Below are 72,089 nucleotides of genomic sequence, written 5' to 3'. Positions count from 1 at the left end.
CCCAGTATGTCACTCTGTACATGCCCAATGTGACCCTGTGAACATGCCCAGTGTGAGCCTGTGAACATGCCCAGTGTGTCCCTGTGAACATGCCCAGTGTGACCCTCTGTACATGCCCAGTGTGACACTCGGTACATGCCCAGTGTGTCCCTGTGAACATGCCCAGTGTGTCCCTGTGAACATGCCCAGTGTGACCCTGTGAACATGCCCAGTGTTTCCCTGTGAATATGCCCAGATTGTCCATGTGAACATGCCCAGTGTGTTGCTGTGTACATGCCCAGTGTGACCGTCTATACAAGCCCAGTGTGACCCTATATACATGCCCAATTTGTCCCTCTGAACATGCCCAGTGTGTCCCTGTGAACATGCCGAGTGTGTCCCTGTGAACATGCCCAGTGTGATCCTGTGAACATGCCCAGTGTGACCCTGTATACATGCCCAGTGTGTCCCTGTGCACATGCCCAATGTGCCCCTGTGAATATGCCCAGTGTGACCCTCTGTACATGCCCAGTATGTCCCTGTCAACATGCCCAGTGTGATCCTCTGTACATGCCCAGTGGGTCCCTGTTAATATGCCCAGTGAGACCCTCTGTACATGCCCAGTGTGTCCCTGTGAACATGCCCAGTGTGTCCATGTGAACACGCCCAGTGTGTCCGTGTGAACATGCCCAGTGTGACCCTGTGAACATGCCCAGTGCGACCATCTATACATGCCCAGTCTGTACAGGCCCAGTGTCTCCCTGTGAACATGCCCAGTGTGTCCCTATGAACATGCCCAGTGTGTCCCTGTGAACATGCCCAGTGTGTCCCTGTGAACATGCCCAGTGTTTCCCTGTGAACATGCCCAGTGTGTCCCTATGAACATGCCCAGTGTGTCCCTGTGAACATGCGCAGTGTGTCCCTGTGAACATGCCCAGTGTGTCCCTTTGAACTTGGACAGTGTGTCTCTGTGGACATGCCCAGTGTGACCCTGTGAACATGCACAGTGTGTCCCTGTGAACATGCCGAGTGTGTCCCTGTGAACATGCCCAGTGTGATCCTGTGAACATGCCCAGTGTGACCCTGTATACATGCCCAGTGTGTCCCTGTGCACATGCCCAATGTGCCCCTGTGAATATGCCCAGTGTGACCCTCTGTACATGCCCAGTATGTCCCTGTCAACATGCCCAGTGTGATCCTCTGTACATGCCCAGTGGGTCCCTGTTAATATGCCCAGTGAGACCCTCTGTACATGCCCAGTGTGTCCCTGTGAACATGCCCAGTGTGTCCATGTGAACATGCCCAGTGTGTCCGTGTGAACATGCCCAGTGTGACCCTGTGAACATGCCCAGTGCGACCCTCTATACATGCCCAGTCTGTACAGGCCCAGTGTCTCCCTGTGAACATGCCCAGTGTGTCCCTATGAACATGCCCAGTGTGTCCGTGTGAACATGCCCAGTGTGACCCTGTGAACATGCCCAGTGTGTCCCTTTGAACTTGGACAGTGTGTCTCTGTGGACATGCCCAGTGTGACCCTGTGAACATGCCCAGTGTGTCCCTGTGAACATGCCGAGTGTGTCCCTGTGAACATGCCCAGTGTGATCCTGTGAACATGCCCAGTGTGACCCTGTATACATGCCCAGTGTGTCCCTGTGCACATGCCCAATGTGCCCCTGTGAATATGCCCAGTGTGACCCTCTGTACATGCCCAGTATGTCCCTGTCAACATGCCCAGTGTGATCCTCTGTACATGCCCAGTGGGTCCCTGTTAATATGCCCAGTGAGACCCTCTGTACATGCCCAGTGTGTCCCTGTGAACATGCCCAGTGTGTCCATGTGAACATGCCCAGTGTGTCCGTGTGAACATGCCCAGTGTGACCCTGTGAACATGCCCAGTGCGACCCTCTATACATGCCCAGTCTGTACAGGCCCAGTGTCTCCCTGTGAACATGCCCAGTGTGTCCCTATGAACATGCCCAGTGTGTCCCTGTGAACATGCCCAGTGTGTCCCTGTGAACATGCCCAGTGTTTCCCTGTGAACATGCCCAGTGTGTCCCTATGAACATGCCCAGTGTGTCCCTGTGAACATGCGCAGTGTGTCCCTGTGAACATGCCCAGTGTGTCCCTTTGAACTTGGACAGTGTGTCTCTGTGGACATGCCCAGTGTGACCCTGTGAACATGCCCAGTGTGTCCCTGTGAATATGCCCAGTTTGTCCCTGTGATCATGCCCACTGTGTCACTGTGAACATGCCCAGTGGGTCCCTGTGAACATGCCCAGTGTGTCACTGTGAACATGCGCAGTGTGGCCCTGTATACATGCCCAATATGTCCCTGTAAACATGGCCAGTGTTTCCCTATGAACATGCCCAGTGTGACACTCTGTACATGCCCAGTGTGTCCCTGTGAACTTGCCCGGTGTGACCCTCCGAACATGCCCAGTGTGTCCCTGTGAACATGCCCAGTGTGACCCACTATACATGCCCAGTGTATCCCTGTGAAAATGCCCAGTGTGTCCCTGTGAACATGCCCAGTGTGCCCCTGTGAACATACCAAGTGTGTCCCTCTGAACTTGCCCAGTGTGACCCTGTGGACATACCCAGTGTGTCCCTGTGAACGTGCCCAGTGTGACCATCTGAACATGCCCAGTGTGTCTCTGTGAACATGCCCTGTGTGTCCCTGTGAACATGCCCTGTGTGACCCTGTGAACATGCCGAGTGTGACCATCTGAACATGCCCAGTGTGTCTCTGTGAACATGCCCAGTGTGTCCCTGTGCACATGCCCAGTGTTCACTCTGTACATGTCCAATGTGACGCTGTGCACATGCCCAGTGTGTCACTCTGTACATGCGCAGTGTGACCCTGTGAACATGCCCAGTGTGTCACTGTGAACATGCCCAGTGTGACCCTCTGTACATGCCCAGTGTGACCCTAGGTACATGCCCAGTGTGTCCCTGTGAACATGGCCAGTGTGTCCTGTGAACATGCCCAGTGTGTCCCTGTGCACATGCCCAGTGAGTCCCTGTTAACATGCCCATTGTGTACTTGTGATCATGCCCAGTGTGTCCCTCTGAACATGCACAGTGTGTCCCTGTGTACATACCCAGTGTGTCCCTCTGAGCTTGCCCAGTGTGACCGTGTGAACATGCCCAGTGTGTCCCTGTGAACATGCCCAGTGTGTCCCTGTGCACATGCCCAGTTTGACCCTCTGAACATGCCCAGTGTGTCCCTGTGAACATGCCCAGTGTGACCCTCGGTACATGCCCAGTGTGTCCCAGTGAACATCCCCAGTGTGTCCCTGTGAACATGCCCAGTGTGACACTCTGTACATGCCCAGTATGTCCCTGTGAACTTGCCCGGTGTGACCCTCCGATCATGCCCAGTGTGTCCCTGTGAACATGCCCAGAGTGACCCTCTCTACATGCCCAGTGTACCCCTGTGAACATACCCAGTGTGACCCTATGAACATGCCCAGTGTGTGCGTGCGAACATGCCCAGTGTGTCCCTGTGAACATGCCCAGTGTGTCTCTGTGAACATGCCCAGTGTGTCCCTGTGAACATGCCCAGTGTGTCCCTCTGAACATGCCCAATGTGTCTCTGTGAACATGCCCAGTGTGTCCCTGTGCACATGCCCAGTGTGACCCTCTGAACATGCCCAGTGTGTCCCTGTGAACATGTCCTGTGTGACCCTGTGAACATGCCCAGTGTGACCCTCTGAACATGCCCAGTGTGTCTCTGTGAACATGCCCAGTGTGTCCCTGTGAACATGCCCAGTGTGTCCCTGTGAACATGCCCAGTGTGTCCATGTGAACATGCCCAGTGTGTCCCTGTGAACATGCTCAGTGTGTCTATGTGATCATGCCCAGTGTGTCCCTGGGCACATTCCCAGTGTGTCACTCTGTACATGCCCAATGTGATCCTGTGCACATGCCCAGTGTGTCACTCTGTACATGCCCAATGTGAGCCTGTGAACATGCCCAGTGTGACCCTCTGTACATGCCCAGTGTGACCCTCGGTACATGCCCAGTGTGTCCCTGTGAACATGGCCAGTGTGTCCTGTGAACATGCCCAGTGTGTCCCTGTGAACATGCCCAGTTTGACCCCACAAACATGCCCAGTGTGATCATCAATACATGCCCAGTGTGACCCTCTATACATGCCCAGTGTGTTCCTCTGTACATGCCCAGTGTGTCACTCTGAACATGCCCAGTGTGCCCCTTTGAACATGCAGTGTGTGACCATCGGTACATGCCCAGTGTGTCTGTGTGAACATGCCCACTGTGTACCTGTTTACATGCCCAGTGCGACCCTCTATACATGCACAGTGTGTCCCTGTGAACATGCCCAGTGTGTCCCTAGGAGCATGCCCAGTGTGTCCCTGTGAACATGCCCAGTGTGACCCTCTGTACATGCCCAGTGTGTCCCTGTAAACATGCCCAGTGTGACCCTCTGTACATGCCCAGTGTGTCCCTGTAAACATGCCCAGTGTGACCATCTATACATGCCCAGAGTGTCCCTGTGAACTTGCCCAGTGTGTCCCTCTGAAAGTGCCCAGTGTGTACCTGTGAACATGCCCAGAGTTACCCTCCATACATGCCCATTGTGTCCCTGTGAACATGCCCAGTGTGCCCCTGTGAAATGCCCAGTCTGTCCCTGTGAACATACCCAGTGTGTCCCTGTGAACATACCCAGTGTGACACTATGAACATGCCCAGTGTGTGCGTGCAAACAAGCCCAGTGTGACCCTCTGAACATGCCCAGTGTGACCCTGTGAACATGCCCAGTGTGACCATCTGATCATGCCCAGTGTGTCCCTGTGAACATGCCCAGTGTGTCCCTGTGTACATGCCCAGTGTGTCTCTGTGATCATGCCCAGTGTGTCCCTTTGCACATGCCCAGTGTGGCACTCTGTACATGTCCAATGTGACCCTGTGCACATGCCCAGTATGTCACTCTGTACATGCCCAATGTGACCCTGTGAACATGCCCAGTGTGAGCCTGTGAACATGCCCAGTGTGTCCCTGTGAACATGCCCAGTGTGACCCTCTGTACATGCCCAGTGTGACACTCGGTACATGCCCAGTGTGTCCCTGTGAACATGCCCAGTGTGTCCCTGTGAACATGCCCAGTGTCACCCTGTGAACATGCCCAGTGTTTCCCTGTGAATATGCCCAGATTGTCCATGTGAACATGCCCAGTGTGTTGCTGTGTACATGCCCAGTGTGACCGTCTATACAAGCCCAGTGTGACCCTATATACATGCCCAATTTGTCCCTCTGAACATGCCCAGTGTGTCTCTGTGAACATGCCCTGTGTGTCCCTGTGAACATGCCCTGTGTGACCCTGTGAACATGCCCAGTGTGACCATCTGAACATGCCCAGTGTGTCTCTGTGAACATGCCCAGTGTGTCCCTGTGCACATGCCCAGTGTTCACTCTGTACACGTCCAATGTGACACTGTGCACATGCCCAGTGTGTCACTCTGTACATGCGCAGTGTGACCCTGTGAACATGCCCAGTGTGTCACTGTGAACATGCCCAGTGTGACCCTCTGTACATGCCCAGTGTGACCCTAGGTACATGCCCAGTGTGTCCCTGTGAACATGGCCAGTGTGTCCTGTGAACATGCCCAGTGTGTCCCTGTGCACATGCCCAGTGAGTCCCTGTTAACATGCCCATTGTGTACTTGTGATCATGCCCAGTGTGTCCCTCTGAACATGCAAAGTGTGTCCCTGTGTACATACCCAGTGTGTCCCTCTGAGCTTGCCCAGTGTGACCGTGTGAACATGCCCAGTGTGTCCCTGTGAACATGCCCAGTGTGTCCCTGTGCACATGCCCAGTTTGACCCTCTGAACATGCCCAGTGTGTCCCTGTGAACATGCCCAGTGTGACCCTCGGTACATGCCCAGTGTGTCCCAGTGAACATCCCCAGTGTGTCCCTGTGAACATGCCCAGTGTGACACTCTGTACATGCCCAGTATGTCCCTGTGAACTTGCCCGGTGTGACCCTCCGATCATGCCCAGTGTGTCCCTGTGAACATGCCCAGAGTGACCCTCTGTACATGCCCAGTGTACCCCTGTGAACATACCCAGTGTGACCCTATGAACATGCCCAGTGTGTGCGTGCGAACAAGCCCAGTGTGTCCCTGTGAACATGCCCAGTGTGTCTCTGTGAACATGCCCAGTGTGTCCCTGTGAACATGCCCAGTGTGTCCCTCTGAACATGCCCAATGTGTCTCTGTGAACATGCCCAGTGTGTCCCTGTGCACATGCCCAGTGTGACCCTCTGAACATGCCCAGTGTGTCCGTGTGAACATGCCCAGTGTGTCCCTGTGAACATGCCCAGTGTGACCCGGTGTACATGCCCAGTGTGTCCGTGTGAACATGCCTAGTGTGAACCTCTGAACATGCCCAGTGTGACCCTATAAACATGCCCAGTGTGACCCTCTATAAATGCCCAGTGTGACCCTGTAAACATGCCCAGTGTGATCATCTATACATGCCCAGTGTGACCCTGTGTATCTCCCTGTGAACATGCCCAGTGTGTCCCTGTGAACATGCCCAGTGTAACCCTGTGAACATGCCCAGTGTGACCCTGTGAACATGCCCAGTGTGTCCCTGTGAACATGCCCAGTGTGACCCTGTGAACATGCCCAGTGTGACCTTGTGAACATGCCCTGTGTGCCCCTGTGAAAATGCCCGGTGTGTCCCTGTGTACATGCCCAGTGTGACCTTCTGTACATGCCCAGTATGACACTCTATACATGCCCATTTTTTCCCTCTGAACATGCCCAGTGTGTCCCTGTGAACATGCCCAGTGTGTCCCTGTGAACATGCCCAGTGTGTCCCTGTGAACATGCCCAGTGTGTCCCTGAGATCATCCCAAGTGTGTCCCTGTGAACATGCCCAGTGTGTCCCTCTGTACATGCCCAGTGTACCCCTGTGAACATACCCAGTGTGACCCTATGAACATGCCCAGTGTGTGCGTGCGAACAAGCCCAGTGTGTCCCTGTGAACATGCCCAGTGTGTCTCTGTGAACATGCCCAGTGTGTCCCTGTGAACATGCCCAGTGTGTCCCTCTGAACATGCCCAATGTGTCTCTGTGAACATGCCCAGTGTGTCCCTATGAACATGCCCAGTGTGTCCCTGTGAACATGCGCAGTGTGTCCCTGTGAACATGCCCAGTGTGTCCCTTTGAACTTGGACAGTGTGTCTCTGTGGACATGCCCAGTGTGACCCTGTGAACATGCCCAGTGTGTCCCTGTGAATATGCCCAGTTTGTCCCTGTGATCATGCCCACTGTGTCACTGTGAACATGCCCAGTGGGTCCCTGTGAACATGCCCAGTGTGTCACTGTGAACATGCGCAGTGTGGCCCTGTATACATGCCCAATATGTCCCTGTAAACATGGCCAGTGTTTCCCTATGAACATGCCCAGTGTGACACTCTGTACATGCCCAGTGTATCCCTGTGAAAATGCCCAGTGTGTCCCTGTGAACATGCCCAGTGTGCCCCTGTGAACATACCAAGTGTGTCCCTCTGAACTTGCCCAGTGTGACCCTGTGGACATACCCAGTGTGTCCCTGTGAACGTGCCCAGTGTGACCATCTGAACATGCCCAGTGTGTCTCTGTGAACATGCCCTGTGTGTCCCTGTGAACATGCCCTGTGTGACCCTGTGAACATGCCGAGTGTGACCATCTGAACATGCCCAGTGTGTCTCTGTGAACATGCCCAGTGTGTCCCTGTGCACATGCCCAGTGTTCACTCTGTACATGTCCAATGTGACGCTGTGCACATGCCCAGTGTGTCACTCTGTACATGCGCAGTGTGACCCTGTGAACATGCCCAGTGTGTCACTGTGAACATGCCCAGTGTGACCCTCTGTACATGCCCAGTGTGACCCTAGGTACATGCCCAGTGTGTCCCTGTGAACATGGCCAGTGTGTCCTGTGAACATGCCCAGTGTGTCCCTGTGCACATGCCCAGTGAGTCCCTGTTAACATGCCCATTGTGTACTTGTGATCATGCCCAGTGTGTCCCTCTGAACATGCACAGTGTGTCCCTGTGTACATACCCAGTGTGTCCCTCTGAGCTTGCCCAGTGTGACCGTGTGAACATGCCCAGTGTGTCCCTGTGAACATGCCCAGTGTGTCCCTGTGCACATGCCCAGTTTGACCCTCTGAACATGCCCAGTGTGTCCCTGTGAACATGCCCAGTGTGACCCTCGGTACATGCCCAGTGTGTCCCAGTGAACATCCCCAGTGTGTCCCTGTGAACATGCCCAGTGTGACACTCTGTACATGCCCAGTATGTCCCTGTGAACTTGCCCGGTGTGACCCTCCGATCATGCCCAGTGTGTCCCTGTGAACATGCCCAGAGTGACCCTCTGTACATGCCCAGTGTACCCCTGTGAACATACCCAGTGTGACCCTATGAACATGCCCAGTGTGTGCGTGCGAACAAGCCCAGTGTGTCCCTGTGAACATGCCCAGTGTGTCTCTGTGAACATGCCCAGTGTGTCCCTGTGAACATGCCCAGTGTGTCCCTCTGAACATGCCCAATGTGTCTCTGTGAACATGCCCAGTGTGTCCCTGTGCACATGCCCAGTGTGACCCTCTGAACATGCCCAGTGTGTCCCTGTGAACATGTCCTGTGTGACCCTGTGAACATGCCCAGTGTGACCCTCTGAACATGCCCAGTGTGTCTCTGTGAACATGCCCAGTGTGTCCCTGTGAACATGCCCAGTGTGTCCCTGTGAACATGCCCAGTGTGTCCATGTGAACATGCCTAGTGTGTCCCTGTGAACATGCTCAGTGTGTCTATGTGATCATGCCCAGTGTGTCCCTGGGCACATTCCCAGTGTGTCACTCTGTACATGCCCAATGTGATCCTGTGCACATGCCCAGTGTGTCACTCTGTACATGCCCAATGTGAGCCTGTGAACATGCCCAGTGTGACCCTCTGTACATGCCCAGTGTGACCCTCGGTACATGCCCAGTGTGTCCCTGTGAACATGGCCAGTGTGTCCTGTGAACATGCCCAGTGTGTCCCTGTGAACATGCCCAGTTTGACCCCACAAACATGCCCAGTGTGATCATCAATACATGCCCAGTGTGACCCTCTATACATGCCCAGTGTGTTCCTCTGTACATGCCCAGTGTGTCACTCTGAACATGCCCAGTGTGCCCCTTTGAACATGCAGTGTGTGACCATCGGTACATGCCCAGTGTGTCTGTGTGAACATGCCCACTGTGTACCTGTTTACATGCCCAGTGCGACCCTCTATACATGCACAGTGTGTCCCTGTGAACATGCCCAGTGTGTCCCTAGGAGCATGCCCAGTGTGTCCCTGTGAACATGCCCAGTGTGACCCTCTGTACATGCCCAGTGTGTCCCTGTAAACATGCCCAGTGTGACCCTCTGTACATGCCCAGTGTGTCCCTGTAAACATGCCCAGTGTGACCATCTATACATGCCCAGAGTGTCCCTGTGAACTTGCCCAGTGTGTCCCTCTGAAAGTGCCCAGTGTGTACCTGTGAACATGCCCAGAGTTACCCTCCATACATGCCCATTGTGTCCCTGTGAACATGCCCAGTGTGCCCCTGTGAAATGCCCAGTCTGTCCCTGTGAACATACCCAGTGTGTCCCTGTGAACATACCCAGTGTGACACTATGAACATGCCCAGTGTGTGCGTGCAAACAAGCCCAGTGTGACCCTCTGAACATGCCCAGTGTGACCCTGTGAACATGCCCAGTGTGACCATCTGATCATGCCCAGTGTGTCCCTGTGAACATGCCCAGTGTGTCCCTGTGTACATGCCCAGTGTGTCTCTGTGATCATGCCCAGTGTGTCCCTTTGCACATGCCCAGTGTGGCACTCTGTACATGTCCAATGTGACCCTGTGCACATGCCCAGTATGTCACTCTGTACATGCCCAATGTGACCCTGTGAACATGCCCAGTGTGACCCTGTGAACATGCCCAGTGTGTCCCTGTGAACATGCCCAGTGTGACCCTGTGAACATGCCCAGTGTGACCTTGTGAACATGCCCAGTGTGCCCCTGTGAACATACCAAGTGTGTCCCTCTGAACTTGCCCAGTGTGACCCTGTGGACATACCCAGTGTGTCCCTGTGAACATTCCCAGTGTGTCACTGTGAACGTGCCCAGTGTGACCATCTGAACATGCCCAGTGTGTCTCTGTGAACATGCCCTGTGTGTCCCTGTGAACATGCCCTGTGTGACCCTGTGAACATGCCCAGTGTGACCATCTGAACATGCCCAGTGTGTCTCTGTGAACATGCCCAGTGTGTCCCTGTGCACATGCCCAGTGTTCACTCTGTACACGTCCAATGTGACGCTGTGCACATGCCCAGTGTGTCACTCTGTACATGCGCAGTGTGACCCTGTGAACATGCCCAGTGTGTCACTGTGAACATGCCCAGTGTGACCCTCTGTACATGCCCAGTGTGACCCTAGGTACATGCCCAGTGTGTCCCTGTGAACATGGCCAGTGTGTCCTGTGAACATGCCCAGTGTGTCCCTGTGCACATGCCCAGTGAGTCCCTGTTAACATGCCCATTGTGTACTTGTGATCATGCCCAGTGTGTCCCTCTGAACATGCACAGTGTGTCCCTGTGTACATACCCAGTGTGTCCCTCTGAGCTTGCCCAGTGTGACCGTGTGAACATGCCCAGTGTGTCCCTGTGAACATGCCCAGTGTGTCCCTGTGCACATGCCCAGTTTGACCCTCTGAACATGCCCAGTGTGTCCCTGTGAACATGCCCAGTGTGACCCTCGGTACATGCCCAGTGTGTCCCAGTGAACATCCCCAGTGTGTCCCTGTGAACATGCCCAGTGTGACACTCTGTACATGCCCAGTATGTCCCTGTGAACTTGCCCGGTGTGACCCTCCGATCATGCCCAGTGTGTCCCTGTGAACATGCCCAGTGTGACCCACTATACATGCCCAATGTATCCCTGTGAAAATGCCCAGTGTGTCCCTGTGAACATGCCCAGTGTGCCCCTGTGAACATGCCCAGTGTGCCCCTGTGAACATACCAAGTGTGTCCCTCTGAACTTGCCCAGCGTGACCCTGTGGACATACCCAGTGTGTCCCTGTGAACATGCCCAGTGTGTCCCTCTGAACTTGCCCAGTGTAACCCTGTGGACATACCCAGTGTGTCCCTGTGAACATGCCCAGTGTGTCACTGTGAATATGCACAGTGTGACCATCTGAACATGCCCAGTGTGTCTCTGTGAACATGCCCTGTGTGTCCCTGTGAACATGCCCTGTGTGACCCTGTGAACATGCCCAGTGTGACCATCTGAACATGCCCAGTGTGTCTCTGTGAACATGCCCAGTGTGTCCCTGTGAACATGCACAGTGTGTCACTGTGATCATGCCCAGTGTGTCCCTGTGCCCATGCCCAGTGTTCACACTGTACATGTCCAATGTGACGCTGTGCACATGCCCAGTGTGTCACTCTGTACATGCGTGGTGTGACCCTGTGAACATCCCCAGTGTGACCCTGTGAACATGCCCAGTGTGACCCTCTATTCATGCCCCGTGTGTCCCTGTAAACATGCCCAGTGTGCCCATGAACATGCCCAGTGTGTCACTGTGAACATGCCCAGTGTGACCCTATGTACATGCCCAGTGTGTCCCCCTGAACATCCCCAGTGTGACCCTGTGAACATGCCCAGTGTGTCCCTGTAAACATGCCCAGTGTGCCCATGAACATGCCCAGTGTGACCCTATGAACCTGCCCAGTGTGTCCCTGTGATCATGCCCAGTGTGTCCCTGTGAACATGCCCAGTGCGACCCTCTATACATGCCCAGTTTTTCCCTGTGTACATGCCCAGTGTGTCCCTCTGAACATGCCCAGTGTGTCCCTGTGAACATGCCCAGTGTGACCCTCTCTACATGCCCAGTGTGTCCCTGTAAACATGCCCAGTGTGACCCTCTGTACATGCCCAGTGTGTCCCTGTAAACATGCCCAGTGTGACCAACCACACATGCCCAGTCTGTCCCTGTCAACATGCCCAGTGTGTCCCTCTGAAAATGCCCAGAGTGTACCTGTGAACATGCCAAGAGTTACCCTCCATATATGCCCATTCTGTCCCTGTGAACATGTCCAGTGTGACCCTGTGAACATGCCCAGTGTGTCCCTCTGAACATGCCCAGTTTGACACTCTATACATGCCCAGAGTGACCCTGTGAACATGCCCAGTGTGAACATGTGAACATGCCCAGTCTGTCCCTGTGAACATGCCCAGTGTGACCCTCTGAACATGCCCAGTGTGTCCCTGTGAAGATGCCCAGTGTGACCCTTTATTCATACCCAGTTTATCCCTGTGAACATAACCAGTGTGACCCTGTGAACATGCCCCATGTGACCCTCTAAACATGCCCAGTTTGTCCCTGTAAACATGCCAAGTGTGCCCATGAACATGCCCAGTGTGACCCTCTGTACATGCCCAGTGTGTCGCTCTGAACATGCCCAGTGTGTCCCTGTAAACATGGCCAGTGTGTCCATGAACATGCCCAAAGTGTCCCTTTGAACATGCCCAGTGTGTCCCTCTGAACATCCCCAGTGTGTCCCTGTGAACATGCCCAGTGTGTCCCTGTGAACATGCCCAGTGTGTCCCTGTGAACATGCCCAGTGTGTCCCTGTGAACATGCCCAGTGTGACCCTGTGAACATGCCCTGTGCAACCCTGTGAACATGCCCAGGGTGTCCCTGTGAACATGACCAGTGTGTACCTGTGAACATGCCCAGTGTGTCCCTGTGAACATGCCCAGTGTGTCCCAGTGAACATGCCCAGTGTGTCCCATTGTACATGCCCAGTGTGACCTTCTGAACATGTCCAGTCTGTCCCTTTGAACATGCCCTGCGTGGCCCTCTGAACATGCCCAGTGTGACCCTGTTAACTTGCCCAGTGTGACCCTGTGAACATGCCCAGTGTGTCCCTGTGAACTTGCCCAGTGTGACCCGGTGTACATGCCCAGTATGTCCGTGTGAACATGCCCAGTGTGTCCCTGTGAACATGTCCAGTGTGTCCCTGTGAACATGCCCAGTGTGTCTCTGTGATCATGCCCAGTGTGTCCCTGTGCACATGCCCAGTGTGTCACTCTGTACATGTCCAATGTGACGCTGTGCACATGCCCAGTGTTTCACTCTGTACATGCGCAGTGTGACCCTGTGAACATCCCCACTGTGACCCTCTGAACATGCCCAGTGTGACCCTCTATACATGCCCAGTGTGTCCCTGTAAACATGCCCAGTGTGCCCATGAACATGCCCAGTGTGTCACTGTGAACATGCCCAGTGTGACCCTATGTACATGCCCAGTGTGTCCCCCTGAACATCCCCAGTGTGACCCTTTGAACATGCCCAGTGTGTCCCTGTAAACATGCACAGTGTGCCCATGAACATGCCCAGTTTGACCCTATGAACCTGCCCAGCGTGTCCCTGTGAACATGCCCAGTGTGTCCCTGTAAATATGCCCTGTGTGACCCTGAGAACATGCCCAGATTGACCCTGCGAACATGCCCAGTGTGCCTCTGTGAAAATGCCCAGTGTGTCCCTGTGAACATACCCAGTGTGACACTATGAACATGCCCAGTGTGTGCGTGCAAACAAGCCCAGTGTGACCCTCTGAACATGCCCATTTTGTCCACCTGAACTTGCCCAGTGTGTCCCTGTGAACATGCCCAGTGTGTCCCTGTGAACATGCCCAGTGTGCCCCTGTGAAAATGCCCAGTGTGTCCCTCTGAACATGCCCAGTGTGTCCCTGTGAACATGCCCTGTGTGACCCTGTGAACATGCCCAGTGTGACCATCTGATCATGCCCAGTGTGTCTCTCTGAACATGCCCAGTGTGTCCCTGTGAACATGCCCAGTGTGTCCCTGTGAACATGCCCAGTGTGTCTCTGTGATCATGCCCAGTGTGTCCCTTTGCACATGCCCAGTGTGTCACTCTGTACATGCCCAATGTGACCCTGTGCACATGCCCAGTGTGTCACTCTGTACATGCCCAATGTGACCCTGTGAACATGCCCAGTGTGTCCCTGTGAACATGCCCCATGTGAGCCTGTGAACATGCCCAGTGTGTCCCTGTGAACATGCCCAGTGTGACCCTCTGTACATGCCCAGTGTGACCCTCGGTACATGCCCAGTGTGTCCCTGTGAACATGCCCAGTGCGTCCCTGTGAACATGGCCAGTGTGACCCTGTGAACATGCCCAGTGTTTCCCTGTGAATATGCCCAGATTGTCCCTGTGAACATGCCCAGTGTGTCGCTGTGTACATGCCCAGTGTGACCGTCTATACATGCCCAGTGTGACCCTCTATACATGCCCAATTTGTCCCTGTGAACATGCCCAGTGAGTCCCTGTGAACATGCCCAGTGTGATCCTGTGAACATGCCCAGTGTGACCCTGTATACATGCCCAGTGTGTCCCTGTGCACATGCGCAGTGTGACCCTGTGAATATGCCCAGTGTCACCCTCTGTACATGCCCAGTGTGTCCCTGTAAACATGTCCATTGTGATCCTCTGTACATGCCCAGTGGGTCCCTGTTAATATGCCCAGTGAGACCCTCTGTACATGCCCAGTGTGTACCTGTGAACATGCCCAGTGTGTCCCTGCGAACATGCCCAGTGTGACCCTCTGTACATGCCCAGTGTGTCCCTGTGCACATGCGCAGTGTGACCCTGTGAATATGCCCAGTGTCACCCTCTGTACATGCCCAGTGTGTCCCTGTAAACATGTCCATTGTGATCCTCTGTACATGCCCAGTGGGTCCCTGTTAATATGCCCAGTGAGACCCTCTGTACATGCCCAGTGTGTACCTGTGAACATGCCCAGTGTGTCCCTGCGAACATGCCCAGTGTGACCCTCTGTACATGCCCAGTGTGTCCCTGTAAACATGCCCAGTTTGACCCTCTGTACATGCCCAGTGGGTCCCTCCGAACATACCCAGTGTGTCCCTGTGAACATGCCCCGTGTGACCCTCTATACATGCCCAGTGTGTCCCTGTGAATCTGCCCAGTTTGACCCTCAGAACATGCCCAGTGTGTCCGTGTGAACATGCCCAGTGTGTCCGTGTGAACATGCCCAGTGTGACCCTGTGAACATGCCCAGTGTGACCCTCTATACATGCCCAGTCTGTACAGGCCCAGTGTCTCCCTGTGAACATGCCCAGTGTGTCCCTATGAACATGCCCAGTGTGTCCCTGTGAACATGCCCAGTGTTTCCCTGTGAACATGCCCAGTGTGTCCCTATGAACATGCCCAGTGTGTCCCTGTGAACATGCGCAGTGTGTCCCTGTGAACATGCCAAGTGTGTCCCTTTGAACTTGCACAGTGTGTCTCTGTGGACATGCCCAGTGTGACCCTGTGAACATGCCCAGTGTGTCCCTGTGAATATGCCCAGTTTGTCCCTGTGATGATGCCCACTGTGTCACTGTGAACATGCGCAGTGTGGCCCTGTATACATGCCCAATATGTCCCTGTGAACATGACCAGTATGTCCCTATGAACATGCCCTGTGTGACCCTATGAACATGCCCAGTGTGACCCTCTGAACATGCCCAGTGTGTCCCTGTGAACATGCCCAGTGTGTCCCTCTGAAAATACCCAGTGTGTCCCTGTGAACATGCCCAGTGTTACCCTCCATACATGCCCATTGTGTCCCTGTGAACATCCCCACTGTGTCACTGTGAACATGCCCAGTGGGTCCCTGTGAACATGCCCAGATTGACCGTCTGGACATGCCCTGTGCGTCCCTGTGAAAATGCCCAGTGTGTCCTTCTAAACATGCCCAGTGTGACCCTGTGAACATGCCCAGTGTGTCCCTGTGAACATGCCCAGTGTGTCACTGTGAAAATGCGAAGTGTGGCCCTCTGTACATGCCCAATATGTCCCTGTGAACGTGACCAGTGTGTCCCTATGAACATGCCCTGTGTGACCCTGTGAACATGCCTAGTGTGACCCTCTGAACATGCCCAGTGTGTCCCTGTGAACATGCCCAGTGTGTCCCTGTGAAAATGCCCAGTGTGTCTCTGTGATCATGCCCAGTGTATCCCTGTGAACATGCCCAGTGTCTCCCTGTAAACATGCCCAATGAGACCCTGCGAACATGCCCAGTGTGTCCTTGTGAACATGCCCGGTGTGAGCCTGTGAACATGCCCATTGTGACCCTCGGTACATGCCCAGTGTGTCCCTGTGAACATGCCCAGTGTGTCCCTGTGAACTTGCCCAGTGTGTCCCTCTGAAAATACCCAGTGTGTCCCTGTGAACATGCCCAGTGTTACCCTCCATACATGCCCATTGTGTCCCTGTGAACAACCCCACTGTGTCACTGTGAACATGCCCAGTGGGTCCCTGTGAACATGCCCAGATTGACCGTCTGGACATGCCCTGTGCGTCCCTGTGAAAATGCCCAGGGTGTCCTTCTAAACATGCCCAGTGTGACCCTGTGAACATGCCCAGTGTGTCCCTGTGAACATGCCCAGTGTGTCACTGTGAAAATGCGAAGTGTGGCCCTCTGTACATGCCCAATATGTCCCTGTGAACATGACCAGTGTGTCCCTATGAACATGCCCTGTGTGACCCTGTGAACATGCCTAGTGTGACCCTCTGAACATGCCCAGTGTGTCCCTGTGAACATGCCCAGTGTGTCCCTGTGAAAATGCCCAGTGTGTCTCTGTGATCATGCCCAGTGTATCCCTGTGAACATGCCCAGTGTCTCCCTGTAAACATGCCCAATGAGACCCTGCGAACATGCCCAGTGTGTCCTTGTGAACATGCCCGGTGTGAGCCTGTGAACATGCCCATTGTGACCCTCGGTACATGCCCAGTGTGTCCCTGTGAACATGCCCAGTGTGACCCTGTGAACATGCCCAGTGTGTCCCTGTGAACATGCCCAGTGTGAAGCTGTGAACATGCCCAGTGTGTCCCTGTGAACATGCCCAGTGTGTCACTGTGAACATGCCCAGTGTGACCTTCGGTACATGCCCAGTGTGTCCCTGTGAACATGCCCAGTGTGTCCCTGTGAACATGCCCAGTGTGTCACTGTGAACATGCCCAGTGTGACCCTCGGTGCATGCCCAGTTTGTCCCTGTGAACATACCCAGTGTGTCCCTCTGTACATGCCCAGTGTTTCCCACTGAACATGCCCAGTGTGAACCTGTGAACATGCCCAGTGTGTCCCTGTGAACATGCCCAGTGTGACCCTGTGAACATGCACAGTGTGTCCCTATGAACATGCCCAGTGTGACCCTGTGAACATGCCCAGTGTGTCCCTGTGAACATGCCAAGTGTGTCCCTTTGAACTTGCACAGTGTGTCTCTGTGGACATGCCCAGTGTGACCCTGTGAACATGCCCATTGTGTCCCTGTGAATATGCCCAGTTTGTCCCTGTGATCATGCCCACTGTGTCACTGTGAACATGCGCAGTGTGGCCCTGTATACATGCCCAATATGTCCCTGTGAACATGACCAGTGTGTCCCTATGAACATGCCCTGTGTGACCCTATGAACATGCCCAGTGTGACCCTCTGAACATGCCCAGTGTGTCCCTGTGAACATGCCCAGTGTGTCCCTGTGAACATGCCCAGTGTGTCCCTGTGAACTTGCCCAGTGTGTCCCTCTGAAAATACCCAGTGTGTCCCTGTGAACATGCCCACTGTTACCCTCCATACATGCCCATTGTGTCCCTGTGAACATCCCCACTGTGTCACTGTGAACATGCCCAGTGGGTCCCTGTGAACATGCCCAGATTGACCGTCTGGACATGCCCTGTGCGTCCCTGTGAAAATGCCCAGTGTGTCCTTCTAAACATGCCCAGTGTGACCCTGTGAACATGCCCAGTGTGTCCCTGTGAACATACCCAGAGTGTCACTGTGAAAATGCGAAGAGTGACCCTCTGTACATGCCCAATATGTCCCTGTGAACATGACCAGTGTGTCCCTATGAACATGCCCTGTGTGACCCTGTGAACATGCCTAGTGTGACCCTCTGAACATGCCCAGTGTGTCCCTGTGAACATGCCCAGTGTGTCCCTGTGAAAATGCCCAGTGTGTCTCTGTGATCATGCCCAGTGTATCCCTGTGAACATGCCCAGTGTCTCCCTGTAAACATGCCCAATGAGACCCTGTGAACATGCCCAGTGTGTCCTTGTGAACATGCCCGGTGTGAGCCTGTGAACATGCCCATTGTGACCCTCGGTACATGCCCAGTGTGTCCCTGTGAACATGCCCAGTGTGACCCTGTGAACATGCCCAGTGTGTCCCTGTGAACATGCCCAGTGTGAAGCTGTGAACATGCCCAGTGTGTCCCTGTGAACATGCCCAGTGTGTCACTGTGAACATGCCCAGTGTGACCTTCGGTACATGCCCAGTGTGTCCCTGTGAACATGCCCAGTGTGTCCCTGTGAACATGCCCAGTGTGTCGCTGTGAACATGCCCAGTGTGACCCTCGGTGCATGCCCAGTGTGTCCCTGTGAACATACCCAGTGTGTCCCTCTGTACATGCCCAGTGTTTCCCACTGAACATGCCCAGTGTGAACCTGTGAACATGCCCAGTGTGTCCCTGTGAACATGCCCAGTGTGAACCTGTGAACATGCCCAGTGTGCCCCTGTGAACATGCCCAGTGTGACCCTGTGAACATGCCCAGTGTATCCCTGTGAACATGCCCAGTGTGAACCTGTGAACATGCCCAGTGTGACCCTGTGAACATGCCCAGTGTGTCCCTGTGAACATGCCCAGTGTGAACCTGTGAACATGCCCAGTGTGTCCCTGTGAACATGCCCAGTGTGTCACTGTGAACATGCCCAGTGTGACCCTCGGTACATGCCCAGTGTGTCCCTGTGAACATGCCCAGTGTGTCCCTGTGAACATGCCCAGTGTGTCACTGTGAACATGCCCAGTGTGACCCTCGGTGCATGACCAGTGTGTCCCTGTGAACATACCCAGTGTGTCCCTCTGTACATGCCCAGTGTTTCCCACTGAACATGCCCAGTGTGAACCTGTGAACATGTCCAGTGTGTCCCTGTGAACATGCCCAGTGTGAACCTGTGAACATGCCCAGTGTGTCCCTGTGAACATGCCCAGTGTGACCCTGTGAACATGCCCAGTGTATCCCTGTGAACATGCCCAGTGTGACCGTGTGAACATGCCCAGTGTGTCAATGTGAACATGCCCAGTGTGTCCCTGTGAACATACCCAGTATGTTCCTCTCAACTTGCCCAGTGTGACCCTGTGGACATACCCAGTGTGTCCCTGTGAACATGCCCTGTGTGACCCTGTGAACATGCCCAGTGTGACCATCTGATCATGCCCAGTGTGTCTCTGTGAACATGCCCAGTGTGTCCCTGTGAACATGCCCAGTGTGTCCCTGTGAGCATGCCCAGTGTGTCTCTGTGATCATGCCCAGTGTGTCACTTTGCACATGCCCAGTGTGTCACTCTGTACATGCCCAATGTGACCCTGTGCACATGCCCAGTGTGTCACTCTGTACATGCCCAATGTGACCCTGTGAACATGCCCAGTGTGTCCCTGTGAACATGCCCCGTGTGAGCCTGTGAACATGCCCAGTATGTCCCTGTGAACATGCCCAGTGTGACCCTCTGTACATGCCCAGTGTGACCCTCGGTACATACCCAGTGTGTCCCTGTGAACATGCCCAGTGTGTCCCTGTGAACATGCCCAGTGTGACCCTTTGAACATGCCCAGTGTTTCCCTGTGAATATGCCCAGATTGTCGCTGAGAACATGCCCACTGTGTCACTGTGAACATGCCCAGTGTGTCGCTGTGTACATGCCCAGTGTGACCGTCTATACATGCCCAGTGTGACCCTCTATACATGCCCAATTTGTCCCTCTGAACATGCCCAGTGTGTCCCTGTGAACATGCGCAGTCTCTCCCTGTGAACATGCCCAGTGAGATCCTGTGAACATGCCCAGTGTGACCCTGTATACATGCCCAGTGAGGCCCTGTGCACATGCCCAGTGAGTCCCTGTGAATATGCCCAGTGTGACCCTCTATACATGCCCAGTGTGTCCCTGTGAACATGCCCAGTGTGACCCTCTGTACATGCCCAGTAGGTCCCTGTTAATATGCCCAGTGTGACCCTCTGTACATGCCCAGTGTGTCACTGTGAACATGCCCAGTGTGACCATCTGAACATGTCCAGTGTGTCTCTGTGAACATGCCCTGTGTGTCCCTGTGAACATGCCCTGTGTGACCCTCTGAACATGCCCAGTGTGACCATCTGAACATGCCCAGTGTGTCTCTGTGAACATGCCCAGTGTGTCCCTGTGAACATGCACAGTTTGTTACTGTGATCATGCCCAGTGTGTCCCTGTGCACATGCCCAGTGTTCACTCTGTACATGTCCAATGTGATGCTGTGCACATGCCCAGTGTGTCACTCTGTACATGCGCAGTGTGACCCTGTGAACATCCCCAGTGTGACCCTGTGAACTTGCCCAGTGTGACCCTGTGAACATGCCCAGTGTGTCCCTGTGAACTTGCCCAGTGTGACCCGGTGTACATGCCCAGTATGTCCCTGTGAACATGCCCAGTGTGTCCCTGTGAACATGCCCAGTGTGTCCCTGTGAACATGCCCAGTGTGTCTCTGTGGTCATGCCCAGTGTGTCCCTGTGAACTTGCCCAGTGTGACCCGGTGTACATGCCCAGTATGTCCCTGTGAACATGCCCAGTGTGTCCCTGTGAACATGCCCAGTGTGTCCCTGTGAACATGCCCAGTGTGTCTCTGTGGTCATGCCCAGTATGTCCCTGTGAACATGCCCAGTGTGACCATCTGAACATGCCCAGTGTGTCTCTGTGATCATGCCCAGTGTGTCCCTGTGAACATGCCCAGTGTGTCACTCTGTACATGTCCAATGTGACGCTGTGCACATGCCCAGTGTGTCACTCTGTACATGCGCAGTGTGACCCTGTGAACATCCCCACTGTGACCCTGTGAACATGCCCAGTGTGACCCTCTATACATGCCCAGTGTGTCCTTGTAAACATGCCCAGTGTGCCCATGAACATGCCCAGTGTGTCACTGTGAACATGCCCTGTGTGACCCTATGTACATGCCCAGTGTGTCCCCCTGAACATCCCCAGTGTGACCCTTTGAACATGCCCAGTGTGTCCCTGTAAACATGCACAGTGTGCCCATGTACATGCCCAGTGTGACCCTATGAACCTGCCCAGTGTGTCCCTGTGAACATGCCCAGTGTGTCCCTGTGAATATGTCCTGTGTGACCCTGAGAACATGCCCAGATTGACCCTGTGAACATGCCCAGTGTGCCCCTGTGAACATGCCCAGTGTGCCCCTGTGAAAATGCCCAGTGTGTCCCTGTGAACATACCCAGTGTGACACTATGAACATGTCCAGTGTGTGCGTGCAAACAAGCCCAGTGTGACCCTCTGAACATGCCCATTTTGTCCACCTGAACTTGCCCAGTGTGTCCCTGTGAACATGCCCAGTGTGTCCCTGTCAACATGCCCAGTGTGCCCCTGTGAAAATGCCCAGTGTGTCCCTCTGAACATGCCCAGTGTGTCCCTGTGAACATGTCCTGTGTGACCCTGTGAACATGCCCAGTGTGACCATCTGATCATGCCCAGTGTGTCTCTCTGAACATGCCCAGTGTGTCCCTGTGAACATGCCCAGTGTGTCCCTGTGAACATGCCCAGTGTGTCTCTGTGATCATGCCCAGTGTGTCCCTTTGCACATGCCCAGTGTGTCACTCTGTACATGCCCAATGTGACCCTGTGCACATGCCCAGTGTGTCAATCTGTACATGCCCAATGTGACCCTGTGAACATGCCCAGTGTGTCCCTGTGAACATGCCCCGTGTGAGCCTGTGAACATGCCCAGTGTGTCCCTGTGAACATGCCCAGTGTGTCCCTGTGAACATGCCCCGTGTGAGCCTGTGAACATGCCCAGTGTGTCCCTGTGAACATGCCCAGTGTGTCCCTGTGAACATGGCCAGTGTGACACTGTGAACATGCCCAGTGTTTCCCTGTGAATATGCCCAGATTGTCCCTGTGAACATGCCCAGTGTGTCGCTGTGTACATGCCCAGTGTGACCGTCTATACATGCCCAGTGTGACCCTCTATACATGCCCAATTTGTCCCTCTGAACATGCCCAGTGTGTCCCTGTGAACATGCCCAGTGTGTCCCTGTGAACATGCCCAGTGTGATCCTGTGAACATGCCCAGTGTGACCCTGTATACATGCCCAGTGTGTCCCTGTGCACATGCGCAGTGTGACTCTGTGAATATGCCCAGTGTCACCCTTTGTACATGCCCAGTGTGTCCCTGTCAACATGCCCAGTGTGATCCTCTGTACATGCCCAGTGGGTCCCTGTTAATATGCCCAGTGAGACCCTCTGTACATGCCCAGTGTGTCCCTGTGAACATGCCCAGTGTGTCCCTGTGAACATGCCCAGTGTGTCCCTGCGAACATGCCCAGTGTGACCCTCTGTACATGCCCAGTGTGTCCCTGTAAACATGCCCAGTTTGACCCTCTGTACATGCCCAGTGGGTCCCTCCGAACATACCCAGTGTGTCCCTGTGAACATGCCCCGTGTGACCCTCTATACATGCCCAGTGTGTCCCTGTGAATCTGCCCAGTTTGACCCTCAGAACATGCCCAGTGTGTCCGTGTGAACATGCCCAGTGTGTCCGTGTGAACATGCCCAGTGTGACCCTGTGAACATGCCCAGTGCGACCCTCTATACATGCCCAGTCTGTACAGGCCCAGTGTCTCCCTGTGAACATGCCCAGTGTGTCCCTATGAACATGCCCAGTGTGTCCCTGTGAACATGCCCAGTGTTTCCCTGTGAACATGCCCAGTGTGTCCCTATGAACATGCCCAGTGTGTCCCTGTGAACATGGGCAGTGTGTCCCTGTGAACATGCCAAGTGTGTCCCTTTGAACTTGCACAGTGTGTCTCTGTGGACATGCCCAGTGTGACCCTGTGAACATGCCCAGTGTGTCCCTGTGAATATGCCCAGTTTGTCCCTGTGATCATGCCCACTGTGTCACTGTGAACATGCGCAGTGCGGCCCTGTATACATGCCCAATATGTCCCTGTGAACATGACCAGTGTGTCCCTATGAACATGCCCTGTGTGACCCTATGAACATGCCCAGTGTGACCCTCTGAACATGCCCAGTGTGTCCCTGTGAACATGCCCAGTGTGTCCCTGTGAACATGCCCAGTGTGTCCCTGTGAACTTGCCCAGTGTGTCCCTCTGAAAATACCCAGTGTGTCCCTGTGAACATGCCCAGTGTTACCCTCCATACATGCCCATTGTGTCCCTGTGAACATCCCCACTGTGTCACTGTGAACATGCCCAGTGGGTCCCTGTGAACATGCCCAGATTGACCGTCTGGACATGCCCTGTGCGTCCCTGTGAAAATGCCCAGTGTGTCCTTCTAAACATGCCCAGTGTGACCCTGTGAACATGCCCAGTGTGTCCCTGTGAACATGCCCAGTGTGTCACTGTGAAAATGCGAAGTGTGGCCCTCTGTACATGCCCAATATGTCCCTGTGAACATGACCAGTGTGTCCCTATGAACATGCCCTGTGTGACCCTGTGAACATGCCTAGTGTGACCCTGTGAACATGCCCAGTGTGCCCTGTGAACATGCCCAGTGTGTCCCTGTGAAAATTCCCAGTGTGTCTCTGTGATCATGCCCAGTGTATCCCTGTGAACATGCCCAGTGTCTCCCTGTAAACATGCCCAATGAGACCCTGCGAACATGCCCAGTCTGTCCTTGTGAACATGCCCGGTGTGAGCCTGTGAACATGCCCAGTGTGACCCTCGGTACATGCCCAGTGTGTCCCTGTGAACATGCCCAGTGTGACCCTGTGAACATGCCCAGTGTGTCCCTGTGAACATGCCCAGTGTGAACCTGTGAACATGCCCAGTGTGTCCCTGTGAACATGCCCAGTGTGTCACTGTGAACATGCCCAGTGTGACCCTCGGTACATGCCCAGTGTGTCCCTGTGAACATGCCCAGTGTGTCCCTGTGAACATGCCCAGTGTGTCACTGTGAACATGCCCAGTGTGACCCTCGGTGCATGCCCAGTGTGTCCTTGTGAACATGCCCAGTGTGAACCTGTGAACATGCCCAGTGTGTCCCTGTGAACATGCCCAGTGTGTCACTGTGAACATGCCCAGTGTGACCCTCGGTACATGCCCAGTGTGTCCCTGTGAACATGCCCAGTGTGTCTCTGTGATCATGCCCAGTGTGTCCCTGTGAACATGCCCAGTGTGTCCCTGTAAACATGCCCAATGTGACCCTGTGAACATGCCCAGTGTGTCCCTGTAAACATGCCCAATGTGACCGTTTCAACATACCCAGTGTGACCCTCGGCACATGCCCAGTGTGTCCCTGTGAACATGCCCAGTGTGACCCTGTGAACATGCCAAGTGTGTCCCTGTGAACATGCCCAGTGTGTCCCTGTGAACATGCCCAGTGTGTCCCTGTGAACATGCCTAGTGTGACCCTGTGAACATGCCCAGTGTGTCCCTGTGAACATGTCCAGTGTGTCACTGTGAACATGCCCAGCGTGACCCTCGGTACATGCCCAGTGTGTCCCTGTGAACATGCCCAGTGTGTCCCTGTGAACATGCCCAGTGTGTCCCTGTGCACATGCCCAGTGTGTCACTCTGTACTTGCTCAATGTGACCCTGTGAACATGCCCAGTGTGTCCCTGTGAACATGCCCAGTGTGCCCCTGTGAACTTGCCCAGTGTGTCCCTCTGAAAATACCCAGTGTGTCCCTGTGAACATGCCCAGTGTTACCCTCCATACATGCCCATTGTGTCCCTGTGAACATGCCCACTGTGTCACTGTGAACATGCCCAGTGGGTCCCTGTGAACATGCCCAGATTGACCGTCTGTATATGCCCTGTGCGTCCCTGTGAACATGCCCAGTGTGTCCCTCTAAACATGCCAGTGTGACCTTATGAACATGCCCAGTGTGTCCCTGTGAACATGCCCAGTGTGTCACTGTGAACATGCGCAGTTTGGCCCTCTGTACATGCTCAATATGTCCCTGTGAACATGACCAGTGTGTCCCTATGAACATGCCCTGTGTGACCCTGTGAACATGCCCAGTGTGACCCTCTGAACATGCCCAGTGTGTCCCTGTGAACATGCCCAGTGTGTCCCTGTGAACATGCCCAGTGTGTCTCTGTGATCATGCCCAGTGTGTCCCTGTGAACATGCCCAGTGTGTCCCTGTAAACATGCCCAATGTGACCCTGTGAACATGCCCAGTGTGTCCTTGTGAACATGCCCGCTGTGAGCCTGTGAACATGCCCAGTGTGTCCCTGTGAACGTGCCCAGTGTGACCCTCGGTACATGCCCAGTGTGTCCCTGTGAACATGCCCAGTGTGACCCTGTGAACATGCCCAGTGTGTCCCTCTGAACATGCCCAATGTGACCCTGTGAACATGCCCAGTGTGTCCTTGTGAACTTGCCCAGTGTGAACCTGTGAACATGTCCAGTGTGTCCCTGTGAACATGCCCAGTGTGTCACTGTGAACATTCCCAGTGTGACCCTCGGTACATGCCCAGTGTGTCCCTGTGAACATGCCCAGTGTGTCCCTGTGAACATGCCCAGTGTGTCACTGTGAGCATGCCCAGTGTGACCCTCGGTACATGCCCAGTGTGTCCCTGTGAACATACCCAGTGTGTCCCTCTGTACATGCCCAGTGTTTCCCTGTGAACATGCCCAGTGTGAACCTGTGAACATGCCCAGTGTGTCCCTGTGAACATGCCCAGTGTGAACCTGTGAACATGCCCAGTGTGTCCCTGTGAACATGCCCAGTGTGACCCTGTATACATGCCCAGTGTATCCCTGTGAACATGCCCAGTGTGACCCTGTGAACATGCCCAGTGTGTCCCTGTGAACATGCCCAGTGTGTCCATGTGAACATACCCAATGTGTCCCTCTGAACTTGCCCAGTGTGACCCTGTGGACATACCCAGTGTGTCCCCGTGAACATGCCCAGTGTGTCACTGTGAACATGCCCAGATTGGCCCTCTGTACATGCCTAGTGTGACCCTCTGTACATGCGCAGTGTGACCCTGTCAACATCCCCAGTGTGACCCTGTGAACATGCCCAGTGTGTCCCTCTGTACATGCCCAGTGTGTCCCTCTGAACATCCCCAGTGTGACCCTGTGAACATGCCCAGTGTGTCCCTCTGAACATGCCCTGTGTGACCCTGTGAACATGCCCAGTGTGACCCTCAGTACATGCCCAGTGTATCCCTGTGAACATGCCCAGTGTGACCCTGTGAACATGCCCAGTTATTCCCTGTGAACATGCCCAATGTGTCCCTGTGAACATGCCGTGTGTCCCTGCTAACATGCCCAGTGTGTCCCTGCAAACATGCCCAGTGTGCCCCTGTGAACATGTCCAGTGTGTCCCTGCGAACATGCCCAGTGTGTCCCTTTGTACATGCCCAGTGTGACCCTCTGTACATTCCCAGTGTGTCCCTTTGAACCTGCCCAGTGTGACCCTCTGTACATGCCCAGTGTGTCCCTGTAAACATGCCCAGTGTGACCCTCTGTACATGCCCAGTGTTACCCTCTAAACATGCCCAGTGTGTCCCTGTAAACATGCCCAGTGTGACCCTCTATACATGCCCAGTGTGACCCTGTGAACATGCCTAGTGTGACCCTCTGTACATGCCCAGTGTGTCCCTGTGAATATGCCCAGTGTGACCCTCTGTACATGCCCAGTGTGTCCCTGTGAACCTGCCCAGTGTGACCCTCTGAACATGCCCAGTGTGACCCTCTATACATGCCCAGTGTGACCCTGTGTACATGCCCAGTGTGACCCTGTGAACATGCCCAAGGCACTTTACAGCCAATGAAGTACTTTTTTGAAGTGCAGTCACTGTTGTAATATAGGAAACACAGCAGCCAATTTGCACACAGCAAGCTCCCACAGACAGCAATGTGATAATGACCAGATAATCTTTTTTTTTAGTGATGTTGGTTGAGGGATCAATATTGGTCCCAGGACACCGGGGAGAACTCCCCTGCTCTTCTTCAAAATAGTACCGTGGGATCTTTTACATCCACCTGCGAGGGCAGACGGGGCCTCGGTTTAACGCCTCATCCGAAAGACGGCACCTCTGACAGTGCAGCACTCCCTCAGTACTGCACTGGGAGTGTCAGTCTGGATAAGGAAACTTCCTGGATTGGCGGAAGGGGGTGGTGTGGTGTGCGTAAGTCTGCAAGTTGCATATTGGCACCAACTCCATTCCCAAGCCTCGTTCCGGGTTTTGGATGTGACAAAAAGGTGGTAACCTTGGAAAACATGTAATTAAAAACTGGTGATTTAAAGTGGAGAAAGGAAGCTTCATACTGTAAATCCACCGATTATTATTTAGCTGCAACTCCGCCTCCACGGGGACATTACAATCCAATTGATTTGATTGACAGCCAGCTACCGGTGGCAGAGGTCACGGGTTCAGTGCAAAGACAACGCCTTCACGGGTGCACAGCTCCCCTTCCTAGTCAGTCCTGCACCTGAAACAAGCGCTAAATAAACATTAAATTAATTTGCTTATACACAGTGTCTGCAGAGGGTTAGTAATTGATTGTAGACTATTAGTCTGTGTTGCTGGGAGGTGAGGAAGGTGGTTTGTGTAAAACAATTATTGAGAATTCCTTGCAAAAACTCATCACACACCTGATAAAGGCTTAGCAGTGGATACGAGAGCAGAGCTAGGAGCTTCCCCCCACTGCCCTGCCCCACCGATCTGAGATGGTGTTTTTTGTGTGTATGGTTTTAGTCACCCCCCTCTCACCTCCCCCCGCCAGGGTCTCTACTCTATTGTACGCTGTCGCGCGTTGTCTGAATTGCTCTAATTCTCTTGTTGCCGTAAAAAAGAGAGGTTTTGCATTTCTATAGCGCCTTTCACGACCTCAGGACGTCCCAAAGCACTTTTCAGCCACTTAAGTACTTTTTGAAGTGTAGTCACCATTGTAATATGGGAAATGTCACTGCAAAATTGCACACAGCAAGCTCCCACAAACAGCAGTGACATAAATGAGCAGATAATCTGTTTTAGTGATGTTGATTGAGGGATAAATATTGGCCAGGACACCGGGGAGAACTCTTCTTTGAAATAGTGCCGTGGGATCTTTTACACCCACCTGAGAGGGCAGACGGGGCCTCGGTTTAACGTCTCATCTGAAAGACGGCACCTCTGACAGTGCAGCACTCCCTCAGTACTGCACTGGGAGTGTCGGCCTGGATTTATGGGCTCAAGTCCCTGGAGTGGGACTGTGAACCCACAACCTCCTGACTCCGAGGCGAGAGCACTACCTTTTGCACTGGAACGTCCTCAGGTCATGAAAGGCACTAAATAAATGCAAGTTTTTCTTTCTTTCTCACTTTCTTTCTGTTAAACCGAGGCCCCGTCTATCGGGGGGACGTAAAAGACCCTGCGGCACTATTTCGAAGAGGAGCAGGGGAGTTCTCCCCGGTGTGCTGGGGCCAATATCTGTCCCTCAACCAACATCACTAAAAAACAGATGATCGGGTCATTATCACATTGCTGTTTGTGGGAGCTTGCTGTGCGCAAGTTGGCTGCTAGGTTTCCCACATTGCAACAGTGACTGCACTTCAAAACACACTTCATTGGCTGTAAAGCGCTTTGGGACGTCCTGAGGTCATGAAAGGCGCTATATAAATGCAAGTTCGTTCTTTCTTAGCAGGTTTGATGCAAGCTCCGTACAGTCAGAGACTAATGGACTCGTGACAGTGAGGTGACATTTCGGGGAAGAGCCCTTGCCATAGCATTCAGTGTTGCTGCTAACGGCCCTAATTATTATATTATATATTGTAACATAATTAGGATCGAATTCCTCTCCGACTCTGATATTAGTGCTGCTGAATGTCAACCGCCCAACTTTAACAATCACATCCAGCTGTACACAAAGCATTTGGTTAAAAAAGAAAACACTGTGAAGGAGGAGAGAGAGAGAGAGAGAGAGCGAAGCGGGGAGGGGGGAGGAAGGAAAAAGAAGCTAATTAGTTCAATAGAATCCATGGAAATTGCTGAGCCTCAGCTGGGATTGACTAAACTGCGAGTGATGGCCGCGTTGGACACGGGGAGATATAAAGGGAGCAGGAATATGAAAATCAGAGGTAATTACGATGGAGTCAGTGCCATTCCTCTCCTCCAAGATGCCAGCCGTTTGCATCACCACGACTATTAAAACCCAGCTCGGCCTCAACGCTTGGAATGTTAACTAATCACCGTCGCCCAGGCTGCACGCAGACTATTTCTAATTGCTCGCCCCAGTTTTTTTTTTCGTCTGTTGGAACTACAGCCCGGGCTCTCCCCAGAGGCATCACACCTTTCATTATCGCTGTTTATTGCGGAGAGCTGCAACGGGGGCCTGAGCAACAAACAGCAGCCCCTAATGAAAATACAGAGCATCATTTCAGTGGCTGCAGTTTTAATTACCAAACATCTCGAAGCACTCTCGGCCTCGCCAGGCTCCTTGCCACTAATTAGTGTTGAAGGAGTTTAGTTGGGGAGATGCCCCTCTCTCTCTCTCTCTGGCCTGTAAAACAGAGGCATGGAGTCAGACTTCTTGGGGAGGGGCTGCAAAGGATGGGGGGGATTTGCCTCCTCCACACACAAACCCCCCTTCAAAAAAAAGTTTTGTTTCACTACCTAAAAGAGGTTCCTTCCCTCCCCTTCCTCCCTCCTTCCCCTTTACCCTCTCTCCTTCCTTCCCTCCCTTACTCCCCTTTCTCCCTCCCTCCTTTCCTCCCTCCCTCCCTTCTTCGTCCCCTCACTCACACTCTCCCTCCTTCCCTACCCTCCCTTCTTCCCTTCCTCCTTCCTCACTCACTCCCTCCTTCCCTCACTCATTTCCTCCTTCCCTCCCTTCCTCCTTCCCACTCCCTCACTCTCTCTCTCTCTCTTCCTCCTTCCCACTCCCTCACTCTCTCTCTCTCTTCCTCCTTCCCACTCCCTCGCTCTCTCTCTCCCTCCCTCCCTTCTTCCTTCCCTCACTCACTCCCTCATCCTCTCTCTCTCCCTCCTTCCCTCCCTGCCTTCCTCCCTACCTCCCTCCATCCCTCCCTCCTTCTCTCCCTCCCTCTCTCTCTCCCTCCTCTCTCTCCCTCCTTCCCTCACTCACTCACCCCCTCACTCTCTCCATCCCTCCCTCCTTCTTTCCCTCCCTCTCTCTCTCCCTCTCTCTCTCCCTCCTTCCCTCACTCCCTCCTTCCCTCTCTCCCTCACTCCCTCTCTCCCTCCCTCTCTCCTGTTAGCGCTGCACTCTCAAACAGGGTGCGGGAGACAGCAGTCCAGGTCTGGGCAGACGAGCCCCCTAAGCCTCAGCTGTCAGTGCGCGGAGATGAATTACACGCTATAAGAAGGTGTTGACAGGAGCAGCTGGACGTCAGAGAGCGATGAAAAGAGACGCAAATTCATCCGAGGCACAGACAGACAGACAGACAGTGCCACGGGGAGGGGGCGAGAGAGGGAAGGAGGGAGGGCGAGCAGCGTCCTCTGCTGTCGGCTCTCAGAAGAGAACGAACACGGCAGAAAGTCTCAGAAAGTTGTCTGCAGGCGCTCGCTGTGTTGCAAAAATGAAACCTGGTTTCAGATGGACAGGAGCTAAACCTAAAACCCACAGGGGGCGGGGGATTTATTAAATGAGACTCTCAGGCGGTTTTTAGGCCGGCGAAAAGGACTTTGTTTTAAGGGTCACTTTGCAGAATTCTCCTCCCAGACGATGCCGTTTGCAAGCGGAGTCATTACTCTTTGTAAAGTTGATTTTTTAATTTAAAAAAAAATGCTTGCAGTGTCTGGAAAACGGAAACTTTTTCTTTGCAAACGCAAACCAATTTTGCAAAGTTGTCCGGGGTTCCGCTCAGTGCCTATTCGACTTGCAAAGGCGTCACAATAAAAAGTAGTGAAGCCACTGTAAAGAGAGAGAGAGAGGGGGAATAATAGACCCAAAGTCAAAGGAGGGTCTGAAGGGACAATTTGGATCATCCGTGCTAAGACAACCCCCCCCCCCCCCCCCACATTACTTGTCACTAGTCGTCTCCTCCCCGACTTGCAACAGAGGCAGGTGTTGGGGCTTTGTGCTCCTGTGGGGGGCAGATGGCGTTGAGTCTATTTGCACCGAGGACCGATTCAATTAATAATAAATCAATGTTCTGCCAGTTTGAGCCCAGCGGCACTGCGACACCCTGAGACGGTAACTGACCCCTTTAAGGTTCTTTGCCCTCCCCTCCCCAAATCCACACATCAGCGAGACCGCACACCCTTCCGCCCCTGCCACAGTGCTCCCCTTACAGGCCTCCTTTTCAAAAAGCTTCCCCGTGTCTTTATCCGCTGTTGTTTCCCTTTGTATTTTGCCAGAGATCTGTTCCTTTTCTACCGTACTAACAGGTAGCTTGCTGAGAAATTGGCATCATATTTGGCCACTTAATAAACGGGGATAAAGAAAATCACCTCCAGATATATTGGATAGGGCAGGACTTCAGTTACATATATCACAACAGATAACTGGGAACTTATAAATCATGAACAGATAGCTGGGAGTGTGTTGGATAAGAGATATCTGGGAGTGTGTTACAAATAGACCACAAAGGGGTTTGGCAGTGCTTAATAATAGTATATACTTCAATGCAAGGAGTCTAGATGAGCTGAGGGCACAGTTAGACTGGGAGTATGATATTATAGCTATTACTGAAACATGGCTGAAAGAAGGGCAGGAATGGCAGCTCAACATACCTGGTTACAGGGTTTTCAGACGAGATAGAGAGGGGGATTAAAAAGGAGGGGGGTCGCAATATTGGTTAAAGAAACAATTACAGCTGTGAGGAGGGATGATATGTTAAAAGGATCATCAAATGAGGCCATATGGGTTGAACTGAAGAACAAAAGAGGGGCAATCACACTGCTGGGAGTGTACTATAGACCTCCGAACAGTCAGAGGGAGATAGAAGAGCAAATATGTAGGCAAATTTCTGAGACTGTAAAAATAGGGCAGTAATAGTAGGGGATTTCAACTTCCCTAATATTAACTGGTATAGAATCAGTGTAAAAAGTATAGAGGGTGCAGAATTCTTAAAATGCATTCAGCCCAACTAGAGAGGGGGCGGTTCTGGACTTAGTTTTAGGGAATGAAGCTGGGCAGATGGAAGGGGTATCAGTGGAAGAGCATTTTGGTGGTAGTGATCATAATTCAGTTAGCAAGGGAGGAAATAATGGAGGCTCTGACCATCATTTTCCAATCCTCTCTCTGGCTACAGGCATGGTGCCGGAGGACTGCTAACATTGTACCGTTGTTTAAAAAGGGAGAAAGGGATAGACCAAGTAATTACAGGCCAGTTAGCCTAACCTCGGTGGTGGGCAAATTATTGGAAAAAGATTCTGAGGGACAGTATTAATCGTCATTTAGAAAGGCACGGATTAATCAAGGACAGTCAGCATAGATTTGTTAAGGGAAGGTCATGTCTGACTAACTTGATTCTATTTTTTGAGGAGGTAACGAGGAGGGTCGATGAGGGTAGTGCGTTTGATGTAGTCTACATGAATTTTAGCAAGGCTTTTGATGAGGTCCCACATGGCAAAATGGTCAGAAAAGTAAAAGCCCATGGGATCCAAGGGAAAGTGGCAATTTGGATCCAAAATTGGTTCCGTGGCAGGAAGCAAAGGGTAATGTGACTGAATGCTGTTTCCAGTGGGATTCCACAGGACTCAGTACTAGGTCCCTTGCTTTTTGTGGTATATATCAATGATTTAGGCTTCAATGTAGAGGGCATGATTAAGAAGTTTGCAGATGATACAAAAATTGGCCGTGTGGTTGATAGTGAGGAAGAAAGCTGTAGACTGCAGGAAGGTATCAATGGACTGGTCAGGTGGGTAGAAAAGTGACAAGTGGAATTCAATCCGGAGAAGTGTGAGGTAATGCAATTGGGGAGGGCTAACAAGGAAAGGGAATACACATTAAATGGTAGGACACTGAGAAGTGTATAGGAACAGAGGGACCTTGGAGTGCATGTCCACAGATCCCTGAAGGCAGCAGGACAGGTAGATAAGGTGGTTAAGAAGGCATACGGGATACTTGCCTTTATTAGCCGAGGCATAGAATACAAGAGCAGGGAGGTTATGTTAGAACTGTATAAAACACTAGTTAGGCCACAGCTAGAATACTGCGTGCAGTTCTGGTCACCACATTACAGGAAGGATGTGATCGCACTAGAGAGGGTGCAGAGGAGATTTACGAGGATGTTGCCAGGACTGGAGAATTTTAGCTATGAGGAAAGATTGGATAGGCTGGGGTTGTTGTCTTTGAAACAGAGGAGGCTGAGGGGAGACTTAATTGAGGTGTATAAAATTATGAGGGGCCTAGATAGAGTGGATAGGAAGGACCTATTTCCCTTAGCAGAGAGGTCAATAACCAGGGGGCATAGATTTAAAATAATTGGTAGAAGGATTAGAGGGGAGTTGAGGAGAACTTTTTTCACCCAGAGGGTGGTGGGGGTCTGGAACTCTGCCTGAAAGAATGGTAGAGGCAGAGACCCTCGTCACTTGTAAAAAGTACTTGGATATGCACCTGAAGTGCCGCAACTTACAGGGCTACGGACCAAGAGCTGGAAAGTGGGATGAGGCTGGAGAGTTCTTTTTCGGCCAGCACAGACACAATGGGCCGAATGGCCTCCTTCTGCACCGTAAATTTCTATGATTCTATGAATCTATCAGTCACAGATAGCTGAGAGTGTGTTACATCACATAGCAGCTGGCTGGGAGCGGATTACACCCTAATAGCAGATAACTGGGAGCACATTGTATTTTTGTAACAGATAGCTGGGGTGTGTTACATATCTCGATAAAGATAGCTGAGAGCGTGTTATATATTGAGTAGCAATCAGCAAAGCCAATAGAAAGCTGGAATCCACAAAACAGAATATAAGTCAGAGGGAGTCAAGATCAAACAGTACAGGGCTCTGGCTGGACTGCACCTTGAGCGCCGTGTCCAATTTCAGGCACCCAGTAACAATGGAGACATTTGCAAGCTGGAGGCAGTGCAGATCGGAGCCCCGAGGGTGATTCCCAGCATCTAAGGTCTACACTACAACAACAACTTGCACCTATATAGCGCGTTTAACATAGTAAAACATCCCAAGGCGCTTCACAGGAGCGATTATCAGACAACAGCATAAAAACTGACACCAAGCCAAAGAAGGAGATATTACGACAGGCGACCAAAAGCTTGGTCAAAGAGGTAGGTTGCAAGGAGCCTCTTAAAGGAGGAGAGAGAGGCGGAGAGGTTTAGGGAGGGAATTCCAGAGCTTAGGGTCCAGACAGCTGAAGACACGGCCGCCAATGATGGTGCAAAGGAAGTGGGAGATGGCACAAGAGGCCAGAATCGGAGGAACGCAAAGGTCCCGGGGGTTGTGTGGCAGGAGGAAGTTACAGAGATAGGGAGGGGACAAGGCCTTGAAGGGTTTTGAACAGAAGGATCATTTTAAAATCGGGGCATTGCCGGACTGGGAGCCAGTGTAGGTCGGTGAGCACAGAGGTGATGGGTGAACAGGACTTGCCACAAGTTAGGATACGGGCATTATGTGGAAAGAACAGAGAAACGTAGGCTTTTCATCCTGGAAAATAGGCATCTGAGAGATGACCTTACAGAAGTAGATAAAGCAGTTAAGGGAATGGGAAGGGGAGCTCTAAACTATTACTTTAAATTTAACTACAAGTGTACGATAAAGGGAGATGGGTTCAAACTAGCAAAGGATAAATTTATGACTAACATTATGAAGTTATTCACACAGAGAATGATCAACACTTGGAACAGACTTCCAGGCAGACCCCTGGAGGTGAAAACCCTCAAATCATTTATAACAACAATTAAGTTTTTATTTTAGATTTTTTTCATTCACATGGTATGGCCAGCATTTATTGCCCATCCCTAGTTGCCCTTGAGAAGGTGGTGGTGAGCCATCTTACTGAACCGCTGCAGTCCGTGTGGTGAAGGTACTCCCACAGTGCTGTTAGGGAGGGAGTTCCAGGATTTTGACCCAGCGACGATGAAGGAACGGCCGATATATGTCCAATTCAAGAAGGTGTGTGGCTTGGAGGGGAACCTGCAGGTGATGGTGTTCCCATGCGCCTGCGGCCCTTGTCCTTCTAGTTGGTTTGGGAGCTGCTGCAACTGTGGGTGTAGGCTAGTCAATCTGAACGGATGAATTAAGACGGGACAAATAGTCTTCCTCATCTGTAATTATTGTGATTTGGTGATATCAGTATCACATTGTTGGGATCATTCTATACATCAGATAACAGTCATATTAGATGTCAAAAGCAGATAGCTATGAGTTTTTAACGGATAGCTGAAGTTTGTTCCTTATCAGTAACAGATAGCTGGGACTGTGTTCCTTATAAGAACCTAAGAAATAGGAGCAGGAGTAGGCCACCTGACCCCTTGAGCCTGCTCCGTCATTCAATAAGATCATGGCTGACCTTCTACATCAACTCCAATTTCCAGCCCTATCTCCATATCCCTTGGTCCCTTAGAGCCCAAAAGTCTATCGATCCCAGCCTTGAATATACTCATTGACTGAGCATCCACAGCCCTTTGGGGTAGAGAATTCCAAAGATTCACCATCCTCTGAGTGAAGAAATTCCTCCTCATCTCAGTCCTAAATGGCCGACCCCTTATCCTGAGACTATGCCCCCTAGTTTTAGACTCTCCAGCCAGGGGAAACAACCTCTCATCTACCCTGTCAAGCCCTCTAAGAACTTTATACATTTCAATGAGATCACTCTCATTCTTCTAAACTCCAGAGAATATAGGCCCAATCTACTCAATCTCTCATCAGTAATAGATAGCTGGGGGTGTGTTCCTTATCAGTAACAGATAGCTGGGAGTGTGTTGCATTGAGATAACTGATAGCTGGGATCATGTTATATATCAGTAAGACATGGGTAGGAGTGTATTAAATATTAATAACAGACAGCTGGGGGTGTGGTATATATCAGATAGCGGAGAACCTGTTACATGTAAGTAACCAACAAGTTGCAAGTTAGGAATGGATTAGTTAGATATAGCTGGGACTGTGACAGATATCAGTAACAGAGAGCTGGGGGTGTGTGTTACATATGCGATGTCAGTTCAGTGAGCTGGTGTGCCACCTACACTAACCTTTGCAATAGCAGCCTCTGGCTAGGCCACATCCACATACAGAAAGCCTGAACGGAGCAGGCCCAATGTCAAGTCCACTCAGGGCAGCCCAGTTTGGCAGGGGGGGAGGGGGGGGTCCTAAAAACAGGTCCCTGGTCCCTGATTGTCATATGCCTGTTCTAGGCGGCTCCCGTGAACGCCTGAAAAAAAAATGGCCCGACCCAGCTTCAGCCCTTGGGCCCCGAAATTGAGCCTGTTTTACGCCCGTAAGGCGGGCACGGCGAGGTCCGACTTCTACCCCCCCCATCGAGTCTATCCTGCACCAGTAAACAGTGCTGTGCCTCTCCCGAGCCCGGGATCCAGAGAAATCCATCCACCGTTAAACAGAAACAAAACGGGGAACTGCCCTCTGACCTGGTGTCAGCGAGATTAACAGAGGAGTGCTGGGGTCAGGGCGTCAGACAACAGAATGTTCTCAGTATCAGAGATAGTAATGAGATGCCTGGAGCTGGAAATGATATTTTAATAGGTGTTACTTAACTCCAGTACTGAGAACACACATCGGGCCATGTATTTAAATTCTGCCAGTTACACAAGTAATTAAAATTTAAAAACTTAAAGTGTAAACATGCAATTAACCTAGTCAGATTTGATTAATTTAGATTTGATGTACATTTACATATTTAAATATTTACATATTCATTCTTGTGGAAATACATTGAAAAGCTCAGGACATATCCAGCTTTTTAACCAGCACAAGTCTTTCAATAAAATTTCTCAAGGGGAAGGTAGATGGTCGTCAGGTGGGTGACTTCGATGATGATAAAAGGTGACCAATGAGCTCGTGGCCAGCCCTGTTTTTGCTCACTCCACTCTCCCTGTGCCTCGTTGTTTCAATCAGTTTCCTAACTTCCCCCACTCTTCCCTTCTTCCTGCACTCGGTGGGATTTCAGATCCCGAAGCTTAGCGTCATTTAACCCCTACTTCTTGACTTCCTTATCCTCCCTGCTTCTGTTCTGAACCTGTGCAGCACCTTTTATCTAAAGAAAGAGCTTGTAATTTATATAGCAACTTTCACAAGGTCAGTGCAGCACTTTAGAAGTGTTGTAATGTAGGCAAAAGAAGCAGCCAATTTGTGCACAGTGCGGTCCCACAAACAGCAATGAGATGAATGACCGTTTTAGTGATGTTGAGGGATAAATGTTGGCCAGGACTCCCCCCTTCCGCCCCCCCCCCCCCCCTCTCCACCATGTTCTTTCTTGAATAGGGCCGTGGGATCTTTTACACCCACCTTAGCGGGTAGATCGGGCCTCGTTGTAACATCTCATCTGGAAAAAACAGCACTTTCGACAGTGCAGCACTCCCTCAGCATTGCATTCAAGGATCAGCCTAGACTTTGTGCTCAAGTCTCTGGAGTGGGGCTTGAACCAGCAACTTTCTGACTCCAAGGTGAGAATGCTACCACTGAATGAGAATAATAAAAATAAATCCCAAACTAGTCTTCCAGTGAGACACAGTGCAGCTAAATGCTCTCTTGTCCCACACTCAGGACTTGGCGACCTATTAGAAACTGGTGCAATGTTGAACCAGAAATTAATCTGCAAGTTTTTTAATATGTTTTCAGTTTCATGCTCATCAAAGCAAATGACGTCAGTGCTAGGGAATTTAACACTTTCCATTTCAGGCACCCAGTATCAGTACCAAGCACTCTTATGTCAAGCCGAATGGTTAGATACAGAGTAAAGCTTCCTCTACACTGCCCCATCAAATACGCCCAGGTCAAGTATAGCATGGGTTAGATACAAAGTAAAGCTCCCTTTATACTGTCCCATGAAACATTCCCAGGTAAAGTACAGCACAGGTTGGATACAGAGTAAAGCTCCCTTTATACTGTCCCATGAAACATACCCAGGTCAAGTATAGCATGAGTTAGATACAGAGTAAAACTTCCTTTATACTGTCCCATGAAACATTCCAAAGTCAAGTATAGCATGGGTTAGATACAGAGTAAAGCTCCCTTTATACTGTCCCATGAAACATTCCCAGGTTAAGTACAGCACAGGTTAGATACAGAGTAAAGCTTCTTCTACACTGTCCCATCAAACACGCCCAGGGCAGGTACAGCACGGGTTAGATACAGAGTAAAGCTTCCTCTACACTGTCCCATCAAACACTCCCAGGGCAGGTACAGCACGGGTTGGATACAGAGTAAAGCTCCCTCTACACTGTCCCATCAAACACTCCCAGGGCAGGTACAGCACGGGTTGGATACAGAGTAAGGCTCAGTCTATACTCAGTATTTACCTATTCATTCAGCTCACTGTTCTATTTCTGTTTAATGTTGATGGCTCCAGGGTCCTTGTTAGGTAATTTAAAAAAAACAAGAGGTAAACAGTGCAAGACTCCCTGGGGCCATGTCCCCTGCTTTCCATCTCCTTCTCACCTGAGCACAGGTAACCTGGGTAACCGATTTCCACCTGACCGCCTGTGGTTGCTGGGGGACCTCCACAGTAACGGTACCTGTCCCACCTGACACTGAAACTGAAGCAGGCTGTCGGAATTATGACAGAAAAGTACACAGCAACATACAGACCAAGGCCGAACCTGTCTTCCTGTCTGGCTGATAGCTAGCTAGCAGTGTGTAAACCCTCGCCATTCTGCTGCAGATCGAGCACAACATTGCCTAGACTTTATATTCTTCGCCTAACACAGTCCCAAGTTGAGCCTATCCCCTTCTCTCCCACTTAATCCCTCTGAGTCCAGGGTCCAAGTACCAACACATTGAGGGGAAGGACCTGATGAACGAGCGTGGCCGGAAACAGTACAGGTTTGACTTGTCTACAGCAGTTCCTGAACAATCTGGAAAATTCCTGGATTGTGTGCAGAATCAGTGCCCGAGGCACATTGAGCTGTTTATTTGTGTTCTGTATAATGTAATTACATTCTTAACCACAGATGGCTAACTACCTGATTGCCTACTGAAGTGGTAAAAGTGTATCCCATGCACCTGGCACGATGTCAGTTTGGGAAATGATGGATCCAGGTTGCAAATGGTCACCTGGCGATCTTCCGCCATGGCTCTGTGGGAGCGGCTGTAGGTGCCCTGGCCCCGAGTGGAACTCAGCCATCAGCTTGGGAAGGACCTTGGTCCGAGCTCCCAAATCTGTACTGAGTTTGCTCATCTCAGTTGGGTTGACAGTGGAGGGGGGGGCAGGTTGGGGGGGAGAGACCCACATTTCACATCAAGCACCAGGAAACAGGGGAAAAATAAATTCAGCCAAGGTCCCTTCTGCTGATCCCACCCAGTTAACCCTGCGTGTTGGGTTTGGGAATGGACAGCACCAGGCCCGAGTGTGGTCAACATGGGACACTTGGACAAGATAGTGGAGAGTACCTGGAGTCTGTGGAACTGTGTCCCAGACAGTTGTGTCGGCAAGATTTATTTTTCAGAGGGGGCAGGGGTTGGTGTTTGGATATGAGTTTACCAGACCAGACTTGACTACTTCAATAGGTTTATTCTTCAAATAGGAATCTCACTATAAGGTTGAAATAGAAAGAGTATTAAACTGACAATGTAACAGAAAGAAAAAAAGTCTTGTTGGTCAAGAAGTCTAAAGCACAAAGTCCAAGCGCCAGTTATGTACTGCCTGTCTATCAGTAACTTATAGAATGATACACCACTGAAGGAGGCCATTCGGCCCATTGTGCCAACTTGGCCACTATTCCCGGCAATATCCAAGTGACTATTGAGGAGCACAAGACCAACTACTGGGTTTTCACCCCTCGAATCATGGAACTGACCGGCTCTGGAAGAACATCCGTTGTTTCTGTGTTCTATCAAGTGGATCTGAGGCACGATCTTTCACAAGAAGGGGTAGTCCGATCAAAAATAAACCATAGAAATTTCGGAGTGGGGTTGGGGGTGGGGGGGGTGGGTTGTTTGATCACCCAGTCCACGCCCATGATCCCAGCTACAAGGCAGCAGCTTTAGGAGAAGACTGGAGAAGAAGTGGAAGGGTGGGCTGGGGGGTGGGAGTGGATTTAAGAAAGAACATGGAGACCTGACTCAGTTATAGGATGCAACTAGCCCAGAAAGAATGGAGTTGTGTCCACTCGCCGCCACCTGATCTCTGCGCTCCCCTAATTCTGGCCTCTTGAGCATCCCCGATTTTCATCGCTCCATCATTGGCGGCCGTGCCTTCGGTTGCCTGGGCCCTAAGCTCTGGAATTCCCTCCCAAAACCTCTCCGCCACTCTACCTCTCTCTCCTTCTTTAAGACGCTCCTTAAAACCTACCTCTTTGACCAAGCTTTTACGCATCAGTCCCAATATCGCCTTATGTGGCTCAGTGTCAAATTTTGCCTGATTATACTCCTGTGAAAAGCCTTGGGATGTTTTACTACGTTAAAGGCGCTATATAAATACAAGTTGTTGTTAAAACGTAACGTCAACAAAACGTTGATTCGACCTTCGGCTCTTTACCAACAGGATAAAGAGTTTTTGCCGTTGTGATAATTTCAGGTTCTCTTGCCCGCCAGCCTTTCCTTGAACAGTGGCCCAGCCGGTCCCCATCTACCCCAGCCCACCTTTGGCCGAACTTAAAATCATCATTCTCCAGATGTTGCTCTACATCAGGCAGACAGAGACTCCACTTCTGTAGATCTCTCAACAGTTGGGGTTGGAGACTCTTGACCATGGCGCTGACTTTCCGCATGGGACAGACATCCAGCTCATCGAAGAAGAAATCAATCTTACACTTGCCTTTCACTCGTGCTCCTGTAAGCCACTGTCATGGTTTATCTTGAAGAAGTGCTTCCGATTTACCTTTCCCATACTGTTTACCCAAGCATGCTAAGGACATATGGGGCGGACCATTATAACTGAATAGGCCCCATTAACGTAACAGAAGTACAATTATATTCTTAACACAAGACAATTCAAGCAGCAGCACATTATCAGCGCCAGATGTGCACCCACATATACAAATAGGCCTTTCCACACGGCAATCTCTCCCTAAACATCAGGCGAGCAAACCCAAATCATTTTACAATGCCGGCATACCCAGAGAACACTGGGATGGCCAGTTCCTATTCAGCTCCCACACACTTTGAGTCTTAAGATTTTCTAAATATCACAGTAACAACACTGAGATAGCAAGCGAAACTTTGGTCTTTGTGATATTAGTAAAATACTGGCAGAGCTCCCCGTGCTGTTGCCCATAAGTCATGTGCGGTTTGGAGCACAATTGCGATGCCGAGTTGTTATGCAAGCTCGTTCTCTTAAGGCCACTGATCAGGTTGTCGCTTTTGGGGACACGGTCTCAATAAACAGGTCCTGTGAGTCAATCACAGGAACAGGAGGAGGCCATTCAGCCCCTCGAGCCTGTTCCGTCATTCAATGAGATCATGGATGATCTGCAACTTGACTCCATCTAACCGCCTTGGTTCCGTAACCCTTAATACCCTTGCCCAACAAAAATCTGACAATCTCAGTTTTGACATTTTCAGTCGACCCCCAGCCTCAGCAGCTTTTCTGTGGGGGGCGGGGGGAGAGTTCCAGATTTCCACTACCCTTTGTGTGAAGACGTGCTTCCTGACATCACCCCTGAATGGCCAGGCTCTAATTTTAAGGTTATGCCCCCTTGAGAATCAGAAGATAATTATGATAATAAAAGTATATGAGTAATATATTTATAAGTATGTATATGAGTAACTTCAGACATGATGGGCAGAATTTTCATTGGGCCGTGGAGGCAGGATTGGAGGCGTGTAGGGGGGTTAAAATCCCGAGATCGGGGGTCCCGGCACCATCCTGCCCCCAACCCGCCTCCATGCCAGTTTCAAAGGAGGCGGGTACCCGACCCGCACTGGGACCCGCCTCCCCGAGGCGGGAAGGGGATTAGTGCCAATTAACTGCCTGTTAACAGGTAGTTAACCGGCAGCTTTTAGCCTAATCCCTATTTTTAATGTTGAAGTGTGGGATTCCCGACGGCTCCAAACCACGCCAAGTTAGAGGAGGCGGACCGTCGGGATGAAGGGCTTGGAGGGGTCGAGATGTCCGGTGTTCAGGTGAGTGATGTGTGCATGAGTGCAGAGGTAAGTGTGTTTGGTGTGTGTAAAGTGTTTAAAGAAGTTTTACTTACCTTTACTTACCTTTACAGCCTTCCTTCCTTCAGGTCTCGGGAGTCCCTCATCTCACCGGCACAGAAAGCAGAATGGCCGCGAGCTGTCAAAAGTTGCAGCATTCAGCTTTCTGTTCTGGGGAGACCTCTAAATCAGCCTGAGAGGAAGGAATTAACTTGGAGTACAGATTGTCAGTGTTTGACAGCTTCAAAGAGCTGTCAAACGCTGATATTTCATCTGTCAAAAGGTCTTGACAGATGAAATTTCAATCTGTGACGTCACCTGTTGCTGGGTGGCCCTTAATTGGCCTGCTGAGCCTGCTGGGCGGGCTCAACAAGGTCAATCAAGTCAAAATCGCGTGGGTTGGCTAGAACTCGATGGAGGCGGGACTACAACCCCGAAAGTTGTAGTCCCGCCTCCAACCCGACTCCTCAATGAAAATCCAGCCCGACATGTGCTGAGTGTAGCATGGCTTGGGAGGAACAGGTGACTTTGGACCTCTGGTTCCCAAAGCTCTCCACCACTGAGGGTTTTCCTCACCTCGTGTCTGGGTCTGTTGTAGACTCATTGATAGAGATCGATTGCAGTGATTAGCCAACAACTCAATATATTGTTGTATCATGCGACTAGCGGGATGGTAGAAGGCGAATTAGATGGACCTTGGTCTTATTTCACCCAGCAATTCCTGTGTTCCTAATTACTGTTGCTGTTGGAAGATTCTCCATATTGATAGTAGCTTGATGCCTCTTAAAAAAAAAACCCACAGGTCAAGAAAACCAGCAGGAAATAACTGGCTTTCTCTTCCAGTATATATTTTTGTTAACAGTGAAAAGATGCAACTTAGTCGAGCAGTTCTGATAATGTCCCAAACTGGGGGACTGAAGGGTCGATTTTCAACTAGCCACCCGGGTGTGAAACCGGGACTGTGGATCGGGCGCCCATTACACAAACCGCCCAATTTCTATTTCCGTTAATTTCACATCCCAGCACATTTGAGTGACAAAAAGAAAGAAAGAAAGTACTTGCATTTCTATAGCACCTTTCACTACCCCAGAACGTCCCAAAGTGCTTTACAGCCAACAAAGTGCTTTTTGAAGCGTAGTCACTACTGTAATGTAGGAAACGCAGCAGCCAATTTGCGCATAGTAAGCTCCTGCACACAGCAACGTGATAATGACCCAGGTCATCTGTTTTTAGTGATGTTGATTGAGGGATAAATATTGGCACAGGGTGAGGGTGAAAGCATCAAAGCAACGTTGGCGAGGTCAGACTTGAAGGGGTGTGGGATCATGGGATCGGTGACTGTATGTCAGTAGGTCCTTCAATATATGGCGAGAAGTGTAGGTGAAGCTCAAAGGCTCACGGCACTGGGCACTCAACGGGTAAAAAGAGTAGAAGAGATAAATGAAGGAACAGCGATTGGATGAAACTAGGCCTGCAGTTTGCATCAGGGAAGGATAGGTTGAGAGAGGTGAGGAGTTCACAGATGTTGAGTCTCTGGAAGCAATGAGTTGGAGTAGGAGATGGCAAGGAGTCTAGATTCCAACACAGTGAGAATGTAGGGAGTGGGATGTGAAGTATGGCGGTCTGTTTGAAGATTAAGGAGGAAGAAGAGAAGAAAGGTTGGAGGAGGAATCATCATTATTGTATCAGCGAGGAAAATAAGGGAGGGAGAGGGCAAAGGTTAGAGGTGACAGAAGAATTGCCTATCAGGTGACCTTATTGTGCTTGTATCCTGTCCAGGATTACAAGAGAAGGTGTTAAATTTATCAACCGGGATAGAATTATGGAGGCAAGAGCAGATCATAAAACGCAAGGGCCAAAGGCAGCAAGCTTTTTTTCTGCAATATGCCCACAGGCCCCAAAGGTAACATCTTGGTTCATGTTCTCAACAGAATAGATCAACCAGGCTGTGAGCGCAAGAGCAGAGTGAAGAACCAACAAGGCCACTTTAATTCTCCGCTCCACTCCCACTCTGACCTCTCTGTCCTCGGCCTCTTACACTGTTCCAACAAAGCTCAATGTAAGCTCGAGGAACAGCACCTCATCTTTCGATTAGGCACTTTACAGCCTCTGGACTCAACATCGAGTTCAACAATTTCAGATCATAACCTCGGCCCCTATTTTTTCAGATGGCAGCTGTTGATGATTTTGCCATTCCCACTTACACCTCATCTAGACTCATCTTTTGTTCCTTTACTTGTCCCATTATCATCTCCTTTTGCTTTGTGCAATCATATCTTTTGTCATTTAATCACTCCTGCCTTCCATCCCATCACAGACCTTCCCTTTTGTTCTTTCCTTCCCTCCCCTCCTTTCCCTGCCTTGCTTATAAACTGTTAAATCTCTTAACTTTTTCCAGTTCTGACCAAGGGTCACCGACCTCAAACATTAACTCCGTTTCCCTCTCCACAGATGCTGCCCAACCGGCTGAGTATTTCCAGCATTTTCTGTTTTTATTTCCGATTTCCAGCAGCAGCAGTATTTTGCTTTTGTAAGGGGCTTTCCCCTCCTCTTTCCCCGTCGCCCCGCAAATCTTTCCGTTTCAAGTGTTTATCCAATTCCCTTTTGAAAGTCACTGTTGAATCTGCTTCCAGCGCCCTTTCAGGCAGCGCGTTCCAGACCACAACAACTCGCTGCGTAAAAAGCTAATTCTCTTCATCTCCCCTCTGCTTCTTTTCTCAATTATCTTAAATTTGTGTCCTCTGGTTACCGACCCTCCTGCCTGTGGACACAATTGCTCCCTATCTACTCTATCAAAACCCCTCATAATTTTGAACGCCTCTATTAAATTTCACCCTTTAACTGTCTCAGCTCGAAGGAGAACAACCCCAGCTACTCCAGCCACTCTACCCAATCAAAGCCCCTCATTTCCCCTTTTCTACTTTTAGATTTCCCGTATTTCCGCTTCAGCACGGGGGGGAAAAAGGGGGCGCCACAGTTTCTCAAGCTGCTCCAGCGGATCGCTGTAATTGTCCCTCGCACTTTTAACAGGAGAAGCCAGAAGTGCTAACGGCTGCAGTATGGAAGTTAAGGAATTGAGGCTGCCTCGGCCGTCACAGAATAGCAAAGTCCCGTCAACGTCCCTCAACAGAGAAATAAAAGCGTTGAACAATGCGCGTTTACACTGCGAAGCAGCTTCTCTTTATTATAATCCCCACAAACATTCATCAGGAATCTTACGACTGAGCCATTTGCTGTACATAAACATCATGATGTGACAATCTCATCTCATCACTGCGACTGACAGGAAATTCATTAACCGCGGGTTTTTTTTTAGTTATTCTAATTTTTTTTTTCCCAGTCTCTTTCGCGCCTGATCTGCTCGCAAGCGTCAGCCTCCTCATCCTGATTATCAGGAGACGGCAATTTCAAACAGACATCTTAATTGTGATGTCAACGAATTAATTAGAAGTGTTAATTAGCTAAAAGCAATCCAAATTAAATTATTGCCGTAATAAGCACAGACAGTGAAATTGCCTTAATTTCTATAAATGATTTGAACTGTGTCGGCTTGCTGCCATCGCGCTGCTCCCTCTGTCCCTTCCCCCCGCACCACTTCCACACACACACACATTCCTATTTTAAAGCCCCTGTACCACACCACACGCCCCCCCGCGCCCCCACCCCCGCGCACCCCCCCGCAATCCCTCAACTTAAAACAAACCCCCGTCCAAAAAGCACTGGAACGCCATCAATCTGCAATAAAAACAGAACAAACACGCTGAGGTTACGCAACAGATCGTAGAATGTTACCGCGCAGCAGGAGGCCATTCAGCCCATCGTGCCGGTGTCGGCTCTTTGAGAGAGCGATCCCAATTAGTCCGACTCCCCCTGATCTGGTGGCCTCTGTCAAATATGAAGTGGGGGGGAAATGTGTGAGGTGGACACCCTGCTACCACCAACTCCCCGACCACCCACCCCCCAACTTCACATCTTAACCAGTCTTTCCTCTTTCAGATGCTGACTGACCTGCCAAGCACTTCCAGCAATTCCTGGAACAGGTGAGGGCCCTGCTCTCTCCCCACTTCCCCTGTCTACAAGCTCACTCCACCTTCAATTCCCCTTTACTGTCCCTCAGGCAGAACAACCTTTTGTGACATGCTCCACCTAGCGGCACGATTGAGTAAACATTGCCCAGCACAGCTGGAATAAGTGGCTATGGCTGACAGTTTTATCAGCCGTTTGTTGGTTTACAATATATAGATCAGTAGATGTTCGGAACTTTAAAACAAATGAGCAAGTTATCAAAATCAGATCTTTGGTCCAACTGAGCCTAGAACAACAACAACAACTTGTATTTATATAGCGCCTTTAACATAGTAAAACGTCGCAAGGCGCTTCACAGGAGTGATTATCAAACAAGATTTGACACCGAGCCACAAACCGAGATATTAGGCCAGATGACCAAAAGCTTGGTCAAAGAGGAAGGTTTTAAAGGAGGAGAGAGAGGCGGAGAGGTTTAGGGAGGGAAATTCCAGAGCTTGGGGCCCAGGCAGCTGAAGGCACGGCCGCCAATGGTGAAGTGATTAAAGGACTTCTACTGTGAACACCTCACCAATCAATGTGAAACATCACATATAAAGCAGGCAGGAAAACCAAAGCAGACTGCAAAGATTGAAGGAAAATTGATTTCTTATCTGTTAAGAGCGATTGTTGTTCCAGTTTCCTCCCCTACTTTTCTGAGGCAGTGATTCCTGCTGGGGTACAGTTCCTGCAGGCACTGACTCCTGCTGGGGTACAGTTCCTGCAGGCAGTGACTCCTGCTGGGGTACAGTTTCTGCAGGCAGTGACTCCTGCTGGGGTACAGTTCCTGCAGGCAGTGACTCCTGCTGGGGTACAGTTCCTGCAGGCAGTGACTTCTGCTGGGGTACAGTTCCTGCAGGCACTGACTCCTGCTGGGGTACAGTTCCTGCAGGTACTGACTCCTGCTGGGGTACAGTTCCTGCAGGCAGTGACTCCTGCTGGGGTACAGTTCCTGCAGGCAGTGACTTCTGCTGGGGTACAGTTCCTGCAGGCACTGACTCCTGCTGGGGTACAGTTCCTGCAGGCACTGACTCCTGCTGGGGTACAGTTCCTGCAGGCAGTGATTCCTGCTGGGGTACAGTTCCTGCAGGTATTGACTCCTGCTGGTGTACAGTTCCTGCAGGCAGTGACTCCTGCTGGGGTACAGTTTCTGCAGGCACTGACTCCTGCTGGGGTACAGTTTCTGCAGGCACTGACTCCTGCTGGGGTACAGTTCCTGCAGGCACTGACTCCTGCTGGGGTACAGTTTCTGCAGGCACTGACTCCTGCTGGGGTACAGTTCCTGCAGGCACTGATTCCTGCTGGGGTACAGTTCCTGCAGGCAGTGATTCCTGCTGGGGTACAGTTCCTGCAGGTATTGACTCCTGCTGGGGTACAGTTTCTGCAGGCACTGACTTCTGCTGTGATACAGTTTCTGCAGGCACTGACTTCTGCTGGGGTACAGTTCCTGCAGGCACTGACTTCTGCTGGGGTACAGTTCCTGCAGGTATTGACTCCTGCTGGGGTACAGTTCCTGCAGGCAGTGACTCCTGCTGTGATACAGTTTCTGCAGGCACTGACTTCTGCTGTGATACAGTTTCTGCAGGCACTGACTCCTGCTGGGGTACAGTTCCTGCAGGCACTGATTCCTGCTGTGATACAGTTTCTGCAGGCACTGACTTCTGCTGGGGTACAGTTCCTGCAGGTATTGACTCCTGCTGGGGTACAGTTCCTGCAGGCACTGAGTCCTGCTGGGATACAGTTCCTGCAGGCACTGACTTCTGCTGGGATACAGTTCCTGCAGGTATTGACTCCTGCTGGGATACAGTTCCACGTCACCTGGTAACCTCTGGTATCGCCCAAGTGAACTCTTTATATGTGGACGTGGGCAGTGTGTGTCAGACTATTCAGCATGGAGGGTAGTGTAAGATGTTTGATTTAACTCTCTTTAATGTTTAGGGTAATCAGAGGTAAGATCAACCAAGACTTTAAACTTTCCTAACAATTGGTTTTATTAACATTAAAATACAACTAGTTTTACAGAGAGATTCCTACAACCTTTAATCAGCCGTACAACTCAAAACTCAGAATGGACAATTTTTCTGCTTCGGGAGACTGAGATTATTAATCCATCGACACCCTGTGTCGTGTTCTTCACATCAGTCTTTCTGGTCTCCTAGTGGTCAGTCTCCAATCTCGTGGACTGTCTGTGGTATGTCTGGTCGACTGTCTCTGGACTGTCTCTGACCTCTCTCTGGATTGTCTCTGGACTGTCTCTGGCTTGTATCTGGATTGTCTCTGGATTGTCTCCGGACTGTCTCTGGACTGTCGCTGGATTGTCTCTGATCTCTCTCTGGATTGTCTCTGGACTGTAGTGTATGTACCCGTCTACCTTTAAGAGAACTATTGTATGTAACCGTTCACCTTTAAGAGAACTATTTTAGGTGTGGCACTACTTTGTTGGCTTCTGTATACTGTAATACCGACGGTGACCACACCGGTATATAAGTGCTGTGTCAGGATTTATTTGGCAGATTCGCCCTGACCTTCGAATAGTAAAGTCCTGTTTTAAGTTACTCTGGTAGTCTGTGTATTAATTAACTAAACAACCCACAGACTTTACAGTGGCGACGAGTCCGATCGTACCCTGCGGCAACAATACTTCCGAAGCAGTTAACGAGCGTCGAGAAGAGGCAACCGCCCTCGTCATTCTGCTGGGAGAAAACTCGAGTCTGCAGAGCTGGAAAGGAGGAAGAATTCAGAGACAAAGACTTCCATCAGCAACAGGCACTGACTGTCCCTTCTGCCACGGTGAGGAGTGAGCCGATCAGCACGAGAAGCAAGCCGGCCACGGTGACTGTGAGTAAGGGAAAAGTAAAAAGAATAACCGGAGGATAAGGGCGGTGCACTCGACCACGGTCGAGGGGGAAAGGAGCCGGACAGAAGTCGGGCCCAGAGGCGCTGAGACTGGGGCAGCGTGGAGCAAGGAAGCCGCGGTACAGACAGGCTGGGGACGCAACGGCGTCGTCAGACAGCTAGAACGCGACCGGCGAAAAAGGCCGGGCAGCGACCGAAGCCACGAAGCGCTGCGACCGGGAGCGTAGGCGCGGGAAGATATAAAAACTCAGCCGCAGCCGGGGAGGGAAGCTCCGGACTGCGAGAGGGCTGGGAGGCGCGATTGGGAGCCGAGCGAGCGGGAGAGGCAGAGCCGACCAAGGGAGACTGAGCGAGAGCCAGTCCAGCGGCTGAAACTGTTCGCCGTCAACGGGGGGTACCCAGCGCCGGTAGAGCCGAGCGAGTGGGAGAGAGACAGAGCCCGAGCAAGGGGAACTGAGCAAGAGCCAGCCCAGCGGCTGAAACTGTTCGCCGTCAACGGGGTACCCAGCGCCGGTTGCCCTGCCGAGAAAAGGGAAAGCACTGAAGCCGACGCACAGGCTGTGAACCTGAAAGTCAGCGGCCGTCGCCCGTGGGGAAAGTGTACCCCTCCCGCTAGGGAAGAAACGCGGGAAGCCGCCATTAGGCGGGGAAGAAGACAGAAGCGGGAAACTGCCATTGAAGTGGGCGGGGAGAGAAGATAAGCGCGGGAAACCGCCATTTTCGCGGGAACCGCCATCTTGGAAAAAAAAATAAAAGAAAATTTAAAGAAATAATTTGTGGTGTTATCAGGAAGAGAGGAAGATGCCTAAGCGTGGTAACATCAACGATTTTAATTCCGAGGTAGAAGACTGGGCCACGTATGTGGAACGCATTGAGATCTATTGTGAGGCCAATAAAATAGAAGAAGATGACAAAGCTATAACCTTGCTAAACTCGATGGGCGCGAAGACATACGGGCTCTTGAAGCATCTACTAGCACCAGCTAAACCAGCGGATCAGACTTTCGATGATATTGTGACTGTTCTGAAGGATCACTTGAACCCCACACCGTTGATGTTGGCGGAACGATTCAAATTCTATGCGAGAACGCAAAGGAAAGACGAAAGCAACGCAGAATACTTGGTCGAACTGCGTAGACTAGCGAAACACTGCCAGTTTGGAGGGAATCTGACAGAGGCATTGCGAGACAAGTTCGTGTGCGGGTTGTCAAAGGAAGGAACGCAAAAGCGACTACTCGAAGAGAACGACCTTACACTTGACAGGGCTGTCCTTATTGCAGCATCGCACGAAGCCGCAGCAAAGGGAACTGCGGAAATGCAGCTAAAGGCAGCGGCACTCAGTGTGGATCAAATTACCTCGAGTACAACAAAATGCTATCGTTGTGGGAAGACAACACACGACCAGAACCAATGCTGGTTTAAGAACCAGGAATGTAGGAAATGTGGCAAACTGGGTCACATAGCTAAGGTATGCCGGTCAGGGAAGAAGGCCAACAACCAAAGGAAGCCATCACAGGAAAAGTACAACAAGGTACACAAGGTGGCTGAGAAGAGTTCAGACGAACAGAATTCGGACTCAGACCCAAACGACCAGGAGCTGGATAGTCTGAGAATTCACAATGTGAGTAATGAAGCTGACCGACAAGCTATCTGGATCACACTACAGATTGCAAAAGTCCAAGTGAAAATGGAAGTGGACACCGGATCGGTGTTGACGGTCATGAATAAGCATGATTATAAAAAGTTATTCAAGCATATTCCCCTACAGGATACGGAACTAGTATTGCAGACATACACGGGGCACAAAGTATACCCCATCGGAAAGATAGAAGTCAAGGTGAGATACAAGGACAAAGATCACCAAAGGATGGACCTGTATGTGTTGCCTGAGGGAGGTCCACCACTTCTGGGACGGGAGTGGATCAGGAAAATAAAGATAGACTGGCATTCACTAAACACCATGACGGTAGATTCCGGAAAGGAAGATGTCAAACCTGAATGGTTGTCCAGAATATTGGACGAAGCTAAAGAGGTATTCCAGCAAGGACTGGGAACACTGCGAGGAATTAAAGCAAAGGTTAAGATTGCAGAACATGCAAGCCCAAAATTTTTCAAAGCCAGATCGGTACCTTACGCGATACGACCTGCTGTGGAGGCAGAACTGGAAGAACTTGAACGATCAGGGGTACTGTCAAAAGTGGACTGGAGTGAGTGGGCCATGCCCATTGTTCCCGTCATGAAGTCTTCACCAAGTAACAAGCCAGGGGGACCGGGGAAGGTCCACATCTGCGGAGACTTCAAGATCACAGTGAATCCGGTGCTTCACACGGTACAATACCCGCTTCCGCGGATTGAAGATATCTTTGCTTCGTTGGCTGGAGGGAAACACTTCACCAAGATAGACCTGGCACAGGCATACTTACAAATGGAAGTCGAGGAAGAGTCGCGTCAGTACCTCACCATCAACACACACAGAGGCTTGTATCGTTATAATAGACTGGTTTTTGGGGTAGCTTCGGCTCCAGCAATTTGGCAGAGGGCCATGGAGCAGGTATTACAAGGAATTCCAAGCACGCAGTGTTACTTAGACGATATCCTGATTACGGGAGAAGACGAGGAAGAACACCTCACAAATTTGAAACTGGTGCTCACTAGGTTGAAGGAATATGGCCTTCGAGTTAATCGCAAGAAATGTGAGTTCTTCCAAAAACGGATCTCGTACTGCGGTCATGTCATTGACCGAGAGGGGCTGCACAAGTCACCTGACAAGATAGAAGCTGTCGTGAAGGCCCCCGCTCCGGAAAACGTATCACAGTTAAGATCATTCTTGGGGTTGATTAATTATTATCACAAGTTTCTGCCGAATCTATCCACGGTGCTGCATCCGCTGAATGCTCTGTTGCGGAAAGAAGTACCATGGAAGTGGAGTGAGGAATGTAAAAAGGCCTTTCGCAGAAGCAAGGCGTTGATTACCTCTGAAGAAGTGTTGGCTCATTTCAACCCAACGTTACCTCTTCGTCTAGCTTGTGATGCTTCCTCCTATGGAATTGGAGCAGTACTTTCACACAAGTTACCAAATGGCTCGGAAAGGCCAGTGGCATTCGCGTCCCGATCATTGACCTCCGCGGAGCGAAATTATGCTCAAATAGATAGGGAGGCCCTCAGCCTTGTGTGGGGCGTAAAGAAATTCAATCATTATCTGCAGGGCAAGAAGTTCACATTACTGACAGACCACCAGCCGTTGGTGTCCATATTCAACCCTAACAAGGCCGTTTCCACCATGACAGCGCAAAGGTTACAGAGGTGGTCCGTGTTACTTGGGGCACACCAATATGGCATCGAATACAAAAGGTCCAAACAGCATGGAAATGCTGATGGGTTATCGCGCTTGCCATTGCCGATAGTAGAAGAAGCGACTACAGTGGACCCGGTCGAGATGTTCCACTCATCCATAGTGGAATGTCTACCAGTAACAAATTCGATGATCGAAAACGAAACAAGAAATGACCCGACTCTCTCACGAGTCTATGATTTAACGGTGGAGGGATGGCCAGCACAGGGCGAACCAACGCTGCCAGCATTTTCGCAGAGAAAAGAACAGCTGTCAGTGTGTCGAGGAACCCTGATGTGTGGATCTAGAGTGGTGATTCCACCCAAACTTCAACAGAAGGTGTTAAAGGAGCTGCACGAGGGACATCTGGGTGGAGTGAAAATGAAGAACCTAGTAAGAGCGTTTGTGTGGTGGCCAGGCATTGATGGGGACATCGAAGAAATCACTAAGAGCTGTCTAGGATGCTAGAAGGTCCAAAACGCGCCACCACAGGCTCCTCTGCATCCATGGGAGTGGCCCTCATCTCCTTGGCAAAGGGTACACATCGACTTTGCTGGTCCATTTATGGACTCAATGGCCTAGAAATTCAGTTGGTTCCGCCAGCCGGTAACGCCATAAGAGGGGTATATTTCCAGCGCTAGGCACTTAGCGCCCGGGCGCAGACCGATCTGTGCCAACGCCCAAATTCAGTTGACATTTAGCGCCGGCGCAAAGTGTTTGCGCCCGCTCAGCTGCGCGCGCAGCTTATGACGTCATCTCGTCGTGCAACGCTGTTTGTGCGCCCCAAACCGGAAATTCAGTGGCGCCCGCCCAATGTGGGCGTGGCGCTGCTAAGAACTGTGAAGTGGAACGCAACAGCGGCCCTGTGGGCCTCGGGGAGCGCTAATTAAAGGGCACTTACACTGACCTATAAAGCCCAGCCATTTTGCTGCAATGACTTTACTGCTTTGGATTTCTGGACAGAGACCAAGGGACAGAGCTTACTGATTTGGGACAACATAGGAGAGGTATTTTTGGCTTCTGGCCAGTGCTTTGACATTTGATTCATTTGATTTCACTGTTTTCAACTTTATTATGGGGGCTGTATGGGGGTCCAACCCTCAGTTGCAGCATTATGTGCGAAGGGCTCGCAGACGCTGTGAGAGAGGGCCAGCCATGCCTAGACGCAGAGGGGCCATCAGGCGTCGGCAACGTAAGCCTTACCCACTCAGGCAATACCGGCAGCAGGTGTCCTATCTCACCATGACTGCGGCGCATTGTGTTAAGAGGCTGCGCTTCAGAAGGGAGGTGGTTGCAGAGATCTGCCAGCTGCTTCACAGAGATCTGCGTCCACAGCTGATGTGCAGGACGTCTCTCTCGGTGGAAGTGAAGGTCACGGTGGCTCTGAACTTTTATGCAAGCGGCTCCTTCCAAGCCGCTGCTGGGGACATAGCGAACATCTCCCAGTTCGCTGCGCATCGCTGCATCCGGCAGGTCACCGATGCACTTTTCGCGAGGAGACACCAATTCATCTCCTTCCCCATGACCTGACAGAGGCAGGAGCAGTGTGCAGTCGGATTTGCCAGGATCGCGCGCTTCCCCATGGTGCAGGGCGCCATTGACTGCACGCATGTGGCTATGCGGGCACCTATCCACAATGCCGAGGATTACCGCAACTGGCAGGGCTACCATTCCCTAAATGTACAGCTGGTGTGTGACCACAGGCAGCGCATCCTAGCTGTCAATGCCCGCTTCCCAGGAAGCAGCCACGATGCATTTATCCTGCGCCAGACTACTGTGGCTGACATGTTCGAGGCACAGCCTCCACCAAGGGGATGGCTTATCGGGGACAAGGGCTACCCTTTGTGTACATGACTCATGACCCCGCTCCGCACCCCCAGGACCCCAGCGGAGGAGGCATACAACGAAAGCCATCAAGCCACAAGGAACATCATAGAGCAAACGATAGGCGTCCTCAAGCAACGGTTCCGCTGCCTGGATCGTTCCGGCGGATCTCTACAGTATTCGCCGGATAGAGTCTCCCAGTTCGTGGTCGTGTGCTGCATGCTGCACAACCTGGCTATCCGCAGGACTCAGGCACTGCCACCTGACATTGCACCACCACCTCAGGAGGACGAGCAGGAGGACCATGAGGAGGAGGAGGAGGAGGAGGAGGAGGAGGAGTACCAGCCCAGGAGGGAGCCACAAGGTCCAAGGGCCGTCCGCCGGGGGCTTATTGATCGACACTTCTAGGCCCCCCTGTCAGGGAATGGGCTGTGGCAATGAACGCACCTGAAGGCAGCCGCACCGCAAGCCCTCAGCCGGTTAACGCAACAACCACTTGAAACCTGAGACGTGGACATGCTGAATAAATAAAAAGCTTTATTTCACAAACTCAGGGCCCTTCCCACATGAAACAGAAAAACAGACAAGACCCCCAAAAAACAGTCAAAAACATCTGTCACTCCCAAAACCTGGGGAGGACTAACAAAACTTGCCCATCCAAATGGCCTTCATCATCGGCCTTACAAAAATAAGCCCCCCCCTCCACAACACAAACACCCCCATAAAAACAAAAAATGCCTTGATCCTCGGACTTACCAAAATAATGCCCCCCCAGAACACAAGCCCCCCAATATAAAAAAAACCGCTATCACCACACTCTAATGGGTGTGCCGAGAGGGCGAGTCCTTAGACAGGCTTCTCTGGCCCCTGCCCGACCTGCTGCTCCGCCTCAACCTGGGCCCTGCGGGTGTGGCAAGGCTGGGGGAAGGCTCATGAGGGCCACAATGCGTGTCGGCAGATGCCCTTGGGGGTCGGCCTAGACGAGGCCCGGCCCGGGAGGGGCCGGCTGCTGACTGCTGCAGCTGTGGCTGGCCAGCATCAGTCTCAGCAGCAGCTCGTCGCACCTTGGCTGGGGGAGTGGCAGTGTCGGCTGCACCAATGGGGGCAAGCTGGCTGATGGCAGGCGCGCGCTGCTCGCCAGAGACACTGGCACTCGGCCGGGCTGGCAGTGCAGCAAGCGCAGCAATCTGGTGGAGGCCAGACCACTGTGCTGCAGCAGGGCGGCGGGTGCCCTGGCGATGCTTCCGCGCCACAGCGAGTGTGGCAGAAGTGAGTGCCCGAACTGCCCTGGTATGTGCCCGCATCAGCTCTGCCAGTGTCTGGACGGCACCACTCATCTCGCGAGTCGCGTCCTGGGCTGCCGCGAGTTGCTGGACACCCCTGTCGTGCACTGCCGTGAGTTGTTCGACCCCCCTGGCCTGTGATTCCCCGAAAGCGACCACACTATGAGCCAGGGACTCAATGGCCTGAGGCATCTGTTGCACAACCCCCATGAACTCCTGGTGGCGCCGCTCAGACGCTGCCGACATCTCATCGAGGAGGCGCACCTCCTGGGCGAGGACCGTCTCCGGACTGGAGGGCGGACTCTCCCTCTGGGGAGAAGGCCGCCGAGCTGGCCGACCCTTCCCGCGTGCCTCGAGCCCACTGGGCCCAGGATCTGCCCTCCCCTGCAACACCTCCCCCCCTCTGGGGAGAAGGCCGGCGTGCTGCCGGACCCTTCCCGCGTGCCTCGAGCCCACTGGGCCCAGGATCTGCCCTCCCCTGCAACACTTCCCCCTGGCTCTCCTGCAGGCCAGACGTCTCCCCTCCATTGCCATCCCCTGGCGCGGATGAGGGTTCCCCCGATGTGCCGCCTTCCTCCTGGTCCTCGTCGTCCTCCTCCTCCAAGGGCCTGGCACTCTGAGCTTCAGGGACCACCTCCTCCTCACCAGCTGAAAGCAGGAAGGCACAAGAGTAGCTTTAGAGTGAGGACAGGACGTCAGCGAGGGAGGCCTGAGTGGTGGCATTATGCGCATTTGTCGGTCAGTGCGAAAGGATGTAGATCTGAAGCGCAAGGGCAACGACAGAGGTCCAACCGGTCATGTCCTTACCAGTGGGTCCCAGTACAGGGTCCGCATCTCCGATCGCAACAGGGCCAGTCACCCGGGCACGCATGAGTCGAGCCACGCTCTCCTCCAGCTCACTGAGCGCCTGGTACTGGGGACGGCCTCCCCCGGTGGCAGACTGGCTCCTCAAATTCCACGCCAGCTTGGCCTGCAAGAGAAAGGACGGCCTCTAAGTACAGTGTGGTGCCCTGTTGCTGTGTGCACTGCCTCCCATGGTCAAATAGCTTGGCCAGTGTGGTGCCCTGTTGCTGTGTGCACTGCCTCCCATGGTCGAATAGCTTGGCCAGTGTGGTGCCCTGTTGCTGTGTGCACTGCCTCCCATGGTCGAATAGCTTGGCCAGTGTGTTAAGTGCAGAAAGTGCTATTGATGATCATGCCAGTGCCATTGCTGCGGGAGGAGGGCTGCCCATTAGTCCTTTGAGGTCCCTTTGCCCATAATGTGAGGTGCACATGCAAGGATGAGGAGGACACTGGAAAGGGTACTCACCTTCACCATCCGAGTGAGGTCGTTGTACTTCTTGCGGCATTGGTCCGCACTCCTGGGGACATCGCAGGTGGATGACACCCTGCGGGCGATTTTCCTCCAGGCTTTCCTGTACTGGCTCCTGGGAGCCTTCTTGCCACTGTCCGGGCACAAGATCGCTCTTTTGTTTTCGACACCATTAATCAGCACCCTCAGAGCATGCTCTGAGAAGCGCTGCGCTCGTTCACGGGCCCTCTCCATGGCTCCAGGCGCTATTTTGGCCCACCAGCAGTGTTGAGGCCTAGCTGCAGGGCTCCAGTATGCAGGGCGTGGCAGCAGTCAAAGTCGACCCTTCCCCCTTTAAGAGCTGGCCGGCATCAGGGTGTCTGCTGTCAATCAAAACATGACCGCACCTGCGCTGCGCCCGGCCTCGGCGTTATCAGGCCGCATCGCCGGCTTAGCGCCTGAAGAGAGCATTGCAACGCCAGTTTCAGCGCTCAGCCAAACTCTTGGCCAACTCTACTGAATTTCGGCGATGTGGCCTACACTTTCCGGCGGGCGCTAACTTTAGCGAACACCCGACTTTAGCACCCCAAAAGTGTCCAGACTGAATTTCTAGGCCAATGTTTCTAATAGCGGTGGATGCACACTCCAAGTGGCCGGAGGTAATAAAGATGTCCACCACCACCACGGAAAAAACCATCACAGTGTTAAGGACCATGTTTGCTAGGAATGGGCTGCCGGAACAGATCTGTTCTGATAATGGACCGCAATTTGTGTCCGAAGAATTCAAGAAATTCTTAAAGAGCAATGGGGTTAAGCACTACACGTCAGCCCCATACCATCCCGCCTCCAATGGATTGGCTGAAAGGTTTGTCCAGACCTTCAAGAAGGCCATAAAGGCCATGGGTAATGAAGCCATTAACTTACAACATAACGATAGTTTTGAAGAAGGGTCAAACCCGAAACGTCAACTCAAATTTCTCTCCACGGATGTTGCCTGACTTGCTGAGTTTTTCCAGCATTTTCTGTTGTTATTTCGAACTTACAACATAAGGTGGATAGCTTCTTGTTGGCGTACAGGAATGCAACACATGCGGTCACAAATCAAACTCCCGCCATGATGTTTTTTAATAGACGACTAAGATGCCGGCTGGATTTGCTTAAGCCAAACGTCAGAAGGGACGTAGAGAACCGGCAATTCCAGGGCATGAATGAAAGGCCAACTAGATCTTTTCAGATAGGTCAATAAGTTTTGGCCCGGGACTACCGTACCGAGAAATGGCAGCCTGGAACTATTGGAAAAAGGCTAGGGCCGTTGATGTATACGGTGGACATTGGGGACAGTATAATAAGGCGCCATGTTGACCAGATCATAGGGTCAGCCACAAATGGCCAACCTACTCCACCACCTTACACGGTTAATGTTGAGACAGAGATACCCAGAACACCTACCTCCGATCTGGTAATACTGGAATCAGATGAACCTGACACTGTCCTTCAAGCCGAATCGACCTTGCCAGAAACACCTACTACCCCGCCGGGTGTTACGACACCACCGAGGCGTTATCCGGACAGAGTCCGGAAACCTCCAGAGAGACTGAATCTGTGAACTGTCTTGCATAAAGTTGTATATATGTTATAATGTATGTTTAATGAGGAATCAGTATGTTGTAAGCTAAAAAGGGAGGATTGTAGTGTATGTACCCGTCTACCTTTAAGAGAACTATTGTATGTAACCGTTCACCTTTAAGAGAACTATTTTAGGTGTGGCACTACTTTGTTGGCTTCTGTATACTGTAATACCGACGGTGACCACACCGGTATATAAGTGCTGTGTCAGGATTTATTTGGCAGATTCGCCCTGACCTTCGAATAGTAAAGTCCTGTTTTAAGTTACTCTGGTAGTCTGTGTATTAATTAACTAAACAACCCACAGACTTTACATGGACTGTCTCTGGATTGTCGCTGGATTGTCTCTGGACTGTCTCTGGCTTGTCTCTTGTCTGTCTCTGGTCTGTCTCTGGTCTGTCTCTGGTCTGCCTCCGGTCTGTCTCTGGACTATCTCTGGACAATCCTTGGTCTGTCTCTCGTCTGTCTCTGTATTATCTCTGGATTGTCTCTAGATTATCTCTAGACTGTCTCTGGACTATCTGTGGACTCTCTCTGGATTGCCTCTGGTTTCTCTGGTCTGTCTCTGGTCTGTCTCTGGTCTGTCTCTGGATTTTCTCTGGACTGTCTCTGGTCTGTCTCTGGTCTGTCTCTGGTCTGTCTCTGGTCTATCTCTGGATTGTCTTTGGATTGTCTCTGGATTGCCTCTGAATTTTTTAAAATTCATTTATGGGATGTGGGCATCGCTGGCAAGAACAGCATTTATTGCCCATCCCTAATTGCCCTCGAGAAGGTGGTGGTGAGCCGCCTTCTTGAACCGCTGCAGTCCGTGTGGTGAAGGTGCTCCCACAGTGCTGTTAGTAAGAGAGTTCCAGGATTTTGACCCAGCGACGATGAAGGATCAGCGATATATTTCTAAGTCAGGATGGTGTGTGACTTGGAGGGGAACTTGGAGGTGGTGGTGTTCCCATGCGCCTGCTGCCCTTGTCCTTCTAGGTGGAAGCAGTCGCGAGTTTGGGAGGTGCAGCCGAAGAAGCCTTGGCGAGTTGCTGCGGTGCATCTTGTAGATGGTACACACTGCAGCCATGGTGCGCCGGTGGTGCAGAAAGTGAATGTTTAAAGTGGTGGATGTGGTGCCAATCAAGCGGGCTGCTTTGTCCTGGATGGTGTCGAACTTCTTGAGTGTTGTTGGAGCTCCACTCATCCAGGCAAGTGGAGAGTATTCCATCACACTCCTGACTTGTGCCTTGTAGATGGTGGAAAGGCTTTGGGGAGTCAGGAGGTGAGACACTCGCCGCAGAATACCCAGCCTCTGACCTGCTCTTGATTCCACAGTATTTATGTGGCTGGTCCAGTTAAGTTTCTGGTCAATGGTGACCCCCAGGATGTTGATGGTGTGGGATTCGGTGATGGTAATACCGTTGAATGTCAAGGGGACGTGGTTAGACTCTCGCTTGTTGGAGATAGTAACCGCCTGGCACTTCTGTGGCGCGAATGTTACCTGCCACTTATCAGCCCAAGCCTGAATGTTGTCCAGGTCTTGTTGCATGCGGGCATGGACTGCTTCATTATCTGAGGTGTTGTGAATGGTGCTGAACACTGTGCAGTCATCACCGAACATCCCCATTTGTGACCTTATGTGTGGTGTATGTGCCTTTAAGAGCCCCTGTGTACTGTAATGCCGGTATTGGCCACTCGGGCTATATAAGCCTGTATAGTGTCTTGTATCTTTTAGTTCACCTCCAGACTTTGTTCAGTAAACACCTGTTAAACCAACTCCTGCATTCCGTGTCTCCATTAACGCACGGACACAACAGTGGCGACGAATTGGAAACGGACTTACCTGCAATTCGACAGCACCTCAAGGAGATCGATTCCTCAGACAAAGGTCGAAGAAAAAAAAAAGAAAGAAAACTGTGGTTTCACCAGCTAGCCGGGCTGGTGGCAGGTACTGCAATAATCCTTCCTGGGCGGTGGGCTGGGGCTCGATCGGCTGGCTCTGCAGCGGGGCCGAGCAGCGAAGGCGGAGGCAAACAGAGACGGAGGGTGGAGCACTCGGGAGACGGCCAGCGCTGCAAAGCAGGTCGGCGTTCGGACCAAGCAGAGGGAGGGAAAAGTCCCAGAGAGTCCGGCGGGAATGAGCCTCCGACTATTAAAAATATCTGTATAAATAAAAACCGCAGAGAACAGCGTTGTCAGCAGCGGCAGCGGCGGGAAAGCGCGGGAGGCGCCATTTTTTTTCGGCAGGGAAGAAAGGAAAGCGCGGGAGGAGCCATTTTTTTTCAGGATGCCTAAGACTGGCAATATTACTGCTTTCGATAGTGATGTAGAGGATTGGACCACATATGTGGAAAGAGTGGAGGTATATTGCACAGCGAATGAAATAAAGGATGATAAAAAAGCATCGGTACTTCTAAATCTAATGGGCGCAAGGACATACAGGCTGTTACGAAACGTAATCACTCCATCCAAACCGATGGACAAGAATTTTAAGGAGATTGTTGATACCCTACACTGCCAATTCGGGACAGGACTGGTAGATTCTCTACGAGACAAATTCGTCTGCGGTCTCCTAAGTGAAGGAACACAAAAAAGGTTACTTTCTGAGAATGATTTGACACTGGACAAGACTTTCAGTGTGGCTGTATCATACAAAGCAGCAGCAAGAGGAGCTGCAGAGATACAGCAAAAGCCACAGGACTTCGGCACCCATGAAATGACACGTGGTTTCGAGAGATGTTATCGCTGCGGAAGATCCACCCATTACCAGAGGGACTGCTGGTTCAAGGACAAAGCATGCAGGCAATGCGGAAAGATGGGACACATTACACGTGTATGCCGATCTGGAAACAAAAAATCCACTGACAGAAAAAACCAATAAGGAAAAGTACAGAAAGGTACAAATGATGACGGACAGTAGCTCCGAAGACCAGAAGAGCGATAGCGACTCCGGAAACAAGAGACTAAGCTCTCTCAAATTACATAATGTAATTGCCAAAGAAGATTACCAGACCATTTGGGTTACCCTCACGATAGCGGGGTCCCCAGTTAAATTGGAGCTAGATACAGGATCAGCTCTGACCGTCATAAGTCGACGGGATTACGAGTGGCTATTTCTGCATATACCTTTGAAAGACACATCCATTATCTTGAAAACATATACGGGGCAGAAAGTATACCCCAGAGGGAAAATAAGGGTGCCTGTTGTATACAACGGCAAGGAAATACAGAAGTTGTATTTATACGTTCTGCAAGATGGTGGTCCACCGCTGTTGGGACGTGAATGGATCAGGAAGATACGTTTAGACTGGCACTCCATTCAGGCACTGACGGTGACCAGTAAGAAAAAAAATGATGATGACGTCATACCTGAACGATTAAAAGACATCTTGGCCAACGCCAAAGAAGTGTTTCAACAGGAACTAGGAACCTTGAAAGGCGTCACTGCCTCAATAAAAGTGGAAGATGCGGCAATTCCCAAGTTTTTTAAGGCAAGGCCGGTGCCATACGCAATTCGTCCAGCCGCCGAGGCAGAGCTGGAGAATTTGGAAAAGGCAGGCGTGTTATCCAAGATAGATTGGAGCGAGTGGGCAACACCCATCGTCCCGGTCATGAAGAAAACGTTGAATAATGATAAACCTGAAGAACAGAGAAAAAATCGCATCTGTGGGGACTTCAAAGTGACTGTAAACCCGGTCCGTCACACGGTACAGTATCCTCTTCTGAGGATAGAAGATATTTTCGCCTCACTATCCGGAGGGAAACGTTTCACCAAAATTGACTTGGCACAGGCATATCTACAGATGGAGGTTGAGGAGGCCTCTAAAAAGTATCTCACGATAAACACACACAAAGGCCTGTACCAGTACAATCGACTGGTTTTCGGAGTAGCATCAGCTCCAGCTATCTGGCAAAGAGCTATGGAGCAAGTCCTGCAAGGGATTCCGGGGACTCAATGCTACCTAGACGACATCCTTGTAACAGGAGAAAACGACAACGAGCACCTTGCCAATTTGGAGCAGGTGCTCACTAGGCTGAGAGAACGGGGCCTACGAGCAAATCGCCCCAAGTGCGAATTTTTCCAGAAACAAATATCATATTGTGGCCACATAATTAACGAAGAAGGGTTGCATAAGTCACCTGAAAAAATTGAAGCAGTCATAAAAGCCCCAGCACCTGAAAATGTCTCACAATTAAGGTCGTTCCTGGGATTGATAAATTACTATCATAAATTTTTACCGAACTTGTCAACTGTTCTGCACCCTCTTAACGAACTGCTACAAACGGGAGTAATTTGGAAATGGAGCGAAGACTGTAAACGTGCCTTCCATAAATATAAAGGCTTGATCACGTCCAAGGAAGTTTTGGCTCATTACAACCCATCACTGCCAATCAGACTGGCGTGCGATGTATCCTCTTACGGCGTAGGAGCGGTATTATCGCATAGATTCCCTGATGGCTCGGAGCGGCGATAGCTTTTGCGTCACGCTCATTGAACTCAGCTGAGCGTAACTATGCCCAGATCGACAGGGAATCACTCAGCCTGGTATGGGGAGTGAAGAAATTCAACCATTACCTACACGGACAAAAATTTACCTTGTTGACTGACCATCAACCCCTCGTCTCCATATTCAACCCTAAAAAGGGCGTTCCCATTATGACAGCGCAAAGGCTACAGAGGTGGTCCCTTTTCCTAGGGGCACACCAATATGACATAGAATACAAAGGATCAAAACAGTATGGAAATGCTGACGGTTTATCGCGTCTACCGTTGCCAACGATAGAAGAGGCACCTACAGTGGACCCAGTGGAAATGTTCCACTCAACCATAGTGGAATGTCTATCAGTAACAAATTCTACCATTGAAAAGGAAACGACAAATGACCCGACTCTCTCACAAGTCTACGATTTAACGGTGAAGGGATGGCCAGCACATGGCAAACCACTGTTGCCAGCATGCTCGCAAAGAAAAGAACAGCTGTCAGTGTGCCGAGGAACCTTGATGTGTGGATCCAGAGTAGTGATTCCACCCAAACTCCAGGATAAAGTGCTAAAGGAGCTTCATGAGGGGCATCTGGGTGGAGTGAAAATGAAGAACCTAGTCAGAGCGTTTGTGTGGTGGCCAGGTATCGATGGAGACATCGAAGAAATGACCAAGGGCTGTCTAGGATGCCAGAAGGTCCAAAACGCCCCACCACAAGCCCCTCTACATCCATGGGAGTGGCCCTCATCTCCATGGCAAAGGGTACACATCGACTTTGCTGGTCCATTTATGGACTCAATGTTCTTAATCGCGGTTGATGCACACTCCAAGTGGCCGGAGGTAATAAAGATGTCCTCCACCACCACAGAAAAAACCATCACAGTATTAAGGACCATATTTGCCAGGAATGGGCTGCCTGAACAGATCTGTTCTGATAATGGACCACAATTTGTGTCCGAAGAATTCAGGAAGTTCTTAAAAAACAATGGGGTTAAGCACTACACATCCGCCCCATACCATCCCGCCACCAATGGATTGGCTGAAAGGTTTGTCCAGACCTTCAAGAAGGCCATAAAGGCCATGGGTAATGAAGATATAAATCTACAGCATAAGGTAGATAACTTCTTGTTTGCATACAGGAATGCAACACATGTGGTTACAAACCAAACTCCCACCATGATGTTTTTCAATAGAAGACTAAGATGCCAGCTGGATTTGATCAAGCCAAACATCAGAAGGGACGTAGAGAACTGGCAATTTCAAGGCATGAATGAAAGGCCAACTAGAACCTTCCAGATAGGTCAACAAGTTTTGGCCCGGGACTACCGTACCGAGAAATGGCAGCCTGGAACTATTTGCACACGACTAGGACCACTGATGTATACCGTGGACATTGGAGAAAGCATAATAAGGCGCCATGCTGACCAGATCATAGAGTCATCCGAAAAGGGACAACCTACACCACCACTCTATACGCCTAATGATGAAGCAGAGATACCCATAGTATCTACCTCCGATCTGGTAATACTGGAACCAGATGAACCTGACACTGGCATTCAAGCCGAATCGACCTTGCCAAAAGAACCTACTACACCACCGAAAACTACTACACCACCGAGGCGTTATCCGGACCGAGTCAGGAAGCCTCCAGAGAGACTGACTTATAATTGATTAACTGCAGCAAATGTGTAGATTATTGTTCTTGTACACATGTTAATAACAATTACTTAAAATATTATGTACTGGTTGTCTAAAAGGGGAGGAATTGTGGTGTATGTGCCTTTAAGAGCCCCTGTGTACTGTAATGCTGGTATTGGCCACTCAGGCTATATAAGCCTGTATAGTGTCTTGTATCTTTTAGTTCACCTCCAGACTTTGTTCAGTAAACACCTGTTAAACCAACTCCTGCATTCCGTGTCTCCATTAACACATGGACACAACATTATGTTGAACTGCACTGTCTCTGGATAGTCTCCGGATTGTCTCTGGACTGTCTCTGTTCTGTCTCTGGATTGTCGCTGGACTGTCTCTGTTCTGTCTCTGGATTTTCTCTGGAATGTCTCTGGACTATCTGTGGACTGTCTTTGGATTGTCTTTGGATTGTCTCTGGTCTGTCTCGGGACTGCCTCGGGACTGTCTCTGGATTGTCTTTGGTCTGTCTCTTGTCTGTCTCTTGTCTGTCTCTTGTCTGTCCCTTTATCTGTCTCTGGTCTGTCTCTTGTCTGTCTCTGGACTGTCTCTGGACTGTCTCTGGTCTCTCTCTGACCTGTCTCTGGATTGTCTCTGATCTGTCTCTGGACTGTCTCTGGTCTGTCTCCGGTCTGTCTCTGGACTGTCTCTGGTCTGTCTCCGGTCTGTCTCTGGACTGTCTCTGGTCTGTCTCCGATCTGTCTCTAGTCTGTCTCTGAACTGTCTCTGGACTGTCTCTGGGCTGTATCTGGACTGTCTCTGGTCTGTCTCTGGTCTGTCTCTGGACTGTCTCTGGACTGTCTCTGGTCTGTCTCTGGACTGTCTCTGGACTGTCTCTGGTCTGTCTCTGGACTGTCTCTGGTATGTCTCTGGATTGTCTCTGATCTGTCTCTCGTCTCTCTTTGATCTGTCTCTGGATTATCTCTGGACAGACTCTGGATTGTCTCTGGTCTTTCTCTGGTCTGTCTCTGGATTTTCTCTGGCCTTTCTCTGGTCTGGTCTCTGGACTGTCTCTGGATTTTCCCTGGACTGTCTCTGGACAGTCTCTGGGCTGACTTTGGTGTTTCTCTGGACTGTCTCTGGCTTGTTTCTGGACTGTCTCCAGTCACTCTCTGGAATTTCTCTGCATTGTCTCTGGTCTGTCTCTGGTCTGTCTGTGGACTGTCTCTGCATTGTCTCTGGACTCTCTCTGGACTCTCTCTGGACTGTCTCTGGACTGTCTCTGCATTGTCTCTGGCCTGTCTCTGGATTGTCTCTGGATTGTATCTAGCCTGTCTCTGGACTATTTGTGGATTGTCTCTGGATTGTCTCTGGTCTGTCTCTGGTCTGTCTCTGGTCTGTCTCTGGATTGTCTCTGATCTGTCTCTGGTCTGCCTCTTGTCTGTCTCTGGACTATCTCGGGCTGTCTCTGGTCTGTCTCTGATCTGTCTCTCTTCCCTCTCTCATTTGTCTCTGGTCTATGTTTCTGGACTGTCTCTGGCTTGTCTGTGGATTGTCTCTGCACTGTCTCAGGATTGTCTCTGGACTGTCCATGGATTTTCTCTGGACTGCCTCTGGCTTGTCTCTGGACTGTCTCTGATCTGTCTCTGGTCTGCCTCTGGTCAGTCTCTGGAGTGTCTGGGTTTTCATTGATCTGTCTCTTGTCTGTCTTTTTTTTGTGTCCGGACTGTCTCTGGTCTTTCTCTGATCAATCTCTGGACCATTTCTGGTCTGTCTCTGGACTGCCATGGACTCTCTCTGGAATGTCTCTCTACTATCTGTGGTCTGTCTCTGGACTGTCTCAGGTCTGTCTCTGGACTGTCTGTGGACTGTCTCTGGATTGTCTCTGGATTGTTTCTGCTCTGCCTCAGGACTGTCTCTGGATTGTCTCTGGATTATCTCTAGACTGTCTCTGGACTATCTCTGGATTGTCTCTGGATTATCTCTAGACTGTCTCTGGACTATCTCTGGATTGTCTCTGGATTATCTCTAGACTGTCTCTGGACTATCTCTGGATTGTCTCTGGATTATCTCTAAACTGTCTCTGGACTATCTGTGGAATGTCTCTGGTCTGTCTCTGGATTGTCTCTGGATTGTCACTGGACTGTCTCTGGATTGTCTCTGGATTGCCTCTGGACTGTTTTTTTAATTTGTGTATGGGATGTGGACATCGCTGGCAAGGCCAGCATTTATTACCCATCCCTAATTGACCCCGAGAAGGTGGTGGTGAGCCGCCTTCTTGAACCGCTGCAGTCCGTGTGATGAAGGTACTCCCACAGTGCTGTTAGTAAGAGAGTTCCAGGATTTTGACCCAGCGACGATGAAGGATCCGCGAAATATTTCCAAGTCAGGATGGTGTGTGACTTGGAGGGGAACTTGGAGGTGGTGGTGTTCCCATGCGCCTGCTGCCCTTGTCCTTCTAGGTGGAAGAGGTCACGGGTTTGGGAGGAGCTACCAAAGAAGCCTTGGCGAGTTGCTGTGATGCATCTTGTAGATGGTACACACTGTCTCTGGACTATCTCTGGTCTGTCTCTGGTCTGTCTCTAGTCTCTCTCTGGTCTGTCTCCAGTCTGTCTCTAGTCTGTCCCTAGTCTGTCTCTTGTCTGTCTCTGATCTGTCTCTGATCTGTCTCTGATCTGTATCTGGTCTGTCTCTGGTCTGTCTCTGGTCTGTCTCTGATCTGTCTCTTGTCTGTCTGTGGATTGTCTCTGGTCTGTCTCTGGATTTTCTCTGGTCCCTCAATGGACTGTCTCTCGACTGTCTCTGGATTATCCCTGCTCTGTCTCCGGACTATCTGTGGATTGTCTCTGGATTATCTTTGGTCTGTTGCTGTACTATCTCTGGATTGTCTCTAGATTATCTCTAGACTGTCTCTGGACTATCTGTGGACTGTCTCTGGATTGTCTCTGGTTTCTCTGTGGTCTGTCTCTGGGCTGTCTCTGGATTTTCTCTTGACTGTCTCTGGACTGTTTCTGGACTGACTCTACTGTTTCTCTGCACTGTCCCTGGATTTTCTCTGGACAGTCTCTGGCTTGTCTCTGGACTGTCTCTGATCTGTCTCTTGTCTGCATTTTTTTGTCCCTGTTCTACATAGAAACATAGAAACATAGAAGATATGAGCAGGAGTAGGCCATTTGGCCCCTCGAGCCTGCTCCACCATTCAATGAGATCATGGCTGATCACCCAAATTCAGTACCCTGTCCCTGCTTTCTCCCCATATCCCTTGATCCCTTTAGCCTTAAGAAATATATCTAACTCCTTCTTGAATATATTTATTGGCCCAGAAATTCGGGTCGGGGGCTTCCCGCGGGTGCAAGCCCCTGATCTGCACTTACCTTGCGCGCCGGCCGTTGAGCTGTGGGCTCCCGTGGAATTCCGATCCGGGGCCTGGTCCAGCTGCCGGCGCGCAGTCCTTGCGTATCCCAGGGGCGCAGTTAGTTCGATGTGTCCCCTGGGATCACGTGGGCCATGGGCAGCCAATCGGAGGAGGGAAAAGCCCATTCATAAGATTGACAGGAAGACCTGTCAAGACTTATAAATACTACGGGCCCCAAAATAGCAGTAAACCTTCAAATAATTTTTTTTTTAAATCACATTTTTTAAATAAACTATAAGTTACATGAAATAACTATTTTAAACAATAATTTAAATTTTTGAAAAAATAATTTTATATTCTAACTGGGCTAAAAATAAACTTACCTTGCTTTAAAGTATTTAAAAATAATAAACCTGTGGAAAAAATGTTTTAATTTTAATTAATTCACCACTTACCTTGTAAAAAGCAGGCCTTACGCCTGCTTTTTACATTTCTAAATTCTGCAAGCTTACGTTCCCGGAGAAACCTGTAAAAAAAAAACTAAGTTTGATGCGCACGCGCTGCCTCCCCCGCGCACGCGTTCGACCTCTGAACCTCTTCGTTCAGAGGAACGGAAGTGCCGGTTTCCCGCGCATGCGCAGTGCATGCAGGAAACTGGCACTTCCATCGGGCCTACGGGTGAGTACCCCGTGCGTACTCACCCGTGGAGACACGAATTTCTGGGCCAATAAGTTGGCCTCAACTGCCCTGTGTGGTAGAGAATTCCACAGGTTCACCACTCTCTGGATGAAGAAATTCCTCCTCATCTCTGTCCTAAATGGCTTACCCCTTATCCTTAGACTGTGACCCCTGGTTCTGGACTCCCCCGCCATCGGGAACATCCTTCCTGCATCTAGTCTGTCTAGTCCTGTTAGAATTTTATAAGTTTCAATGAGATCCCCTCTCATTCTTCTAAACTCTAGCGAATATAAGCCTAATCGACCCAATCTCTCTTCATACGTCATTCCTGCCATCCCAGGTATCAGTCTGGTGAATCTTCGTTGCACTCCCTCCATGGCAAGAACATCCTTCCTCAGATAAGGCGACCAAAACTGCACACAATGCTCAAGATGTGGTCTCACCAAGGCCCTGTACAACTGCAGCAAGACATCCTTGCTCCTGTACTCGAATCCTCTCGCTATGAAGGCCAACATACCATTTGCCTTCTTAACAGCCTGCTGCACCTTCAGCGACTGGAGCACAAGGAAACCCAGGTCTCGTTGCATTTCCCCTTTTCCCAATCTATTGCCGTTCAGATAATAACCTGTCTTCCTGTTTTTGCCACCAAAGTGGATAACCTCGCATTTATCCACATTATACTGCATCTGCCATGCATCTGCCCAATCACCCAATCTGTCTCTTGTCTGTCTCTGGTCTGCCTCTGGACTATCTCTGGAGTGTCTGGATTTTCACTGATCTGTCTCTTGGCTGCCTCTGGTCACTCTCTGGAATTTCTCTGCATTGTCTCTGGATTGTCACTGGTCTGTCTCGGGACTGTCTCTGGATTGTCTCTGGATGGTCTATGAGCTGTCTCTGGTCTGTCTCTTGTCTGTCTCTGGAGTGTCTGGATTTTCACTGATCTGTCTCTGGTCTGTCTTTTTTTGCCTCTGGTCTGTCTCTTGTCTGTCTCTGGACTGCCTCTGACTGTCTCTGATCTATCTCTCTTCCCTCTCTCATCTGTCTCTGATCTATCTCTGATCTGCCTCTGGTCTATGTCTCTGGACTGTCTCTGGTCTATCTCTATACTGTCTCTGGACTGTCTCTGGCTTGTCTGTGGATTGTCTCTGGACTGTCTCAGGATTGTCTCTGGACTGTCTCAGGACTGTCTCTGGACTATCTCTGGTCTGTCTCTGGATTGTCTCTGATCTGTCTCTCTTCTCTCTCTGCTCTGTCTCTGGATTATCTCTGGTCTGTCTCTGAACTGTCTCTGAACTGTCTCTGATCTGTCTCTGGTCTGTCTCTGGTGTGTCTCTGAACTGTGTCGGGTCTATCTCTGGTCTGTCTCTGGATTTTCTCGGGACTGTCTCTGGACAGTCTCTGGACTGACCCTGGTGTTTCTCTGAACTGTCTCTGGTCTGTCTCTGGCTTGTCTCTGGACTGTCTCCGGTCACTCCCTGGTCTATCTCTGGATTGTCTCTGGATTGTCCCTGGGCTATCTCTGGATTGTCTCTGGATTGTCTCTGGTCTATCTCTGGATTGTCTCTGGTCTATCTCTGGTCTCTCAATGGACTGTCTCTGGATTGTCTCTGGATTATCTCTGGTCTGTCTCCGGACTATCTGTGGATTGTTTCTAGATTATCTCTAGACTGTCTTTGGACTGTCTCTGGACTGACTTTGCTGTTTCTCTGGACTGTCTCTGGCTTGTCTCTGATCTGTCTGGATTTTCACTGATCTGTCTCTTGTCTGTCTTTTTTTGTCTCTGGTCTGTCACTGGACTGTCTCTGGTCTGTCTCTGGTCTTTCTCTGGTCAATCTCTGGAATTTCTCTGCATTGTCTCTGGATTGTCTCTGGATTGTCTCAGGTCTGTCTCTGGATTGTCTCTGCTCTCTCTTGTGACTCTCTCTGGATTATCTCTGGTCTGTCTCTGTACTATCTCTGGATTGTCTCTGGATTATCTCTAGACTGTCTCTGGACTATCTGTGGAATATCTCTGGACTGTCTCTGGTCTGTCTCTGGAGGGTCTGGATTTTCACTGATCTGTCTCTGGTCTGTCTGCTTTTTTGTCTCTGTTTTGTCTCCTGTCTGTCTCTCGTCACTCTCTGGAATTTCTCTTCATTGTCTTTGGATTGTCTCTGGTCTGTCTCTGGTCTGTCTCTGGTCTGTCTCTGGTCTGTCTCTGGACTGTTTCTGGACTGCCTCTGGCTTGTCTCTGGATTGTCTCTGGACTGTCTCTGGACTGTCTCTTGTCTGTCTCTGGTCTGTCTCTGGACTGTCTCTGGACTGTCTCTGGTCTGTCTCTGGCTTGTCTCTGGCTTGTCTCTGGATTGTCTCTGGACTGTCTCTGGTCTGTCTCTGGTCATTCTCTGGAATTTCTCTGGTCTGTCTCTGGATTGTCTCTGACCTGTCTCTAATCTGCCTCTGGACTGCCTCTGGTGTGTATCTGGTCTGTCTATGATCTGTCTCTGGTCTGTGTCTCTGGACTCTCTCTGGTCTGTCTCTATACTGTCTGGACTGTCTCTGATCTGTCAATGGACTGCCTCTGGTCTGTCTCAGGACTGTCTGTGGATTGTCTCTGGATTATCTCTAGACTGTCTCTAAACTATATGTGGATTGTCTCTGGATTATCTCTGGTCTGTCTCTGTACTATCTGTGGAATGTCTCTGGATTGTCTCTGGTTTCTCTCTGGACTGTCTCTAAATTATCTCTAGACTGTCTCTGGACTATCTGTGGACTGTCTCTGGATTGTTTCTGGTCTGTCTCTGGACTGTCTCTGGATCTTCTCTGGACTGTCTCTGGACAGTCTCTGGACTGACTCTGGTGTTTCTCTGGACTGTCGCTGGTCTGTCTCTGGCTTGTCTCTGACCTGGCTCTGGTCTGTCTCTGCACTGTCTCTGGACTGTCTCCAGTCACTCGCTGGAATTTCTCTGCATTGCCTCTGGTCTGTCTCTGCATTATCTCTGGTCTATCTCTGGTCTCTCAATGTACTCTCTCTGGACTGTCTCTGGATTGTCTCTGGTCTGTCTCTGGATTGTCTCTGGTCTGTCTCTTGTCTGTCTCTGGACTGTCTTTGGATTGTCTCTGGACTGTCTCTGGATTTTCTCTGGTCTGTCTCTTGTCTGTCTCTGGACTGTCTTTGGATTGTCTCTGGATTGTCTCTGGACTGTCTCTGGATTGTCTTTGGATTGTCTCTGGTCTGTCTCTGGATTGTCTCTGGATTCTATCTAGACTGTCTCTGGACTATTTGTGAATTGTCTCTGGATTAGCTCTGGTCTGTCTCTGTACTATCTCAGGATTGTCTCTAGGTTATCACTAGACTGTCTCTGGGCTATCTGTGAACTGTCTATGGATTTTCTCTGGACTGTCTCTGGACTGTCTCTGGATTGTCTCT

The sequence above is a fragment of the Somniosus microcephalus genome, chromosome 11 (assembly GCF_052327205.1).
Source record: "Somniosus microcephalus isolate GS21.2 chromosome 11, FLI_Smic_1.0, whole genome shotgun sequence".
In the NCBI taxonomy this organism is placed as follows: Eukaryota; Metazoa; Chordata; class Chondrichthyes; order Squaliformes; family Somniosidae; genus Somniosus; species Somniosus microcephalus.
The sequence above is the reverse complement of the archived record's forward strand: the minus strand, read 5'-3'. Positions refer to the sequence as shown.